Genomic DNA, 72089 nt, shown 5'->3' on the forward strand with positions numbered 1-72089 from the left:
CTTTCTTTGAGTTCTACTTTTTTTTTTTTCTTACATGTATCACGTTAACTCTTTTTTTTTTCTTCTTCTTTTTTTTAAATGTAATTTTGAAATAAATGGTTCCTTCATATACTCTACCATTGTACTTCTTAATGAATTGTCATTTCATATTGTAGGTATTGTGATCCAAAGACAGGGCTGCCTTATGCTACAAAAGAAGCATTCAAAATCATTCGTAAACAGTTAAACAGTATGACTTCCCTTACCTCCTTTAATAGCCTTTGTTTACATTTTATTTAAAAATTTTGAATTGAAATAAAAATAGTTTCATATAAATGATCAATTACTATTTCCTTCTCCTTCCTCACTTCACTTCTTTTTTTTTTTTTTCCTTCTTCATATATATATATATATATATATATATATTTTACCATCATTGTATATGTTTTTGGCGTTAAATTTTTTTATTTAAGTATGTAGCAACCTTGAGTTCTACCTTCTCTTTTTTTTTTTTTCTTTTTTTTTCCTTTTTTATATACATATATATATATTTATATATATGTATCACGTTAACTGTCTTTTTTTTTCTTTTCTTTTTTTTTTTAAATTTAATTTTGAAATGTTGGTGGTGACTGAAAACAAAAAAAAACCACGTTGTATCAAAAAAATTATCTACCACGTTTCTATTTTGAAAAAAAAAATCCTACGTTTTGTAAAAAAAAAAAAAAAAAAAAAACCTCTGGCCAACCCTTTTTTTTTTTCAAATTCAAATTCAAAAAATAAAAAAATAAAAAAATAACTTAACACGTTTGAATTCCACTCCCACATTTTACTCCTAACAAATTGTTTAAATTCCACTCTCCCATGTTTTACTCCTAAGAAACTGCTTTACTCTCAAATTTAAAAATTTTAACTTCTCTTTAATAACATGCATGTTAACGTTGGTTTGTTAATTAAAGTTTTTTTTTTTTTTTTTTTTTTTTTTTTTTTTTTTTTTAAATACTTGGTTCCCTAATTCTTTTATCTCTCTTAGGTTCATGTATGCACAAAATTTTTGGATTGCATTAAGGAGTCATTGGAATGGACATGTAAAATAGTAGGGTTAGACATGTAAAATTATCAATTTAAAGAGTCCTAAATTGTAGACAAATTTGACAAAACATTACCTACAAAATAGGAACACTTCTACTAACCCACTTATTCTAACACATGTTTCTAATATTATATTCTTAAAAAAAAACCTCACATTGAGTAAAAAAAAAAAAAACACAACTAAATAGTAAAATTTCTAATATTTTATTCTTAGAAAAAACCTCACGTTCAGTAAAAAAATAATAATAATAATAATGAAATACCCTTAATTTAATAAACTTATCTTTATCTCTAAATCATAAGAAATGGTTTAAAATCTTAAATTGATAAAAATTGAAAACAAAAAACCTAATGAAAAAAGCCATGTTGTATCAAAAAATTATCTACCACGTTTTTATTTTGAAAAAAATAAATCCTACGTTTTGGTAAAAAAAAAAAAAAAAAAAAAAACCTCTGGCCGACCCTTTTTTTTTTCAAATTCAAATTCAAAAAAAAAAAAAAAAAAAAAAACAAACCTTAACACGTTTGAATTCCACTCCCACATTTTACTCCTAACAAATTGTTTGAATTCCACTCTCCCATGTTTTACTCCTAAGAAACTGCTTTACTATCAAATTTAAAAATTTCAACTTCTCTTTAATAACATGCACGCTAATGTTGGTTTGTTAATTAAAGTTTTTTTTTCTTAAAAAAATATATATATACTTGGTTTAACCCTAATTCTTTTATCTCTCTTAGGTTCACGTATGCACAAACTTTTTGGATTGCATTGAGGAGTCATTGGAATGGACATGTAAAATAGTAGGGTTAGATATGTAAAATTATCAATTTTAAAATTCCTAAATTTTAGATAAATTTGACATAACATTACCTACAAAATAGGAACACTTCTACTAACACACTTATTCTAACACATGTTTCTAATAATATACTCTTAGAAAAACCTCACGTTGAGTAAAAAAGAAAAGAAAAACACAACTAAATAGTAAAATTTCTAATATTTTATTCTTAGAAAAAACCTCACGTTCAGTTAAAAAAAAAAAAAAAAAAACCTAATGAAATACCCTTAATTTAATAAACTTATCTTTATCTCTAAATCATAAGAAATGGTTTAAAATCTTAAATTGATAAAAATTGAAAACAAAAAACCTAATGAAAAAAGCCACGTTATATCAAAAAAATTATTTACCACGTTTCTATTTTGAAAAAAAAAAAATCCTACGTTTTGTTAAAAAAAAAAAAAAACTAAACTCTGGCCGACCCTTTTTTTTTTTTTTTTTCAAATTCAAATTCAAATTCAAAAAAAAAAAAAAAAAAAAAAAAAAAACCTTAACATGTTTGAATTCCTCTCCCACATTTTACTCCTAACAAATTGTTTGAATTCCACTCTCCCATGTTTTACTCCTAAGAAACTACTTTACTATCAAATTTAAAAATTTTAACTTCTCTTTAATAACATGCACGCTAACATTGGTTTGTTAATTAAAGTTTTTTTTTTTTTTTAAATACTTGGTTTAACCCTAATTCTTTTATCTCTCTTAGGTTCACGTATGTACAAACTTTTTGGATTGCATTGAAGAGTCATTGAAATGGACATGTAAAATAGTAGGGTTAAACATGTAAAATTATCAATTTAAAAAATCTTAAATTTTAGATAAATTTGACAAAACATTATCTACAAAATAGGAATACTTCTACTAACCCACTTATTCTAACACATGTTTCTAATATTATATTCTTAAAAAAACCTCACGTTGAGTAAAAAAAAAAAAAAAAAAAACACAACTAAATATTAAAATTTCTAATATTTTATTCTTAGAAAAAACCTCACGTTCAGTAAAAAAAAAAAAAAAAAAAAAAAAATCAAAAATACCCTTAATTTAATAAACTTATCTTTATCTCTAAATCATAAGAAATGGTTTAAAATCTTAAATTGATAAAAATTGAAAACAAAAAACCTAATGAAAAAAGCCACGTTATATCAAAAAAATTATCTACCACGTTTCTATTTGAAAAAAAAAAAAAAAAAAAAAAAAAAAAAAAAAAAAAAAAAAAACCTTAACACGTTTGAATTCTCCACTCCCACATTTTACTCCTAACAAATTGTTTGAATTCCACTCTCCCATGTTTTACTCCTAAGAAACTGCTTTACAATCAAGTTTAAAAATTTTAACTTCTCTTTAACTTCTTTTGCTTATCCAGTTTTTATTTTATTTTATTTAAGTTTCATGTTATATCCTCCTTCCTTTTCATCATCATCTTCTTCTTCTAGATATATCAAAAAATAAAAAATAAATAAAAAAACCCGAAAAGAATATTACTGCACTAGAATAACAAAAGACTTCATTACTTGACTTCCAAGATTATATAAGAAAATATTCGTCTTTTACTTATCATGTTTTTTAGTTTTCTATTTCTTACATTCAATTGATGCTTTAAAATATTGTATCTGTTTTTGCTCTCAACGTGTCTTCTCTTGAGTGCCATTCATTGTTATCCAATTTTTAATGCCTCGGGTTGCAACCATTGTCATACAAAATCTATGGTGAGTAGGGTTTCTTTTTTATTTATGTTGTAACAAATTTATTTTAGAATTTTTTTGAACAAAAATTTAAATGGATTTAATCTCAATTGCAAGCTAGGCAAGATCACGTGTGGCGCTGTCAGCAAACTGTGGAACCCAATATGCAGAGCATTCCTCAAAATCCCATTAATTCTTTGATTTCATAAGAAAATCAATGGAAAGCAATGGATGGTTGTTCCACTTGATCATTCCTTTGCTTGCACAATTTATTTGGTTTTATTTTGGATTGAACATTTGCATCTTTGGCCTCTATTCTACAACACCATTTTGTGCTTTGTGTGGAGCCCAGGTCTTACTATTTTTTTTTTCTCGCAGATGTTATGTACATGTGCAAAGAACATGAGGATATTAGCAAGATGGGAGAACAATTGACTGCCCTAGCTTTTTATCTAAGAGAGATGTATTTTTTTTTAAGTAAATATTATGTATTGTAAGTAGCTGACTTTTTTTTTACCATTTATTCGTTTTATGGAGAAACTACCTTTTGATTGTGGACTTAGTAGAGGGCACAAACAAATTTTTGAAATCATTTTGCTTACATTTTACTAACTGAATGGCATATACCATTTTGTTTGATTATTTTCTTTCTTTCATTTTAGAATTCTTTTCATTTTTTATTTTTTATATTATTCCCTTTTTATTTTTTTTTATTTTTTGTCATTTGATAGTGCAAGTTAGCTAAGAGTGATATAGATAATTCTGAGTATATTTTAGTAACCATTAAATTTGATTATCCAAACATTTTAGTAGAGAGATTGTGAAAAAGAAAAATATAAGGCAGATCAAAATTTTAGTAAAAAGTAAATTTTATGAAGCTTTAAAAAAAATTTCCAAACAAAATGACTACAAACATATCAAAAGGAAAAACATTTTAGGTGGGTTTGTGGGAGACATGTAACGATAGTATAGGAAACCCACACATAATGTAGGAGAGAGGTTTCATGAGAATCTCTCATAAGATAATTTTCCTCTTTTCTTATTTATTCATTTCATATAACCTTACAAAATTTATTAGCAAAAAACTAGCCTCTGAGCACGTGCTCACGCGCGTGCTCAGAGACTCTTCTGTTTTTTGGGTAAGGGTTAATTTAGAACATTTATTATAATTTGAAATTATTACATTTTTCAATCACAAAAAAAAAACCTAGGGGTGTGATGAGTGTCATGTGTGGAGAAATAATTTTCCAATCACACTCCTAGATTTTTTTGTGATGAAAAATTATTGTGATTGGAAAATTATTTCTCCACACATGACACTCATCACACCCCTAAGTTTTTTTTTTTTTTTTTTTTTGTGATTGAAAAATGTAATAATTTCAAATTATAATAAATGTTCTAAATTAACCCTTACCCAAAAAATAGAAGAGCCTCTGAGCACGCGCGTGAGCGCGTGCTCAGAGGCTAGTATTAAATTTATGAATATTCAACTATATGAGTCAACCTTAATCCAACATATTTATTAAACGGGTTACAATTCTTAAACCTAAATACGACCTATTTATTAAACTAATAAATCATGTTGATTTGTTTATAAGATTTTATCAAAGTGAAAAGAAAATTCAAATTTTAGTGTTAATTCAATTGATCTGAATTATGAAAAACCAAAAAAATATTTATTTAATATAAAATTTAAAAGTAACAGAGTAAATGCATCACAAGTAATCATTTAAAACTAAATGCATATTTTAATATCACAAATAATTTATCACAATATGTGAAAAAAATAAAAATAAACCACAACTGCTAATGTAAGATTCAAGCAATCAATTTAAGGGAAATAGACAATGGTAAAGGTAAAAGTAAAAATTGATAGCGACTAGGGTTTCAAGTGATAGAGTTAAGTGAAGGACGAGGGTGATGGTGATTTGACACTACATTGATCGAAGGGTGATGGTGGCTAAGAAAATAAGGTGAGGTGAGATTGAGGTCCAAGAGTGAGAGGTGGCAATAGGGCTTTGGAGAATGCATCTAGGAAAGAATATAAGTTTATATATTTAGGGTTTTGAAGAGTATATTGGTAAAATAATATATACTTAAATGAGTTAGACGAGTCAAATGGATTCCGTGAGTTGGACACTAAAATAAAATGTTTATTAAACGAGTCAATCGTGTCAACTCAAATATAATACGAATTTGTTAATCCTTATTCCATAACTTGCTAACTTTGTGTTGTGTTTTATCGTGTTCATAGATCGTGTCGAATTTTTACACCCCTAATATTGATACTCAATTTATTATCTCATCTGTTCCTAATGTAGCTTTATTTGAATGTAGAATTCTAGCAGCCGAGCAGCCACTATTTTTCCCAATGTGGTTATGTTTATGTAAGCTACTATCTTTATTTGGTATAATAAAAAAAAAAAAGATTTTTTTTTTCTTTTTTAGGACATAAAATTAAACTAAATAGTGTGTTATTTTAGAATTTGTGTGTGTATTTTGGAGCATATGAAAGCTCCATCTCAAAATTGGAAATCTAAAATCCTATGTCATATGCATTTTCGACACATCTTTACAATACATAACTTTTTATACAAGATACAATATATATCGTGTATCATACGATACTAATAACAATATTATAAGTAATATAGATAGATGACGGTATGGCATGTCAATTACATACTTTTGTGCAAGTTAGTCTAGGAGTTACCATCAAAGGACTTTTGTACCACAGTTTGGCTCAATAATGGTGCAGCTGTGTGTTTGGGTTAACTTATCTACTTAAAAAAATTTCGACTTAACAAAAATTACATATATATATATATATATATATATGAGGCTTAATCAAACAAACACTCGGTGAGATTTATGCTATATTTCAAATTCAGTAGGTGATGGAAGTCAATGACATAGGATAGTGAGATGGAATCATACCTCCTTTTGATCAGAGAAAATCTTGGCATCAAAGAATTCCAAATTCAATAAGTGGGGTGGTTGAAAAGCAAGTTTCTGAGCTTGGAAACTGAGGGCTGTGTGTCTCCCAAGGTTCTCTCCGGCTGATCTCTTTTTCACTCCCCAGAAAATATATGTTAGTATATAAAAATTTTTAACACCATAGCCATACACGTTCAAATTCCCCTCCTTCATTATTGTAACTACTATAATGAAGAGTGACTGATTTTTTTTTCTTTTTTTTTTTATAGATTTATTTGGAGGACCACTTCTTTATTTGCGGAATTGTGGGCCATAAGAAGGGATGGTATTCTTATGGCTTGGGACTTGGGAATTGCTAACCTCATTGTGGAAGTTGATGCCTTAGAAGTTGTCTCTCTTCTCACTAATAAATCTTCAAACACACTGATCTCCCTCATTATTAATGAATGCAGGGATGCCCTTCAATCGTTCAGTAATTTGAAGCTTCGGCACTGCTACAGGGAGTCTAACAAGGCAGCAAACTCTCTTGCTAGGAAGGGCTGTTGCCAAGTGGAGCCCCTTTTGTATTACTCCCTTCCCCCTAATTATGTTCTTCCTTTTTTATCTCTAGACGCTTCTGATGTTTGTTTCCCCAGGTTAGTCTCTTTTATTCCTAGTTCCTTTGAACCAAAAAAAATAAAAAAGACATAATGCTAAATTGTACGTTAATGGAGTTTCACTTGCCATATCGTATTTTCTTTAAATGGTAAAATAGATAATTCCATATATAAATACAATAATAATAAATACATATCATTAAATTTTGTATTTAAACAAAAAAATAAAAGAGAAAAAATATATATATATTTTGTTAAATTTTTTCATTCATTATACATGCTATTAACAAAAATTCACTTTTTCAGCTTTTGTCATATACTCCTCATGTGACCTTCGCAGGATGCACCACTCGCGAGATCAATTTCTTGAAAAAATCTTCACCCGTTAAGACTAAACCCAATATATATATATATATATATATATATTTTTTTTTTGATAAGCTAAACCCAATATAATTAAACCTACAAAATACAAGAAAATAAATTAATAAAATTACAATACTTTTTGTCATAGAATAATACTAATATAAATGTTACGTGAAAAATCATAACTTAACATATACAATCTCTACAAACAGCACATGCAAGTTAACCACAAATAAATGAATATTAAACCTTTCAGACTAGACTTCAGAGAATAAGAGGCAAATCATGCAAGGTACATATTTAAGTTGACTAAATTATTAAAATGCTGATGACCTTAGAACCTTAATTTCTAATTGAGTTTAGTAGCATTTTTTAGCAAAATTTATAGTCATTTTAGTACTTTCTGATAATATATGCTTTATAAATGATTTACTAACCTTTTGTAATAAGTTCCTGACATGGTGATAAGTCCAGCGGCATGGCTGTCAAGCTGGGTTGACCAAACAAGCTTCCCAGTTGATCTTTCAACAGCAATAACCACAGCTAGCTGGTCCATATATTCCAATGATAAGGAGGTCATCAGCTATAGTTGGTGTTGATCTTGATACTGTCCAATTGACCTTAGGTACAAACCCCGTTGCATTAAGGCCAGTTAACTCTTGCAAGTTCTTTTCCCAAACAAGAGACCCATCAGACTCTTTGATTGCATGGATATAGCCATTCCAGCTTGGAAAATAAAGGCTACCATTGAAAATTGCTGGTGTTGCTGTTATATCTTTGCTTGCATAGAATTTCCACTTTAGACTTAGTTTCGAAACAGTTGTGGAGCTGATTTTGGTCTCCTTTTTTGCATATCTTCTATTTAGTAAGTCTCCACCATGATTCAGCCAGTTTTGCATTGCATTTGTTGTGTTCTCATCGCTCTAGAACCAATCAATATAGAAACTTGGGTTAATTAGTTTGACATCAAAACTAGTGATAGTTATAAATGTAAGGGTGTATGGATTGTAAGTGATAGTTAAAAATGTTATCCATTATTGCATGTGTGTGCGTGTTATGGAGAGAGAGAGATAGCTACATTGGAATCTGCCGAGGCTGTGAAGGCTGGCAGATAAAGCGTACAGAGGAGAAACAGAACGGCATTGACTCTATGAGTTGCCATATTCAGGTGAGCCTAATTTGTTTTAGCGTATGGATTCGGGGATTCCGTATTTATAATGTGTAACGAGCCGGGATTGGTAGGGGAATATTTTAAGCTATTTCAACTTTGTATCTGAATGAAGCGTATCTGTTCAGAATTCTCATTCCCTAGCTAAAGCCTAAAATATATCACTCAAAAAATCATGATTAGTACGGTGATAATGAGAATTCAAATTTATTACAAAAAATTTATAATCAAGATTAATGTCCATTCAAGAACAGTTTATTTGAAAAAAATTGAAAAAAAGAAAAAAGAAAAAATGTTATAAAGAGTGAGGTTTTAAAAAGCTATAAAAATATATATATATATATATATATTAAAAGCTAAAAGCTAAGCTTATAAGTAAATGTCAAACAGACAATAAATATGATTGGTAGCATATACAATTTAATACATCACTTTGTTTTATACTTAAAAATTATTAGAATATAAAATGTAGGGTCATGTATTATAACTTTATAGGTCATATTAACGGGTGCCCTAAGGGCACTTGTTAACAATTCATTTTAGAAAAGTTTTGATATCATTTTTTTTTATGAGAAATGAAAAAAACTGTCAAAACATTAATTATTTTTTTCCCATAAAAACTTTTTTTAACTGGATTGTTAATGAGTGCGCATTTCTCATATATATATATTATATATATATATATATTATATAATAAAATTTGTATATGTATGCGTGGGCGCATACGTATTCCCCAAAAAGCAATGACAGTATGACACTAACAAGTGTTTACTCGAATATTGATGCATTCTTCCCCCCCCCCCAAAAAAAAAAAAAAAAAAAAAAAAAAAAAAACTCAATTATTGGTGATGTTATTGTGAAATAAAGCAATATATTAAAAGTTAATTTAATATCTTTCTACTCTTCCAATTAATATCTCTAGAGAATCGTTTAGCGCATAAAAAAAGGTCTCTACTCTCTAGGAATCGGAGAATGTACAATTTGAAAAAGAGGTATTAATTATTTAAAAATTAGTTGAAAATACAATGTTGGTTTCTAAGATTTACCTAATAAGTGTTTTTGGTCTTTAAAATTTCACACAAGCGCTATTGATTCTTGACATTGGAAAAATAAATATTAGCAATTTTTTGTTAACTTTTATTAGCATTTTGACATATGTGACTAATAAAATAATGAATTGACTTTTTTTAGTAATGGGTAATATTTTAAAGGTTGTGTTAATGGGCACCACACGGAATCCGTTAAGCACACATTTTTCTATAAAAATTGTGTCTTTTTTCTCAATTTATATTACTTTATCAATTTACAAATACTATTTTAAAATATTTTTTACTTTTTCTAATAAATATTTTTTGTTTTCTCTGCCCTTAACTAGCACCAAGCTGTGCTGGTTAACATTCTCCATATTTTAATATTAAAAAAAATTAAATGCATATCTCATTAAAAAGCAAACTCAGCCAAACTGACTGGTCACCACAAAGAGTCACAATAAGTCCTCCCTTGCCCTGCCATCTGACGTCCCTGTACTGTGCTATCCCCAACAAGATGGAGGTCCTCCAGAAGTCCCAGGATGCTGTCGAATTTCCCCATAAAAAGATCATCTCGACATTGATTTGTTATTACTAGTATGGGTCTCCGTTCAAACTTTGAAGTCAAATGCCATGGAATGTGTAGATCTGAGACCTATGAGATGGTGGGAATCTTAGTTTTAAGTTATTACTAGTCTGGATCTTTATTTTCGTTTCTTTTTCTTTTTGTTATAAGGTATTGGGGTAATGTTCTAAGTTGAATTTAAAAAGCTTAAACTGTGGTGGGTATTGAAGTAGTAGTGTAGTGTGAGTATCTTAATACTTTTTATTACTTTTCAAGCAAAATTTGCTTCATTTTGTGGTGCTGTTGTTAAGCTCAAATTTTTTGTTGTTGTTGTGGCATATAGCCAAGATATTCGAGGACGTGGTGTTCACATCCTGGTATTTGGAAGTCTTGTTGGGGATGGTGGCGCCGTTGGTGGTCGGACTGAGGAAGGGGATGGTGGCTGGCACACGGGTTTTGGGACTCTTTAGGTAATCGGTCAGTTCTGCTGAGTTGGCTATTTGTTGGGATATGCATTTAATTTTTTAATATTAAAAAACTGCCTTGTCACCTGAATAACGTCACTTCATTACCCTGTTAGCTACATAAATAAGACTACGAATAAAAGTTAACCAAAGGATCAATAATTCTCATTTTTTTAAATTTCAAGGACTAATAGCATTTACTTAAAACTTAAGGGATCAAAAGCGCTCACTAAATAAACCTAAGAGACTGACAATGCGGTTTCGCCTAGAAATTATACCCGTCCTTATCCGGTCTCTTCTAGTGTTTTGAGTTGAAATGATTTCTTCCCTAATTTATAAGGTCATTCTTTCACTAAGGGGGTGTTTGGTTCACTTGATGCAACATCAGTGTAATGCTACATCAAGCGTAATGCTAGACTCATATAATGTGATTAAAGGAATGCAACATTACAATGTTTGGTTCATTACTTAAACTCCCATCACATTTCAAAAATGTAAAGTTGCTTTTTTTAGTTAATTTTCATAAATGTCCCTTGAAGTAACTTTACCAAATTTTATAAAAACATTTTTATAAGTAACCAAAAATTACTAATGAAAAATATTTTTGTATTTTTATTTATTTTCCTCCACTTTCTACCCAACCAAACAACCCATACAACTCAGATAAAAAAAATAAATAAATAAATAAAAACTTTGACTTTCTCATCAACCAAATAATACTTACAATCCTCCATTTCATAATAAAATAACCACAAAACATCCAAATAACATTCCATTTTCACTTTCTCAGATTTTCTCACAAACCAAATACTTTCCCAGATTTTCTCACAAACCAAACAACTCAGATTTAAGAAAAATTTTAAAAAAATTCTCAAATCCTCCCACCTCTACCACCACCTCACAAACCACTATGAACGACTGTGACAGAGCTTCCAACCAGCTTGTTCATCACCTTCTCCACAGCAGCTTGTTCATCACCTTCTCCACAGGCCTACACCTGCACCACCACAAATCTTAAGATTTCAACTCTGATTCGACAATCTATTCATCTTAATACCTAGCACCACCAAATCGAAGAAGACAATGCAATAGGAAAGAAAGAAAGGAATTTAAAATTCACAAAGCTAGAGAGAGAGAGAGAGAGAGAGAGAGAGAGAGGAGTGAAATCGTCCATGGTGGTTTGTGATGGAGGGGGCAAGAGAGAGAGGGACGGCCATGGATTGATTTGAAGAGAGAGGGCCTAGGGTTTCAACTTTGAATGGGATGAGAGAGAGGCTAGGATTTGAATTTGAAATGAGATAGAGAGAGGCTGGAGTTTGATGAGAGAGAGGAGGCTAGGGTTTAATAAATTTATTTTAGGATAATTTTTATAAATAAATTTTTTTAGTAAAGGTAGTTTTGTCAATTGCTTAATTATTATATACTACCACAATAGGTAATGTAAGATTACCCCCGTTTAAGAAGGTGATGTGATTAAGGTAATGTGAGGTATTTTGTAATCTTGCATTACCTTAATGTTATAAAAAATTAAGTGAACTAAACACCTTAATGTCACATTACCGTGGAGGTGTGCAAAAAACCGAGGAACCATCGCCAAAATTTCGGTTCGGTTTCGGTGCAATTTGGTTTCAGTTTCATTTTTTAAAAACCGAAATTTTTTGTTTCGGTTTCGGTGTTGGATTTTTTCACCCTAAAACCGACCAAACCGACTTAATGTATGTATGTATATATATATATATATATATATATATTTATATTTATATATATATTTATATTTATATATATATTTATGTAACTTTAATACATAATTGATCAGTGGCTTAGTGGTATGCTCCTTGTGGTTTGGCCAGTTGATCCCAGGTTCGAGCCTTCGCATGGGACGTGGGGTTTTTGCTATTTAATTTTTTTTAACCCTAGAGCATGATATAAATATGGAAATATCCCTCCCCTCTTTTATTCTTCCCTTTTCTTTTCTTTAGTTCAGCCACTCCCTTCCCCAACTTTTTCTCTGTCTTTTTCCTTGGAATCATCGGTGCGATTGTTTGACACACACATAGAGAGCAAAATGGAAGAAGCTTTCTCAAGCTTTCTTCACTCAAATTATTCACTCTCTCTCTCTCCAAGTTTCTTCTCTTCACTTTAGATCGATGAAGACCAACTGTAACAGATCTCTACTTCCATGATCTTTCGTATATCTCAGATTCTCATATAATCGGTGAGTTTTTTTTACATTTTAGGCTGTGTTTGTTTTGTTTCGTTTATACTGTGATTTTTTTTTCTTCAAGTGAACGGCGATTTTGCTTTAGAGTGAACGGTGTGAAAAGTTTTGAGCTTGTGGTTTTTATCGATTCTGAGTGTGATTTTATATGCTTTGGTTTTTACTTTATCGATTGAAAGAGTGTGGTTTTGAAAATGTCAATAACTCTCTCTTTGTAAAACCAAAAACCGACCGAAACCGACTAAAACCGAAATACATCGAAACCAATTGATTTCCAGCCATTTCAATCGATTTCGGTTGAGAATTTCACAAACCAAAATATTCGGTTTCGGTTGGCCATACCCATACAAATCGACCGAAACTAAACCGAGCACACCCCTACATTACCGTAATGTGCATCACATCAAGGGTACATCACAGCAAATCAAACGCCCTCTAATTGTTTTTTAAGGACATTCTATTCAAATTTTAGATTCTCTTGAATAAATTGCTGTTCTACTTTATTTTTAAAGATATTTTTTTAATATATCAATGCTAAACACTTCTTTATTTTAAACTCTAAATTTTAATTTAGCTCCAACTTGTTGCAGTTTGTACATCAATCAAAATACATTGGAGCCTGTCACCTGCACTCTCCAAGCTTGCTAGATCACTTCTGGAGAAATTAGGATGAGTGAACCACATTGCTTCAAACTAAAATGGTCTTAGTTTGAATGGAACTTTCCTTTCCAATATGTATATATGAAAAAAGAAAAGAAAAGAAAAAACACCACTTCTAAGCAATTAATACAAGTGAACCATATCTTAACAAGAAATCCATGCCAGCTAGAATTTACTTAGGGGACCATTGAATGTTGTAATTTGAATGGTACGCCTGTCTCTCTCAAGTAGGGAGTGTGCAGGTTTAAACCTCCGAGAGCATAGTCCCCATAATCTTTATTGTAAATAAATAAATAAATAAAGTATATAAGGGTAGAACTAATCAAAATTATAAATTTTAACTCATTTTAGCAACACATAATATATAATCAAAATTAACTTTCCAAATATAGCCAAATACGTGTAATTATAATTGAAATTTATTTTTCAAATTTTATAACACATTATAAGTATTATATATGAACTATAAAAATAAATTTTATTAAAAATTTCAAAATTAACTAATAGCGTATATGCACATTTCTTGAGACATCGATTAGTCAACTTACTTAATAGAACCTAGCCTTCACAATGACTTTATGGAAAATTTAAAAAAATTTAACCTTTTGTTCCAACTACCTGTGCATTACAGTTACAAAGGATTTGTATTATGGAAAAAACTTAAGTACATACATTTCATGTGACTACATGGATCAATGTGTCACATAATTGAACTCAATTATCATTTTAGAAAAATAGCACATTTTTTTGTGTTGCATTGGTAAATGTAATTATATAGTTAAATGAAAACTACTTTCAAAAGTCCTAGGGAAAATACTAGTACAAGAATTTACTTATGGTAAAAAGAAAAACATCCTTGAATGCATGATGTGAGAGCCTAAAACTAGAAGTAAAACACAAAGTCAATCGGAACAAAAACCTTAAGTTTAGTGGCCAACGTATTGACATTTATCTTTCAGGTGGACGTGTCCAATTGGATAGATGCATGTGTTGCCATTAGAATCATGTTCCCAAAAGATTCTAAAGGGGTATTACTTTTGATCTTGTAAAGTTGTAAGCTTTCTATCAGCAAAGCCTTACCTCCAAATTTAGTCAAACTTCAAAATTGTTCTTTCTTTCTTAAAATTTTATGCTGTTTTTGTGAGGGCAAAACCATTAGAATTTATGGTATCTAGAAGGCCAGTCAAGTTATCTTTTTTTTTTTTTTTTTTTGGTGATTAGTAACTAGCTAGAAAATAAAATAAAATAGCTTATTAGGCTAAAAAAATAAAATAAAAGAAGCATGTGAGATAACAGATAATTAAGTGCAGAGAATAGTACAAGTATTAGAAATTAATTTTTTTTTTCTATACATATTTCATCTTTAACAACATTTATACTTGTACTATTCTCTGCACTTATCTGTTATCTCACATGCTTCTTTTATTTTATTTTTTTTAGCCTAATAAGCTATTTTATTTTATTATCTTTCCTTAACTCTGGAAATGCCGTCTACTTCACGTTGACATTACATATTTGGAGTAGTTTTAAAAACTATTATTTTAAGAGATTTTGTTAATAGAATATGAACAATAAATAATATAGAATGTTTATTTTAAAAGAAATGATAGAATTAAAGGAACTCTATACAGTAGGGTTTTCTAAAATCTTTTTGAGGATCTTGATTCTTTTTGCGAAGCACATCCTTTGAAGGAACTTAAAAGTGAGCTTAGTCAGGTACATATTCACGACAAGTGTTATGATCAAGAAGCCATGTGACTAGTACCAAGATCCATGAGTTTTCTTACAGTGAAAATTCTTTCTTCATGATTGAGCTACAAGAAAATAATACTATATTTGGGTCCCCTCAACTGAAGGGAATTCCATTAGGGCAGCCAAATAATGCACTTGGCGAGAGGAAAAATATGCAAAGATAAAGAGAACTTCTACATGGGGCAAAATGGTGAGGTGCATGGGCAAATTTTGAATTGATCCGAATCTAATCTTCTCTTCTTTCATTGGCTATAAATTGAAACTCTAGGACTTCCCATTAGAGCAAGAACATTTGAGAGGAAGTAAGGTCTAACATGAAGATAAGAGTCTTGTTTGATAGTCAAGGATGACTTGCCTGCTACTTTCAAGGTTCAACTGTTTGGCATTGCCTACAAACCTCGTTTGGTTCCCACGCAGGTCACCTTGACTAAACTGACAAGCTCTTCTCTCTTATACTAGACTTTCTCTTCTTCCCCAATTAAGCTTTTGACACTTATTTTTCCACGTAAAATGGAGATTGTTAAGGAGAATTAAGGGAGGTCTTACATGAAGATAAGAGTCTTGTTTGGAAGCCAAGGATGACTTGCCTACTTCCTGTGAGAGATTTCAAGTGTTTAACATAGTCTACAATCCTTCTCTGGTTCCCACGCAAGTCACCTTGGCTTAACTAACAAGCTTTTTTTATTTTTATTTTTTTTTATTTTTTATTTTTTATCATGTTAGGCTTCCTCTTCTTCCCTACTAATAATCTTAGGCTCTTGATATTTAAGATAAACATTCGACCGCTACAAATCGAGAATACACAAAGGTTTGCACATGTATGAAGGGGGCTATACAGGTAAGTTTAGAAAAGCAGTAAATATATATATATATATATATATATTAAAAACTCAAATCACTAGAAATTTATATGTTATTTACTAGGTTAACTAGTGTGGTTGACTATATGATTTTTTGTTTTTTGTTTGTTTGTTTGGTATAATAGAGAGAAATTCAAGCAAGACATGACTATAAAACATTCATATTGGACTTGGAGACCATTGTTGCCAAACTCATATACTTCTTGCAGGATTGGCATGATTTACATTTTTTTTTTTAATATTTAATAAGCACATGCACTATAATCATTAAAACATTGTAATTTTGTTAAATAAAGAAATATCATACTCTTTTTTTTTCTTTTTTTTTCATGAACCATGAGAATTCTTAATTCTTAACTCTTACCTATTTATGCAAAAATTTTCATTTTTTTTTTTTTTATATATCATGTATTTTCAAGAATTATAATGTGACACTTTAATTTAACTTCAATTTTTTTCTTAAAACTAATTCGCAATGACATTTATGGATTTGAAATTAACAAATTAAACTTTATAATTTATAAAAGCAATAAATAAAAATTAGCCACAGTAATAGGGCTCAAGGTAGTGGTGTTGCAAGGATTGGTCATGGACTAGATGGTACTAGAATGAGCATCTAATTTGGAAACACTGCCACGAATGGTGCAACATTGTTTGATGTTGAGACCTTCTTCCAATGAAGATGTACCAACATAGAAACCCCGACAAACATCAAGTCACATAGAATAAATCACCTTGTTCAAGTTTCGCATTATAGATCATAATTCTAAATTTGTCGATTTCGTGGAACCTCAAAATGATGGGATATAAATTCTCAAAGTTTTCCCTAAACATATTTTACAGTAAGCAATAATTTTGATGAAATAATATTCAATTAAAGCTACATCAATTTTTCTTTCATGAACTGTGAGAAATCATAACTCTTATTATGCACATCATATCAATTATATATGCATGACCCATTAATTTAAGTCTTCATTTCTTCAAACTTACCTACGTTGAACTTTATAGTTTGAAAAGTAACAAATTAAACTTTATAATTTTAAAAATAACAAGTTAAACCTTGAATTTTAAGAAGAAGAAAAAAAGTAACATGTTAATCCTCACCTATTTAAGTAAAAGTACATTGTTTTTGGTGTTTAATATGACTTAAGATTTTAGTTTATAACCTTTTGAATCCTTAGAGGCTTAGATTTGAATTTATTAATTTTGAAATTGTAAGGTTTAATATGTTACATTTTAAAAAATAGAGTTTAATTTGTTACTTTTAAAAATAAAAAAGTTCAAATTGTTATATTCCTAAATTATAGAGTTTAAAATATAATTCCTCTCCCCATTCTCCTGAAAAAAGGCTACGGCATCTGCCATTGCTATAATTTGGTGTAGAATTAAAAGCCTGTATTTGGAATCGGAGTCAATTGTGGAATCGCCTACCAAAACAAAGATTTTGGTTCTCTTGATTGAGACAGAGGCCAAATCAAATTTAAGTATAAGTTTATTAGTTGAGTATACTATTACAGCTATAAACTATTTTATAATATTTTTGCAAAATGTTGATGTTGTCAATCTCTTATTGATTTTTATCTAAACCCACAATTAATATCACTTTTTTATTTACTTATAATTACTCACCACATCATCTGTTTGTAAAAAAAAAAATTGTAAAATAATTTGTATCTCTTGCATTATTGGCCACTTCAATATTTTGTAAAAATATTATAAAATAATTTGTTGCGATAACATTACGCCTTATTACTTATTAGTTTGATCATTTTCTTGAAAGCATGATTACAAAGAAATTAAGTAGCACCAAATGCCCAACAAATCAATATGTTTCTGTAAATCCATCAGGTCACAAATCATATATATGGTCCACATTTTCTTTTTTATCTGGGTTCTGGGACCGTCTAAGATAATAGCAAGTTTCATGCCTCATAAAAGTTTTATTCGTATGTTTATATATTTACTCAATGAGTAATCAGTTGAGGCAAAAGGCATAGAGTGATGTTCCAGCAGTGTAAGATGGACTTAAGCTACCCAACCCTAAACTGTATCCATTGCCAACATAGATACATCCATCGCTCACTGAAATGCCTCCGAACAGTGGCACCAGTTTCATAAGACCATAATAAATCTCCAGTTTTATCATTCAATGCATAAATGAGTCCTTTTGGATTTGTGGATCCTGCAAAAAGCACATGATTAGCCACAGTAACAGGACTGGAGGCGATAGCGCTACTTGGATTGGCCGTAGACCATAGGATTTCACCACTATGAGCATTCATTGCCACCCATCCACCAGCGGTTGTGGCTGCCTGAGACGGTTTGAGAGTGAAGTTCTTGCCATCAGAGTTGATTATGTTGGCGTACACCCTTTTGTTGTCAGTGGCTGATCCCCAGCTACCTCCTCCACTATGGCCACCAGGTCCAGCTTCCTGCAACAAAATCATAGTTAGAAACTAGCTAGATAAGGAAGATTGTATACTTCATATCATTTAAAAATGGTGCCAGTGACATTTTATTTAACCTTTTTGGTTAAAAAGGCATTCTATAAGCTAAAGGTTCAACGGTTTAAGATTAGAGTTTTATTAGGGATATTACAATTTTATTATATAAGTTTTACAAATTATTGTTACCAACTAAAAAAATAATTTAGATTCCATCAATAATAATAATTCATATATTTATTTATATATTATGTTATTGAAAAGACGCTAATCATATTTATTATTATATATATTGCTAGTTTTTTTCCCGTAAAATTTGTTGTAACTTTAACATTTTCTTTAAGATTAATGTCATTTCTCTTTTTTAAAAAGAAGATTAGTGTCATCTAATGCTATATAAAAAATAAATAAATTAAAAAAAAAAAAATGTGACAGTCTATTGACCGTGAGACTAGGGAGTGTGAAAAAGAATGGAGATTGAGGTTAACTATGGGGTTTTTCATCATCTTCTTTATATATATATATATATATATATATATATAAATATAAATGTGGGAGGGTTTGTTAGAGTTTAGACATCAAGTAAACTTACTGTACTGAGGTTGCCATTGTTGCGATCCAAAGCCCATGCAAATCCACTCTTTTGAACAGCAACAACAATATCTAGTTTGGTATTATTACTATTTATGCTAACCATCAATGGTGCCTCTTCGAAATCAGCATCTAGGTTTGGACCCGAAGAACAATTAGTAGTCGAAAGATTGTTACATGCCAAGAACCATACATCATAGCCTCCTAGTTAGTGATACCATTTTATCTTTCCAGAGTCTAGATCAAGAGCCAAAATTGAATCAAAATGGTTATCTGGCTCGATACATTGGTCTGGGTGAGTTGGTACAATTTGATTATTCTCTTTTGCTTGACATTGGCTTACATTTAAAGGAACTGGGTATAGATATCCAGTGGCAATGTAAACATGTTTCCTTGCAATATCAATGGAAGGGCTACTTCCCCAAATAGCAGCTCCAGCATATCCTCCAAGTTTGCCATAGTTATCGGGCAACATAAATGTTTGCCACAAGATGGTGCCATAGCGAACATCTAATTTGGAAAAGCTGCCACGGAAGGTGCAACATTGTTCAACACTGAGAGCTTCTTCAAGTGAAGATGTACCAACATAGAAACCCCTACAAAAATCAGGTCACATACATCAGGGTGAATTACGTATGAAGTATTGTCAATTTGTAATAAAGTTCATCATAATTATATTTAATTTAAACAGAACTTCAAGTATTAAGGTGACAATTTCCCAGGCTGTTCCTATTATAGTGTAGTGAAGGTAGCATGTGTTTTTTTCATCTAAGGGGCAATGGGAACAAAATTGTCCTTGGAGCAATGTAAACCTATTGGAATATTTTTGCAAAATTAAAATGAAATACATATATAACGGGGTTTGAGTCTTTAGGAGAGTGTTTCATACAAATATACACTTAAATTAAGTTAGAGTAAATTTTTTATTATGTAGAAAAAAAGTCTCTAATTAAAATATATACTTTTTTTTTTTTGAGAAAAAAAAAAAACCATATACATTTAGATAATGGTTCAATTCAACCCCTATTTTTAATCATTTAGGATGATGTCATTGACGAATAAATACTTAGAAAAAAAGAATGTTGTGTGACTATAGCCACATTTACAAAAAAACGTGGCTATAACTAACCTATAGCCGCATTTTTAAGAAACACGGCTATAGACTTAACCTATAGCCATGTTTTACCTATAACCGCGTTTTTAAAACACAGCTATAGATTAAGTCTATAGTTGTGTTTGTATGTGTTTTTAGTCGCGTTTTTTTGTAAGTTTATAGATCCACCAACAATTGTATCCGATCTTTGCTAATAAATTCCGCACCACCTAATTGAATAAAGAAATAGGTAAATCGCAACCCATAAAAACCAAGATTGGGGTCACAATACATAAGTTCTAGGCTAAAATGCAAGTTACACCAACTGAGGGGATTGGATCAGTGACTTTGGTCATAACATAAGAAAAATCACTAGTGTCATGGCCGAATTGTGGGCACTGAAAGATGGGCTTAGTTTGGTGGTCTCTCTTGGCCTGCCTCATATTATAATTGAAATGGATGCTTTGGTGGAGGTGTCCTTCATGAGTAACTCTTATAATACTCATCCTTATATGTTTCCTCCAGTGGATGATTGCAGGCCTCTACTGCTTAGAGTCCCTAATTATCAAATCTAGCATGTTTTCAGGGTAGCCAATAAGTATGCGGACACCCTTGCTTCCCTTGTTAGAACTTAGGATCAAGATTTTGTAGTTTTTGTTGATACCCCTGTTGTGGCTAGGGAGTTTATTGTATTTAATAACACTGCAGTGGCTAGCTCCAGCCTTGTCTTTGTTGCTTAGTCATTTTTAATATTCTCCAATTTACCACAAAAAAAAATATTTTTTTTTTTGTTTAATTGAATCCTCTAAATTTCAAATTTATTCAATTTAGGAGTTTCCTCTAATTTTATTAAAAAAATTTCATTAAGTATTCAATTAATTAATGAAAAAAAATGAAAAAAAAAAATCTCACATAAAAAATCTATAAAATATTTTTATTAATTTTATAGACTTTTTTCATGTGAAAAAAAATATTTTTTTTTAATGGCAATTTTTTTGACGAAATGCCTAAATTGAATAAATTTGAAATTTAAAGGACTCAATTAAACAAAAATAAATTTAGAAAGCTAAAATGAATTTTAATCAAATTTAGAGGGTGCAATTTGCATTTCACCTTAAATTCTCTTTGGAGCAGTCACCTCCTTTGCATATCCTCTCTACATCTTAAAATAGCAGAGATTGGTCCTTTATTATTATTAGTCACTGACCTGTGCTATGCACAAGAACCTACTTATTTGTGAGGTAAACTAAAATAATTTTATAAAATCTTAAATTGATTAAGAAACTACACTATTGCATGATTTACTCTTGTATGACTTCATTACAATGTGATGAAAAAGTTATTGCTTGAACATGCAATGGCTTACAAAAAATTTGTTAGATAGTTTCAAATACTGCAAAAAATAACTCAAAAATTCAGATATTAAAACTTCTGAAGGACCAAAAAATATTAAAGAATCAGATGATTCACTGCTTAGAAATTATTGAAACAAAACAAAATATATATGACTAAACAATAGAGATAAGATATAAGAGAAAGATGTGTTTTATTCAAAAGAATAATTCATAGCTATAACTATTGAAAAGAATCAAAAAATTCAAAGCCTATATATTATAGATAATATATATGTGTGTGTGTGTGTGTGTGTGTGTGTGACTACACAATTTTAGGTGTTAAAACTTCCAAAATGCCAAAAAAGATATATAATTAAAGAATAAGTTAATGAAACAATTTAAAAAATATATGACTATTCAAAAGAGAAATATAAGAAAAAGAAAAAAGTACACGAACCCATAAAGTAATAAGTTTTAAATTTTAACAGGTTTAAATTTTAAACAAATCTTATCAGCATGTGGCCCATGCTAAAAAATGTTGAGCAGGAGCTCATGTTGAAATAATGAAAACTATACCTCCTTTTAATGTATCGTATATAAGCTTTTTGTCCAAGAAATTAACATACTTTCATATCATGAGGTAAAGTAAAGGCATATGCAATAGCAGTAACCTTAAATTTCAATTATTGCAAGTTTTTATATCTTGTAAAAAACAGCTAAAGAGAGTTTGATAGTTCATGTACGAAAATTACTTTTCAAAAAATATATGAAAAACAATAACATAATTTTTTTTTTTTAACAAAGTAGAGGAGAAGAAAATAACAGAAAAAGAGTTCATACCTCTACTCGGCTTTAAAAAAAAAAAAAAATTGGGGTTTGCACTACTTTTATAGTGTTCATGATTAACCTCGCAAACTTGGAGATAAATTATCAATATATGAGTTTGAGTTTAGACCGATCGAAACAAGTATCTACAGAATTTTTAGTCGGCCCAAACAGCAGTTCAAGCCCATTAAGGATTAGGTTTTCAGATCTATTTCTTCTAGTATATAAAGAAAACCCTAAGCACGTTTTTAAAAAGGCTTTTCAGAGATATTAGAGTGCAACTTGAAGAGTTGTGTGTTGAATCTTTTGTGAGATTTAGAGGTGTTTACCTTCATATACACACTTAGGGTTATCGAGATTAAGATTCATGTCAAGAACTTGGTGATCTCTTTAGTTGCTGCACAAAGAACTTTAAAGAAGATCTGAAACCTTTGAGTGGAGTCTCAAAATCACAAGTAGGAGAACTTGTGATTGTTGTAGATCAAAGAAATAAGTAGTCCTTAGATTCGGAGCTGTCAGTGGTCGTGATAGTAAGTTTTCTACTCGAGGAGCAATAAGATGTTAGTGGTCTAAATCTTATTGTACAAACTTGAATTCTTTCATAGTGAATCTATTTTACCTTAAGGATAGCTAGGTTAAATTCTCCCTAAATTTTTTACCGGTTTGATTTTCCTAAGTTATCATATTGTGTATTCTTTATATTTCCGCATTTTGTCATGATATGATTTTATTGCATTAATTTAGATCTAAATAATTTATTTAAGTAATCACTTGACTAAATAATTAGGTTAAACAACTTGTGTTTTACAGGGACCTAAAATTGAACACTTTTCTATTAAAAATTTTTAGAAAACAATTTTATATCACGATAACCTAAATAAGGGAAGTTAAAAAATTACATTTTAACTTATTTAAAGTTACTATCAAACATAAGCAAATGATATTAAAAAATACTTTTTAGAAAATGACTCATTTTCTTAAAAAATATTATTGTTAAAATAAACATTGCATTTAACGTGTGAACCACCACATTTTTTCCATCATACTTCAACAAAATTAAGTTTTTTTTTTTTTTTTTTTTTTTGAGAAAAAATAAAATTAAGTTGGATGTGATACTTGAACTAACACAATTTGATTGCAGTCTCAAACTACCACTATTTAGCTTCTTTATAATAAACTTTTTCTGGCATAATATCTTGCACATAAATTCAAATATATATATATATATATATATATATGTAAAATACCTAAACCACCACATTTTCATCAGCATACATAAACCGAATTAAATTGGATGTGATACTTGGACTACCACATTAAAAACCACCACATTTTCATCAACATACTTAAACCGAATTAAATTGGATGTGATACTTGGACTACCACATTAAATTTTTTATTTATTTATTTCTTTGATTTTGACTACCACATTAAATTGGATGGGAAGCATTGAATTCATCAATTCTCAGCCCTCATAATAGGGGAAGCATGTGGACCCCGTTTATCCTTTTCTAGCTAGCTCCCTCCACCACCGGTGCTGATATATGTTATGAGAAAGCAAAAAATTAACAATCATATAAAAAAAAGGAAAATGTTAGAACCAAAATTTTTGTCACAATTTGTTTATATTGTAAGGTAGTAGTAAAGTAAAAGTGATGAGTTCACAACTCCATCACTAATGACTTGCTCCGAGAGTAGGTTGTGGCAAAAGTTATAGTCCTACTATTACTCAATAAAAAAAAAAAAAAAAAAAATCACAATTTTGTCATAATTGTGTCCACTTGAGACAGACTATAAGTGATAGAAAAATAATGGTAGAACTATTTGAATAAAGTAGCAAACAACTAATTACAATTTTATGTTAAGAGTTATAACTTTTTAAGTGGTACCAGAATTACTCTATAAAAGTTTCTCAAAAAAAAAAAAAAAAAAAAAAATCACACGTAGCAAATTGTAAATATTGTCATAAATTTTACACCTAGTATCCGTTTGGCAAAGATTATTTTTTCTAATTTATTTTACTATTCAGTTTATTTTTACTACTATTTATGGATTCCACTGCACTTTTTGGTACTATTTATGGGTCCTAATGTACTATTTCAGCCAACTTTTACATTTATTTACAGTCAGGGGCGGCTTTATGTATTTAGGGGCCTAAGGCGAAAACTGAAATTGAGGCATTTTATATATTTAAATATGACTTTAAAAAAAATATTACTTAAACTCTACTATCTTGTTTTAGATGCAAAATTATTATTAATTAATAGGAACAATGTAGATTTTTTTTTAGAGAGTCTGTAGACACAAAATATTGACAAAACTTTCATACCTGTTGATATGGTAGATTGATAGTGGTAAGTTAAATAGTGATATTAGTGGTGGACCTAGGTAAAAACTAATAAAAGTTTGTCAACTCAATTATTGTGGAAAATAGTGTGAATTTTTTTTTGTGCACTGCTTTTTTTGTTTTTTGTTTTAGATATGCTACATTCACAATATTTTTCACAACAAATCCTAGTTGTTAAGTTGTTACTGATTCTAATTTGAACTCACTATTGAAATTATTTATTTTGTTATCAATAAGTAATAGCCTCTAATAACCTACTACTTAGGATTTGTTGTAAAAATATTGTTAAAAATGTTATGAACATAACATTTCTACTTAATAAAAAAAAATACATAATGGTTAATATTTGAGCTTAATTAAATTAAAATTTGGGGCCTTTTTTCTACTTGGGGCATTAGGCAATCGCATCAATTGCTTACCTTGTAGAGCCGACACTGTCTACAGTATTTTCAACAAAAAAAGGAAAATAAACGGATCCCAAATGGACCCTAGAATGTTGTAAATGGTATTAAAATGTTAGTTGGTAGACAATTAGACATGATGGAGCTGGATGAGGGACAAAGTGTACTGCAGCGCCGCTAGGCAACTTTTCATGTTTCATTCTACTTATAAATGCTTATTAAAATCTCAGTATATTCGTATGTTACTAGTAAATATTTTTATGTTTTCTTATAAAATTTTATTTACAAAAGAGTTCAAAAATATAAATATAAAAAAAATTAAAAACTTACAATTGAGAATCAAGAACTTAAATGAGTGTCCACTGTTTTAATTCTTTATAGTAAAGTTCTTCTGGCATAATATCCAGCATATAAATTCAGAAGAAAGAATAATAAGTAAGATGAATTTATTAGATTAAAATATAAGCATAAGTTGCATCTAGAGGGAAAAAAGTGAGAAAAAAAAAAAAAAAAAAAACAGAGTGGGGTGTATTGTGTGGGATTTAATTATATATAGGGATGACTTATTGGTTAAGAAGGATTGTATTGAAAAGTCATAGTTGAATATGTCAACAGAAAAGTTCTGGAAATTTTTATAATAAATTTTTAATTGGAGTAAAATATAAATTTCTAAAATTTAGATGATAAAATTTTAATTATCTAAATTAAATTATTGTTAAATCTTATCCCTTAGGTAGCTTTAAATCCTAATAAAATATTAATTTAATAAGATGCAACTTGAGGAAAAAAAACAAAAACAAAAATATGGATTGTGTGGGATTTAAGTGTAGAAAATTTTGTTAATAGAATTTTAGATTAAATATAATCCCTTAGTCAAGAGCCCTATAGCTTAATATCATAATAAAATATTAATTTAATAAGATGCCACTTAAGGGAAAAAAAAAAAAAAAAACATGGGTTGTGTGGGATTTAAGTTTTTTTTTTTAAATTTATAATAAACTTTTAGTTTGAATAGAATTTAAATTTGTTGAAATTTAAATAATAAATTTTAATCTAAATTAAACTGGTATTAAAAGTTATCCCTTGATTTGAGTAAATATATCCTTACAAGTAATATAAAATTAATTTTTCTTAAAATGCTGATAATAGACTTTTAGTTAGAGTAGAATTTAAGTTTCAAAAACTTAGATGATAAAGTTTGTAAAGTTGTGATTTACAACTACGTTTTTAACGTTGGCTTTAATTTCATGTCAAATTTAATTATATTTTTGTTCAATCATTTCCCTGTATTTTTTGTGAGATTTAATGTAAGGGTTGTGTGTAAGAGATTGGTGAAGTTCTGTGAAGATGAAGAATTCACAACTAGCTCGCGATTGGTTCACAAGTGCCAACCCACGAAAGGCCATAAGCACATGCTAGAATTTGAAAAGTCTTTTTGCCATGCTAGATTTCACAAGTCACTTTGCGACTCAAACCAAGTCGCGAATGACCCACAAAACTTACTGCCTGGAGCTTTTTGAGTGTGTTTTTTCTCATGCCTTTGCTAATACGATATAAGCTCTCATTACCCATGAAATTATAAGAATAAGGAGTTTTTACAAAGAAACTTTTGAGAGAGAAACCCTAGCTATACACTTGAGAGTTACAGATTGTTCACCCACAATCATCTACACTATTTCTTTAAAGTTTTCCTTTCCTCCTACCTCTCCATCTACACATCCTTGAGAGGTTCTTAGCTCAAACACTTACCTCACCCATTTTGAGTGTGGAGATAAGTTTTGGTGCATATGGGAAGTATTGGAAGAAGCCATTGTGTGGCGGATGCAATTTGGAGCTAATTGCGGGATCCAGATAACTAGTGAAGACATGGCTCCGTAAAGCCCACTGGTAGCAAGAACTTGGAGGGTTCAAGTATATTGGGTAGATTAGGTTTGAATGGTCTTTTTAATATTCATGTACTCCAACTTTATTTACTAGTGAATCGATTTTGGCTTAGAGGACCGCGGAGAGGTTTTTTGCCGAGTACCTTGGTTTCCTCTTCGATAACATGTTTCGATGTTGTCTTGTATTTGCATCTCTCTTCCTTACTCTTTAAGCTTTACGTTTATTGTTCATTGTATATGCTTATGCCTTAGAGAGTTGTTCCAGTTTCATTGCATATCATTTACTTTTGTTCCGCACTTAGACAAGTTAGAATAAAAAAAAATTAAGTTGTAAGTTTAAAATTGGGGGTTTAAATTAGCTATAGTGTTTTACACTATTTGAGCTTTCAAAGTTTTATCCTTAGACGAAACATGGGTTTTTTTTTTTTTTTTTTTTTAAATTTTATAAAGAAAATGTTGGTTTTTATATGAGTTAGTTTAAAATTTTTTTATAATATAATTTAGTTTGAATAGAATTTGAATTTGTAGAAATTTAGATGATAAAGTTTTACCTAAATTAAAAAATTGTTAAATTTATCATTTGATTTGAGGAAATATATCCTAACAAATGATATAAAACTAATTTATTAATTAGTTAGAGTAACCACTTGGCACAATTACGAATTCTAAGCCCAACTTTTTAATATATAATAAATTCTAATTTTTTTTCCTAATGATAGTATTATTAAAAAAATCAACACAGAACAAATTAAATATAATAATCAGAACCCAAAATCAAAACATGGACAAAAGAGTTCAAAAATTGAGAATAAAAAAAAAAATTAAACTTACATAAGAGAACCAAGAACTTAAATGGGTGTCCATTGTTTTGCTTCTTTATGGTCAACTTCCTTTGACATAATATTTTGCATGCAAATTTAGAAGCAAAGAACAATAAGTAAGATGAATTAATTAGATTAGAACATAAGCGTAAGTTGCATATTGAGGGGAAAAAAAAAACGTGGGTATATTTTGTGGGATTTAATTATAGGGATGACTTATTACTTAATGACTTATTACTTAAAGAGTGATTGTATTGAAAAGCCATAGCTATATATATATAAGTTCTGAAATTTTTGATAAAATACTTTTAGTTGGAGTAGAATTTAATTTTTTAAAATTTAGATAATATATTTTTATCTAAATTGAACCGTTATTAAATATTATCCCCTAATTTGAGGAAATATATCATAGCAAATAATATATAATTAATTTATTAATTAATTTTTCTTAAACTGTTGATAATAGAATTTTAATTGGAGTAGAAATTAAATTTTCTAAAACTTGGATTATAAAGTTTTATCCTTAGTCAAATTTTTTTTTTTTATAAAATTAATTTACTAAATAATTGTTCTTAAGATGTTGATAATAGACTTTTAGTTGGGGTAGAATTTAAATTTCTAAAACTTAGATGATAATTTTTTATCCTTAGTAAAAATGCAAATAATATAAAATTAATTTACTAATTAGTAAGAGTAGTCACTTGGCACAACCATGGCTTCTAAGCCCAACATTAATTATATAATATATATATATATATATATATATATGATATTTAATTTTCTATTTTTATATCAATTTTTAAAAAATTAAATTTAATACAACACTAATTATATTAATAATTAATTTTGGTACTACAAGTTTTTCCAAATACTAACTATAGTATTATATGCATGATGGTCGTAGTTTGTAACGGGTTTAAATGCTAATATGAGAAACTAAAATTTTTGTTTATTATTTTTTTTTGAATCATGGTAAAAATATGAAGAAATATGTTAGGTTTAATTTAGACCCCTTAACACAATATGTGTTTAACCTAAAATTAAGCCAAGTTGATTAACACGTTTGTTATTCAAGTCTAGGTTAAACTATTGTGAGCAAAACAGATATAATGCGGAAAGTAAAGAACACAAAGATCTGATGACCTAGGAAAACCAAACCGGTAAAAAACTTGGGGAGGATTTAACCTAACTATCCTCTAGGTAAAAATAGATACACTATAAAAGAATTGAATTTTGTACAATATGATTTAGACCACTAACATCCTAATGCCACCTCGTATAGAAAACTTACTATCATGACCACGTAACAGCTTTGAGTCCACGGACTATTTCTTTCTTTGAATCTCCTCCAGCACAAGTTCTCCTACTTGTGACTTTGAGACACTTCTCAAAGGTTTTGGATCTTCTTGAATGTTCTTTATGCAGCAACTGAAACAACCATTAAGTTCTTGAATCTTGATGTTGATACCTCTATGTGTATGTTTGAAGGTAAACACCTCTCAGATTTCACAAAAGACTCAACACACAACTCAACAAAGACTTCTAAAACGTAGCTAGGATTTTTCTTTTTATATTATGAGTGAAACACTTAACCCTACACATCATATGGGCTTGGGCTATGTTTGAAAATTCTGTAGAAAATTTATGATCTACGATTCTCGATCGATCGAGTCTATTCTTCGATCAATCAAGCCTTGCAGAATTGAACAGTAATTTTCCTACAATTACTCGATTCCAAACTTACATTAAAACAAACTTTGAGCAAGTCTAAACTTAGACTAAATATTTTAATCATGGTTTGCCAACATATACAAAATGAAGTTCTAATACATTTATTTCCTAAAGTCTTAGAACTTAACAAAATATATATACTGGTTTCCTTTCTCCCAAAAAAAAATAAATAAATAAATATGTGAAATAGTGAAACTATATATTTAGGTTAGAGATGAATAATGTATTATATATATTATTTGTAAATTACCAATAGGGCTTATAGTGGAGCCCATGCACAATGTGTTGTGCACAAAAATGTATGGACACATGTTATATGTATGATTTAATATGTGTATGGTGTGATGTTTTATTCTTCACAAAATTTTATTTAAAAATCAATTAGATGTGTTATTCCAATTTACATAGTGAGAGATGATTATGAGCTTAGCGAAATTTTCGATCTTACTATGTAGAAATGAATATCATGGTCTAGTTGGATTTTTTGGAAATAAAATCTAAAAATGTATGTGCTAATGTCAACTTGTGTAATGAATGTAGTGAACATGGCCACTAAGAATGTAGTTGCTGATCTAACTAAGGGTGAGAAACTAGATCGAACCAACTATGATATGTGGCATAGAAAAATTCAATATCTACTTAATGAATAAGAGGTCCTTGAAACCCTAACCAATGTGATGATGCAACCTGAAAATGGGAATACTGCCCAACATCGCCGTGACTTAGAGGCCTATGAGTCTTGGGTTAAGAAAGATCGTTGTGCACACTTCACTATGCTGAGTAGCATGCACAATGATCTTATTGGGGAGTTTGAAAACTACCTAAATGCCCAAGAGATGTGGAACCAGCTTAAGATTGCCTTTGGAGGGACTTCAGCAACTAGGTTGCGAGCTCTTACTTTGAAGTTTGAGCAATATGTTATGGATTCAAAACATAGCATAGCTGAACATCTAAGGACAATGTCAGCATTGATCCGTGACCTAAAGGCTGTTGGTAATAATCTCTCTGATGAACAACAGGTCACAGCGGTGATACGTTCACTGCATGAACCTACTTGGGGGCAAATGAAGCTTGTTTTGACACATAGTGAGAATATCAAGACTTTTGCTGATATTTCTCGTCATCTCGAGCTTCAGGCAAAGCGCATAGGGGCACACCAAAACACCCTCCTTGTCGCCCAATCTGGGCAGCGGAAGGCATTTAGGCCTAAACACAAAGGACAAGGGAGGAATGCCAAAGGAGCTGGTAACCTTGGGCCTAAAGAAGGCAAGATAGCAAAGCGCCAAAAGGGCAAGCGTGCTAAGAAGGACAAGGCAAAGATCAAGTGCTACAACTATGGTAAAAAGGGTCACTTCACTCGTGAGTGCATTGAGCCGAAGAAGGTATCCATTCTTAACAACTCTGCTATTACTTATTTTTGTACACATGTTTTTGTTGCTCATACTATTCTTGGGTGGATTGTAGATTCAGGAGCAACCAAACATATAGCCAGAGATAGAGTTGGGTGTGTGGATTACAAAAAGATACCAACAGGCACACAGTACGTTATTTTGGGTAACGGAGCTCAAGAAGAAGTCATAGGAGTTGGAACCTACCAACTCAAATTGCATCTGGGACGTACGTTACTTCTTCATGATGTGCTTCATGCACCTGGTGTCCAATGTAATCTATTTTCAGTACTTACTATGCTTAGACTTGGATTTAATTTCCGTTTTGATGGTCCTCAGTTGGATTTTTATTTAAATAAAACCTTGTATGGACATGGTTATTTATCTAATAATTTCTTTATGTTGGATTTAGATCATTCCTCTTTTTTTTTCATTGCTCATAATGATGATATTTCTGATTCTATAATGTGGCATGCTAGACTTGGACACATAGGAAAAGATAGATTGGCTAGACTAGCTAGAGAAGGCCTATTGGGGTCTATCACTAATGTAAGCCTACCTATGTGTGAACCTTGTCTAACTGGAAAGGCCTGTAGGAAGCCTTTTGGTAAGGCTCCAAGGGCAACTCATCCTTTGGAATTAGTCCATTCAGACATATGTGGACCTATGAATGTTAAGGCACGCCATGGCGCCTCTTATTTTCTCACATTTATAGATGACTATTCACGTTTCAGTTATGTCTATTTGATTTCTCATCGCTTTGAAGCATTAGATTGCTTTAAGCGCTTTGTGGCAAAGGTTGAGAATTAGAAAGAAAGGAACCTAAAGCTTTTTCGAACTGATAGGGGTCGTGAATATTTTTCTAAACAGTTTCAGGAACTGTGTGAAGAAAAAGGGATACGTAGGCAATTGACGATTCCTGGAACTCCACAACAAAATGGTGTTGCAGAGAGAAGAAATCGTACTCTATTAGAGATGGTTAGATCGATGATGGCGCAAGCCAACCTTCCAATTTCGTTTTGGGGGGATGCATTGATGACTGCTACTTACATCCTTAACCGTGTGCCTTCTAAGTCAATTCCCACAACATCATATGAGTTATGGACTGGTGCAAAACCCAATTTGGAGAACTTGTGGCCTTGGGGTTGTGCAGGTTTTGTTCATAGTACTTCCCATAAGTATGGGAAATTGGGCCCTAGAGCAAGTAAGAAAATATTTATAAGATATTCAGAAAGCTTAAAGGGGTATGTAATGTATGGTGAACATTCTGATGGTGGAATGACAGAGATAGAGTCTCGTGATGTCAACTTCATTGAAGATGATTTTTCAAGCATCAGTGAAGCAAAACAAGATCTTCAGCTTTATGAGCTGCAAGAACTTGAAAATGTCATACCATCTTTGGGCGAGGGTGGAGAATCACAACTTCATCCTGAAATCGCCAAAGATAGTGGGAGTGATTTTGCTCCTAGTAGGAGCAAACCACTAGATAATGACACACAAGGATCTAAGGTACGTAGAAGTGAACGTGGAACTATTCCCCATCGTCATTTTGAGATTGAGGGGGAATCTTTTATATGTGATTCACTGGACCTTGATGAGCCTGCTTCCTATAAGGAAGCATTAGCTTCACTTGCTTCACATGAATGGATAGTTGCCATGAGGGATGAGATGGATTCTATGGCAAAGAATCAAGTTTGGGAGTTGGTTGACCTTTCGCCTGGGCACAAGACCATTGGAAACAAGTGGGTCTTAAAAATAAAGCGCAAGGCAGATGGATCGATTGACAAATATAAGGCTCGTCTCATGGCGAAAGGCTATGCCTAAAGAGAAGGGATAGACTATGAAGAGACTTTCTCCCTAATAGTGAGATTTGTCTCTATTCGCCTTATTCTGGCTATTGTTGCACATTTGGATTTGGAACTCTCCCAAATGGATGTAAAGACTGCATTTCTCAATGGAGAACTAGACGAGGAGATCTATATGGATCAACCTATTGGCTTTGAGGTCAAGGAACAAAGGCGCAAAGTGTGCCGCCTTAAACGTTCCATTTATGGCCTAAAGCAAGCGTCTAGACAATGGTATTTCAAATTTCATAAGGCTATTATTTCGATTGCTTTCGAAATGATGGAAGAAGACCATTGTGTGTATGTCAAACGATCAGGAAAGAGTTTACTTATCCTGTCTTTGTATGTGGACGACATTTTGTTGGCTAGAAATGACATGGAGATGATTGTCACCACCAAAAGGTGGTTGTCCTCTATTTTTGAAATGAAGGACATGGGAGAGGCTAATTATGTGCTTGGAGTTAAGATCTTCAGGGATCGCTCAAAGAAGCTTCTTAGTTTGTCTCAAGAAACTTACATAAAGACTATCTTAGAGCGATTCTGTATGCATAATTCCAAACCCATAGACACTCCAATTGAGAAGAGACATACATTAAGCCTTGAAGATTGCCCTAAATCAGAAACAGAAAAGAGAGAAATGGCAAGAGTTCCCTATGCAAGTGCAGTTGGAAGTCTGATGTATGCTATGTTGTGTACTCAACCAGACATCTGTTTTGCAATTGGTATGGTTAGTCGTTATCAAAGTAATCCAAGACCTGTTCATTGGCAAGCAGTTAAGAGGATTTTTCGATACCTTCGTGGGACATCGGATCTCATTCTTTGCTATCAGGGTGGAGATTTGAGATTGAGAGGATATTCTGATGCTGACTGGGCTAGTGATAGAGATGAGCACAAGTCCACTACAGGTTATGCATTTCTACTTAGTGGTGCAGCTATCTCTTGGTGTAGCAAGAAACAATCTTGCATTGCTTTATCCACAATGGAGTCTGAGTATGTTGCTTGTTCAGCAGCAGCACAAGAAGTTGTTTGGTTAAAGAGATTTTTCCAAAGCCTAAGGGTGACATCGCTTGCAGATGAAGCTGTAAAGATGTATTGTGATAATATGGCAGCCCTGTCTCATGCTAAAGATCCTAAGTATCATAGCAAAAGCAAACATATACAGACTCGTTATAACTACATTCGTCTTGCTATTACGCAAGGAGAGGTGATCCTCCAACATATCTCCACTAGCAGGATGGTGGCTGATCCACTTACTAAATCCATTGCTAGAGATGCCTTTCAGACTCATGTTAGGAGTTTAGGACTTTGTAGGATTTGATATGTTTTTTGGATACCTTATGGACATTTATGTTTATTCATACTTTATGCAATAATGATGTTATTCATTTTGATTCATCTTGTGATGTAATTGATATTGCATACTAAGCACACGTTATTTGAGAATATGTCACCAGGCTTAGATCGGTCTACTCACATAGACGATCACCCTAGTGCTTGAGTAGTGAGCAAGATGAGACATAGTGATCACTTTGTTTTTTTCTGTAAATCAAGTAAGTGATCATCTTGACACTTAGGGAGGCGTGCAAGATAATATAATGAATGTCGCCTTAGTTAGGCTAAGATGAGACTTATGGGAGTTGCACTTGAAGTGTATCCACAACTTCATGAAGCCTGAATAAAGCCAAATGTGAGATCTTGGACAGGAACTTGATGTGTAACTATGCTGAGAAACTCAGGTTGGTTGCTTTTGTGGCAATTAGACTAAGATTTGTACGGTGTTTGAGTGTGACAAGCCCAGTTGAGTGGGAGCTCCACCGTAGCATACAAATTATACTGTATGTGCTATAGCCGACCAATTAAGGGAGTGATTGGAAAGATCCCTACTCCGTCACTATGTGAGCCCTAGTCAACCATTGTATGGTCCATTCTGTGCCCTTTTTTCGACCTAGAACTATGTCATGAAGTGAATGTTTGATGTCACTACTTTAGCATGTTATCTCAGGGCCATGATATATACGGTCTCGCGGAGCATGTCTAGGAAAGCGGTCAAGTGTGAATGAATTGACATAAGTGTCTGAGGAAGATTATTTAGAACACACCATTTATTTTATGGTTCATAGCCTGGGCAATTATGAGGAATTTGTTTTTCAACATAATCATGAGCATATTATATGGTATAGGATCAAGTGTTGCTTTGAGTTTTGAACTCATGAGGGATTAAAGAAACTTGATTGGGTGTGATCAAATAATCTGGGGCATAGACGAGATACAATGAGTGATATACTATGTTAGTTTAGATGGTGACTTAATGTAGTACTCCTACCCTACACCTTCTCGTCAGGTCGCATACTCCATTTTTCTGTATAAAGAGAGGGTTGGACAAAAGATTGAGAGGAGCTAGTTCTGACTGTAGTACCCAGTGTGGACAAGCGGTAGATGTTAGAAATTGGGCTGGTTTTGGTCCAACCCATAAACCATGGCCCATGGATCGTCCACATGGGTTATCTGATAAGTAAGTTTAAATTTGAACTTAATAGATATTGATATAGGTTATCAATATCAGTGGTGGAGCAATTTGAAACTTAAAAGATGAGATCTTTTAGGGATCACATATATCTGATAGTAAGTGAATCTCTACTAGTATTTAAATACTCCTACATCAGTCAGATAGTGGTTAGACACAGTGAGTGAACATACATATAGTTTTGAGTGCTCTCTCAAAATAAGCCATCTCTCTGGAACATCATCTACTGTTCCCTAGAATTTGGAGCGTGGAAATTAGGAGAGACTCTAGTAGCCTTTCCTGCGACTTGGAGGTGTTCCACAAAGGAGATCGTGAGGAGTTCGTAAAGGAAGCAAAGAAAAAGATCCAGCAATTTGGTGATCTGTTCCACCAAAGGTATGTGTCTACATGACCTCTAGTAAAGTATATATTTATACAACAATAGGTTATCATATCGTTGTGTTATTTATTTTTCACACTGTTTCAATGATATGATTTATCTATGTTAACCTAGATCTGCATAATTTACTTAAGTTAATCATTTGGCTAAATAACTAGGTTAATCTGGTTGTGTTTAAGGGGTCTAATAATGTACACAACCTAATAGTGTTAACATTCTTTATAGTGTCTGATGTTTGTTGTTTGAAACCCGCTTGCTCCCCACCCCCTCCCCCTAATCCCAATGTCTAACAATAAAAAGAAGGAAGGGATGTAAGCAATAATAGAGTATATTGAGAAAGAAACAAATGTTAAGGCAACTAGATGACAATGGGAAAAAGTGCAATTTTCTCATAATTTAATCATCATATTAAGAATGAAAATCATAAAAGATTCAATAATTTTGATGGTAATGAATCCTTGAAGTTACTCAAATTTGTGAATATCACTTTTAAGTTGTTGAGTGTCTCAAAAGTATAAATTATTAGAAAATTGTGATCATTTTCATAATTCTAATGGTACAAGATAGAGAAGCATGGGGAGAGAGTATATGACAGGTGGAGGAGATAAGGGAAGCAGAGAGTGAGAACACGCAAAAGAAATGAGTGAATTTTGAGAAGTCTCGAGTCTTGACTACCATACAATTTTAATTGGGATTGAAGAAAAAAAAAAAACTTAAAATACATTGTATACATAATGAAAGTTCAAAAACGTGTACAAAAACACTTTTGAACGTTTAGACCCCCAAAAACCAATTTAATCAACACACGCAATATGTTAAACAATAGTGTGCGGAAACTTAACATATGCTATAACATGGTATTGATTAAACAACTATCTAAGCCACAACAAAATAAACCACAGCAGATAATGTAAAGGCAGAGATAGAGAGGAAGGAAGATGCAAACACAGCGATAACACCAGATATGTTATCGAAGAGGAAACCGAAGACCTCGGCGAAAAACCTCTCCGCCGCCCTCCAAGCGGTAATCAATCCACTAGAAAATACAGTTGGGATACAAGGACAGCAATAGACCCTCCAAGCCTAATCTACCCAATGCACCTAAGCCCTCCAAGCTTCTTGCTCCAACGAGGTTGCGCCGAACCTTTTTCTTTTCTAGCTTTCCGGATTCCGCTACTTCACCGTAGCATCAACCAATAAAGATTGGCTCCTTCCTAACTGCTTCCCAGAACTCCAAACGACTGTCTCACAGAGATGATAATGGTGAGAACCAGGTTTGGTATAAAGGCCTCTCAAGGATTTGACAATGGAGAGGAAGAGAGTGAGGGATTTTGATGAGACTCTAAGGTAGAGATTGTGGGTAAAACAATCTGGTTTTTCTTTAGGGTTTCTCTCTCAAAATTCTCTCTGGAAGCTCTCTTTCAATCGTGGGTTAAAAGGGTATTTATACTGAAGAGGAGTGGAATGCGAAACGTCAGGTTTTTCCAAAACAGAGGTGGCTCGCGGCTTGACCTCGCGGCTTGACTAAGTCGCGAGTTCCAGTCGCGAGTTAACCGTATGGCCAGTTGTCCTGTTTTGTCCTGTAGTGCTCCAGCTAGCATGACTGTTCATCTTCCAGCATGCTTGGCACGTGTGCAGATTCTGGCGGGTTGAAGCCGCGAGTCCAGTCGCGAGTCCCAGCCGCGACTCTCTGTTTTCTTGCACACTCTTGAGCAATCTTCACACTATCTCACTCACTACCCTTACAACAATCCCACCTAAATACAGGGTTACTAAATGCTGAATTACAAGCAAATTTGGCACGGAATAAAGCCAATTAGATGGTTGAATAAATTCAACCTTACAATCTCCCCCTTTGGCTATTCCGTGACAAAACCCTAAAACAGACTCTAGACTTAACATGTGAGTTGGGAACAGTTGATCAAAACTCACTCACACCTAATTCTAGAAGCTGTGAAGCACTTGAATCATATGAACATAAACTCCTGAAACACAACAATACACCATGATCATTGTAAGCAGAAAATTATTAATGCATATGAAACAGGCAAAAAGAGATCAAGCATAAGATGGAGTTAATGAACAAACCATGGCTTGATCAACCAAGTGAACACCACAAGGTAGTGATCACAGTGTTCATTCACACTTGGAATGAACACAAAGACATACAAGTTAACAAGCACGAGGCAAGACACTTGTATGCTCAACACTCAACCAATGCATAGCACACAAGGCATATGCATCTAGGAACAATCCTACAAGGGCACAAGAGTGACAGTATATAAACCACAATGCTGAACATTTAGATTTAAAATACTGATTTCACATAGCATAAAGGCTGCACTTAAGCATGGTACATACCACAAGGCCTACAAACTATGCATAAAACATAAACCCTCAAAGCTTACAAAAGCATATGGGTACAAACCAACAAATACCTGAATAACATCAACAAACATATATAAAAGTTTATCCAAGAGTATATGAGGAGAGTTAGAAACAGTTATACACCAAAACCCAGTGTATTAAAAACATAAAAACCATAAAAACACTAATTACTCCCCCTCAACAAATTACTCCCCCTCAAGAGCTGCTTTTCTGCTTCAATTATCAATGAACTTTCTCCCCCTTTTTGACATGGAATGGCCAAAGGGTCACTGGTCATGCTGAGTTGTGAAGCTGTCAAGTGTAGCAGCCAAAACATCAATCTGGTCTTGCATGGCTCTCATTCTGTCAGAATGCTCAGTCTGGACTGCCCTGATCCCATCAAGCCTTTCCAGAATGATCTGGAAAGCATCTGGAGGTGCAGCTGCAGAAGTTGAAGCTCTGGACCTCTTGCCACTCCTCCTTGGTGTTGAGGTGGATGCATGCCCTGCTGCCTCTGCATCAGTCTCCATTGGGACTTCCTCTCCTTCATCACCTTCATCTTCTTCTCTTGGAAGCCTAACACTGATCCTTTTGCAGGTAAGTTTGTTGATTGCAGAGGGTGTGGACAGGTGACTGATGTCTTGAGGAATTTGAACACCCTTCCTTCGAAATATCCTCATTAGGAGGCTGGGAAAGATCAGTTTTGGTCTAGATGTTGTTCTTGTCTCATCCACAATGATGTCAAAGATGTGGGAACTTATATCTATGAATTTCTTCTCTTTGAGATCCATCAGAAAAATTGCTCTAGCACAATTGATTGTGGTCAACTTCCTAATAGGATAAAGGTTAAACATCATTATTATGGTTAGAACCCTCATGTCCACTGGAAAGGCAGTGGTATTCAAACACTTCCCTTCTCTCTGCCCACCTATTCTCTGTTGAACTGTTTCAATAGAGACACTCCTATCCTTGAAATTGACAAACTCCTCATCCTCCAAACCCTCAAGCCCTAGTACATCATCTATGACATGTGCATCCAAGATGAATTCTTTCCCTCTAACCCAGCAATTTAACTCATTCTCCTTTATCACAGCATTTGAATAAAATTCTCTAATCAGAGGTTCACACACCAAAGGGAAATCACTTAAAAGTTTGTCCCATCCTCTTCCTTCAAAACAACTGGGAATAAAAGTTTGTCTTAAATCATCCAAATCCACAAATCTCTCTTGAATGATTCCTGCATTCAAGAAGTTATCCTTGTATCTCTCAAAATGATGAACTGACCTAAACAATCTAGGATCCATCTTAAGTCTTTTGTCAGCCTTCTTCGCAGTAGATTTCTTCTTCTGAGGTGAAGGAGCCATCTGTGAACAATCAGAAAAGGCCACAGCAACATATAACAATATATGTGCACAATCAGTCAGTACCATGTATTTAACAGAGAAAGATATCAATCAAACAAGTGAACTTCAAACACTTAACCAGCAAGCAATTTAGTTCAACCATATAGGTAAACTAATCCTAGGATAGGAAACACATGTACAACATGGTGAAGCTATCCTGAAGGCAAATAAATGACATTGAGGCAGATTATGGAAAATGATATGACATACACACAAAACATTGAGCCTAACAGAATCGTCCCACAGATTAACACACATGCACATCTTGCAAAGGAAAAACACACAATTTCAACAGAACCAAAAGTAACATCTCAACAGCTCATAGTTCAGAATGAAATGAAAGGAATACATAGCTAAGCACAAGAGCAATAGGACAAAGACTATCATTAACACAAACTATAACAACAGAAACCACAAGCTAAGCAAGAACAAAAAGCAGAGACCGAAACACAAACCCATTTCAAAAACACAATCAAATGTGAAAAATCAAGGGTAAAAGCACAAAATCAAGTAGAAAAGAGTGAAAATCAGAAAACCCATACCTGGAACTCGACGATTTTGGGCTGTAAGGATGCAACACAAGAAATTGGAAAAGGGAGCACGGAGAGTTTGGGAGGGAGAGTGTTTAGAGAGAAGATGAACAGTCACAAAAATTCGAGGGAAACACTGAAAAAGTTTAAAAACTGCTCCTGTTTCTGCAAAACACGCGATTTTCGCGACTGGTTCAAGTCGCCACACAGTCGCCAGCTCAAGCCGCCAAAGTACTCAAGAGGAAAATTTTGAAAAATTTTTCTAAGTGTTTTTCGCGACTGGAAGGTCTACCCGCGAGTGAGTCGCGAGCTGAGCCGCGAAAATCTCTGAGTGAATCTCGCGACTGGACCTTCCACTCGCGAACAAGTCGCCAAAACTGACCAGCGAAGATGCGACTGAGGCACGCGACTTGACACACCCGCGACTGAGCCGCCAAAACAGGGCAAAACTGTATTTTTGAAATTTTCAGATTTTTCAGCAAAAACACTTTCCAAAAACACCTAAAACACTCAAAAATCTTTTTGTGCTTGAATTAACAAAGATTGAGTATGTGAAAACACATTTTATCAAGTACAATCACACAAATGAATATGGCATTTATCAAACATAAACTTGTGTGTTGTGTGTGGATATCAACAATGAAATAGTCCTTTTTCTAATGTGAAGCTTCAATGATCAATTCAACCAAGGCATACACAATTAGCACTAGATCATGTGACCAATCTCAATTATAGAAATATGAATATATGACTTCCCACACAACTTGATAACATAACTTGGAGCCTTTCATTTGACTCCACTTTCAGCCATAACATTTGATCTTTTGAGGCAATCATCTCTCATTGTGAGAGGTATAGACAACATTTTTCTTTGAAGAACAGGCCTTTGGCCTTTTTGAAAGAAATTTCACTTTTGATATAAGGTCGCTTACCCTTTTTCCTAGTCAAATACTAGAATGTGCGACAGGCTTTTGCAGCTCAATATCTCTTTTCATTTGGAGATTTACATTTAGTGAGCTCTTTTTAGCAAAAAAAATAAAAAATGGGAAGAGATATAGACACAAGTCTATGCATGTTTCAAGATCAACATAACCATTCACCAATCATTCATGACAAGTTTGAAGATCTATTTACAACAATCACATAGATTTCAAGATTTTTCCCATAGTGATATGAGTGCATGAAAACAAGTAATGTTCGAAAATGCACAAAGCCATTAGCACAAAGGTACACGGCAAAACGAGTTTTAAGACAAAAACTCAACAAAGTCAATCAAGCCCTTTTGATTTTCAAATGTTTATGTAATTTTTGGATTTTTGACTTAAGAAACAAAAAGAATGATAAAACACAATTAAGAAATATCCACAAACAAACAACCAAAAACAAACACAACAAGCATACCAAACAAACATATTCACAAAGCATAGGAAGTATTAATGCATGGACATGTTGTAATGCTTATGCATGAGTACCCCTTTTCACCCACACGTCACTTGCGTTTGGGGTGATTTCCTTAAAGGATTGGGTACGGGAGTTAGGGCTTTCAAACCTTCGTGAGAAGCTTTCCAAGCAGTTGGTGAATGCACCAATCATCTTCATCACGTTCATCATTCCGGGATCTCCGTTTTGCTCTCTAGGTTGATCCCCTGCCCAAGTTCTCCTATCAACTCTTGGTCCTCCTGACCTTTGAGGAGTAGCACTGTTCATTGCCCTCAGCTTTTGGCAATTTGGTCGAGTGTGCCCTTGAAGTCCACAGTAATGGCACACATACGTTCCTCTAGGACCTCTTTGTGGTCGTGGACGTGACTTGGCACGAGACTCGGACCTGCCCATAGACTGATTCCGATGATTCAGCATCCGTTGGTCCACCACATTCTTCTTTTTCTCCACCTCGAGGTTCACACTCGTAGAGTCAGCTACAACTGGATCTTTGGACTTCACAAACTTCACTTCTTTGGTGATATTTCCAGTTGAGCTACTTCCTCCGGTATATCCCAGTCCGGATTTGTCTGAGAAGCTCTTTTGAGATGATATAACATCATCAAGCTTCTTGGTGGTGACCCTCTCTATTTTTGCATTTGCTTGAACAACCTCACTTTCAAGAAATCTAACTTTAGTGTAAGCTTCGGAGAGCTCACCATTCAAAGTTTCAATCTCGCATTTGGCCTCCCTATATCGGATTAGGAGACTTTTGTAGTCCTCCTCAGCCTTCTTCATCTTTCTTACAGCAGCCTTGGCCACCCTTGTGTATTCACCAGATTTCTCCAAAAGTGAGTTGTAATTTTCTTGAAGAGTAGCTGTGATTTCTTCTTCTTCAGCTTCCGATTCTTCAACAATTCCTAGTGAGTCATCCTCACTATGTTCTCCAAGTTCTTGAACAAGCAAATTTAATTCATCCGAAGACTCAACATGAGCAATAGTCATGAAAGCTGAATAGTTCCCTTCTCCATCACAGCTCTCTTCAGATTCTGAGTCGGATGAGTCTGAATCACTCAAGGTCGTGGCATACACCTTGCCTTTTGATTTCAAATAATTAGGGCATTCCCTCTTGAAGTGTCCATGCCCGTTGCATTCAAAACAAGTAACACCTTGTGTGGATTGGGATTCTTTTCCATCTTTCCTCTTGAAATCCCTCTTCTCCCTTCCAGAATTTTGGAAATTTCTCTTATCATCAAATTTTCCATTGTTTTTGAATTTCAAAAACTTCTTGAAATTTTTAACAAGATAGGCTACATCCTTGTCCACCATATCTTCTCCCGAAGAGCCTTGATCTTCCACCTTTTCATTAACAGTCTTTAGAGCAATGGATTTACCCTTCCGTTGATTTGGCAGCGACATTTCATAGGTTTGTAGAGAACCAACCAGCTCTTGAACCTTGATGTCGTCAAGATCCTTGCTCTCTTCAATGGCTGTTACTTTGGCACGGAAGCTTTCCGGCAATGATCGAAGGATCTTCCTTACAATCTTGGAATCCTCCATCTTCTCCCCCAAGTTAAACTTGCTGACAACTACTTCATTTAACTTCCCATAGAACGAGTCGAAAGACTCATCCTCACTCATCTTGAGCTCCTCAAACCGAGTGGTCAGCATTTGTAACTTGGTATCTTTCACCTTCTTCGTGCCTTCATAAGTTGTTTCCAGAATCTCCCATGCATCTTTGGCAATAATAATGTGAGAAATCCTCTGAAATTCATCTGGAGACACACCACAGAAAATAGCATTTAGTGCTTTACTGTTAGCATTAGATGCAGTAAGTGCTGCCTTATCCCATGTGGATTTGGCTGCTTCAGGTTTGGTCCAACCCATCTCAACAGCATCCCACACGGATTCATCAATGGAGCATAAAAAGGCTCTCATACGAACCTTCCAAAATGCATAGTTACTTCCATCAAAATATGGAGGTGCATTAAGGGATTGAGACCTATCCATCTCAAAAAGAAAGGGAGTCAAGGATCACACAATGGTAATAAAACCAAACAGATGTGTACCCGCTCTGATACCAATTGAAAGTTCAAAAACGTGTACAAAAACACTTTTGAACGTTTAGACCCCCAAAAACCAATTTAATCAACACACGCAATATGTTAAACAATAGTGTGCGGAAACTTAACATATGCTATAACATGGTATTGATTAAACAACTATCTAAGCCACAACAAAATAAACCACAGCAGATAATGTAAAGGCAGAGATAGAGAGGAAGGAAGATGCAAACACAGCGATAACACCAGATATGTTATCGAAGAGGAAACCGAAGACCTCGGCGAAAAACCTCTCCGCCGCCCTCCAAGCGGTAATCAATCCACTAGAAAATACAGTTGGGATACAAGGACAGCAATAGACCCTCCAAGCCTAATCTACCCAATGCACCTAAGCCCTCCAAGCTTCTTGCTCCAACGAGGTTGCGCCGAACCTTTTTCTTTTCTAGCTTTCCGGATTCCGCTACTTCACCGTAGCATCAACCAATAAAGATTGGCTCCTTCCTAACTGCTTCCCAGAACTCCAAACGACTGTCTCACAGAGATGATAATGGTGAGAACCAGGTTTGGTATAAAGGCCTCTCAAGGATTTGACAATGGAGAGGAAGAGAGTGAGGGATTTTGATGAGACTCTAAGGTAGAGATTGTGGGTAAAACAATCTGGTTTTTCTTTAGGGTTTCTCTCTCAAAATTCTCTCTGGAAGCTCTCTTTCAATCGTGGGTTAAAAGGGTATTTATACTGAAGAGGAGTGGAATGCGAAACGTCAGGTTTTTCCAAAACAGGGGTGGCTCGCGGCTTGACCTCGCGGCTTGACTAAGTCGCGAGTTCCAGTCGCGAGTTAACCGTATGGCCAGTTGTCCTGTTTTGTCCTGTAGTGCTCCAGCTAGCATGACTGTTCATCTTCCAGCATGCTTGGCACGTGTGCAGATTCTGGCGGGTTGAAGCCGCGAGTCCAGTCGCGAGTCCCAGCCGCGACTCTCTGTTTTCTTGCACACTCTTGAGCAATCTTCACACTATCTCACTCACTACCCTTACAACAATCCCACCTAAATACAGGGTTACTAAATGCTGAATTACAAGCAAATTTGGCACGGAATAAAGCCAATTAGATGGTTGAATAAATTCAACCTTACACATAAGAATGAAGTGGAAGGAGATGGTAGGAGAGAACATTTAAAAATCAGATAAGGAAAATAGAAACTTTTATCTTTATATTTCATTCTAACGTGCAGAATTACACTTAATCATTAGACAAGAATCCAAAGACAGAAAAATAAAGTATATTACTACGGGGTAAACAAATAGTTTGGGACTAAACGCTAAACAACACTCAATCTTCAAGATCTCTTTCCTTTTTGGAAAAGAAAAGGAGAATAAATTTTCTATTCTCTATTCTTTGATTTTATAAAAAGAAACAAAAGAAGAATATATGTTTTTGAGTAATGCTAAAAACACAAACTATTTTATAATATTTGTAGATATAAGGAGATGGTAGGCTGAGGAGAGACAAAGAAATCGAATTAAATTCCTAATTTATTCAAGAATTAACTATTAACTATAGGAAAAATATTTTTCCATATTGGTTACTATACATTCTGTTAGGTTCTAAAGTTTAGGACTTTATGTATTTTAAAACTCTAATTTGTAATGTTGGCAAACCATAATCAAAACAATGTATTTAGAAGTGTTTAAAGCTAGCTCAAAGTTGTATGTCGATGTAAAGTTGGAATCGAGTGTAAAGCAGAAAGCAGTATGGCTTTCGGCCGGGCTCGATCGATCGAAACTTAGGCTCGACCGATCGAACGTCGGGCAGATTGCTTTTCTGCAGATTTGTCCAACTCAGCCCTATGTGTTTAAAACGTTTTTAGGGTTTCTTATTTGTCCTAAGTATAAAAGGCAAACTCTAGCCACGTTTTAGTGTTGCTCATATTGCGGTTTGTGTAAATCTCTTGTGAGATCTAGAGGAGCTTTCCTTTACACAAACTTAGGGTTTTCAAGGAAGAGACATGCTCTAAACCTTGATGATCAAAACAGTTGCTGCCATTAAAGCTTAAAGAATACACAAGCGGGGGTGCTTGTAGCTAGTGGAATCCAAAGAAAGAAGGAGTCCGTGGATTCGGAGCTTGCACGTGGTCGTGTCAGTAAGTTCTACTGGTTGGTAGCATTAGGAAGTCGAGCGGGGGTGCTTGTAAGTCCTTTTGTATGAACTTCGATTCTTTCTGATAGTGGATTCAAGTTTACCTTGAGAATAGCTAGGTTAAATCCTCCCCAGGTTTTTACCGGTTTGGTTTCCTGGGTGATCATATCGTGTGTTATTTATTTTCCGCTGCTTTGCATGATTTGATCTTTATTATTATGATAACCTAGACTTGTTAATCTGACTAAGTAACAACTTGGCTAATTAACTAGGTTTAATCAATTGTTTAAGGGGTCTAAAAACTGTCACATTCTGTATATACAAATTACAATGTCCATAATTTTACACACGATGTTCATATTTTTTAAGCATGTCTAGATTTAATTTCAGATGATATAAACTAACGCATATGCAATAATTAATTCTCTTAACTATATGATTTTGAGTTCTAATTAACTTAACTGGTAAAATTTGTTATTATTTGAATAAAGAATTAAGAGTTTGAAACTTGTCTACATAAAAAACCAATTGATGTCTACTTTATAGGTAAATTATATATATGTGCCTACCAAAAAATTATATGCATAGTTGGAGTGTAATTCACTCTCCATCCACTCAGCAATCATGTCAGCAATCAACATCTTCAAATAATGCTCCTGTTTAGTCTTTAAAGCTGTATGAAATGGTGGCTTCAATTACACACAGTCAGTCAAGATCTTAACGACTACGTTGAGTCCTAGGTATTTAGTCCTAACCAAGTAATCCTACAACACGAAGAGACATCTGTACCACACCACATGGCAGCATTAATAATAAATGAGAGTACCCGTGTCATTTCACACTAACACATCTTTTCTCCTCCTGTTTATTTCTCGGATTTGTTTATGGTGGGCCGGGGAAGAAATCACCGGGGCCTTACCAAAATCCATTCCTTCTTCCCTCTCTACAAAATAGCCAAAAATTCTCTTTTTTTTTTCTTTACTTTTCTCTCTGTTATTTTCCATCTTTCAAAAAATCACTCCATCCAAATGTATCCTAAATAGCCTTTTTATGAAAATTTGTTGTGTTTTGAAATAGATTAATTTTAGTACTATATAAAAAGTAATAATTTTTACTATAATTATTTTACATAGTAAATTATGACTAATTATCTACCATTTTTATATAGACTCATTATTATTATTATTATTATATTACTTATACTCTGTCATGTGCACAATTATTTGATGCAGTTCCAAAGAATTAAGTTGACAGTGGATCAGCCACAGAGTTTTTTTTTTTTTTTTTTTTTTTTTTTTTTTTTGTAACAAACAACACTTTAATTATGTAACCAATATTCTTTTTTTTTTCTTTTTTGTGCTGAATCATGTAACCAATTTTCTTTCAATGTACATTTAGGTCCCTAGTTGACTAGAGAGACTTTAGAAAAAAAAAATCCCTTAGACGAAGTTGCCTGCAGGCAACTTATTGGCTATTGCTATCAACATGTTTGACGGTTTTGCTTTCTTTTTCAAATATGTACGTGTTTTGGGGGAAAGCATCTTATACGCTAGGCTCATACAAAAAGTTCTTGTGTTTTTTACACTTGTTTGATGTATGAGATATAAAGTTAAAATTTTGAACTTTGGGATTGAATGTTGTTCTGTTGCTATCTGACTCCATCTAAAGATTCTAAACAATTTGTTTGAGTGCTTTTAAAAACCTTTTTTTTTTTTTTTTTTTTTTTTTTTTTGTTTTTTTTTTTTAACTTGACAACATGTTAGAAGAACGTTGGATATATTATAGAATATAATGTTGAGAGACTGAGGATAAGTAGCTTCGAATTTTTATTTTTGTGTTTGTATTTTTTTTTTTAAATTTAACTTGGTAATGCTAATTAAATTTTTATTTAAATAAATATTAAATATATAATTAGAAATAAATATGATTTTATTTGATTTAAAGATGACAGAAAAACTTATTATAATATTTTACTTGTTTTAATCATTAATATTATGAAAATTAAATTAGGTTTAATTTCACAATAAAAAATTAAGATGATTTTTAAACAGTCTTATTGATCCTGTATATTAAAAGAAAAATTGTTACAAAAATTTGATACAAATTGAATTGTAGATAATTTGGGAATTGAAAAGAAAAATGACGAGTTTCATTTTAATAGATGATTGAGTCGAAATAAATTAAGAAAAAATAATTGTTTTTTGTTTTGTTTTTTTTGTTTATGTTTTGGTAATATTGATGATATATTGCGTTTGAATATTCTAATTTAGTTTCAAGTCCTTATATTTTTTATTCTTGAATGGTGAAAATCCTTTTGTTAATACTTTCACTCCTTAAAGATGTAATCTTGGTTTTGTCCTTATTTAGAGTTTAGATAACAAAGTTACTTCTGATCATTGCAACTAGGTAAAAAAAATTAAAATTAAAAAAAAAAAAAATCCTTGTGGCACATGAAGCATGAGCATCAAACTTGTCTATCAATCATTTTCTCTTTGATGCATTAATCACCAAGTTCAAGAAAACTGAAAAACAGACGATACAAAAGTACTAATATTACAGCAGTCATAGTAACAAAAGCAAACAAGGAAACCAGTATGAGAGCTGAGAGTTGGGGACCATTTATTCTTAAAAGAGGAGGCAGCCATTTTTGCATAATCATGCAGTGTCAGTAAGAATATTTTTGTTCATTGAATCGAAACCCTCTCCATCAGCATTCCTAGGAAACATTGATGTCACTAATCACAGCATCCATCACTTAATTGTTAATCCTGTTGCCATTGCCAATCTTACACACTTCAGCATTGCTTGTCATGAAGACCAATATGCCATGCACGCATACAATCCTTTAGAAATTAAGCAAGCACCTTAAAACCTCCTTTGATCCAAGGCGCGCGCGCACACACACACATATATATATTGCTGAATATAAAATTAGGAAGACTCATCAACTCTATGTCATGTGACAGCAATAAGTAATATCATTGTAGACACAATACATTTATTGAAATCCTACTATTCGAACCGCTCAACTCAATTCAAGTATCATGTAAAGTAATACGAGAACTCCTACTATAAAGCCACACTCTCTCCACCCCTCCCCGTCAAGACACATATGTTCAAAAAGCATGTACCAGGTTGCATATTAATTATTCCGGCAATTGCTCAAAAGATCAACGTAACATACATAATCTAACACACTCCAACGTTACAATACATACAACACAATGCACTAAACAAAAACAAAATTGGCAATTTCAAAAAGGAAAAAAAAGCTAGAAACACAACGTTATTTGCACATACTGACTTGGCATTTTGTAATTATCATTGGTCTAGATTCACTAGTGATACTATTTTTATTGTACATAAATCACAAACATGTCCTAATAGTTGATGTGAAAATTGTTGTCCCCTAAACTTGTTGTTTCAGAATACCTCAGATCACATGATGGGGCAGTAACTTGGATTCGGAGTATAATCATAGACTTTCACTTCATATGTCACGGGATATGGTGGATACTGAGGGCACTTGGGTAACTGAGGACAGTCTGTAGAAATTGGTTCCGGATTTGGGTTCTGTTCTGGACCTTCTGGTTCATTTTGTTCGTCCTTCACTTCTTCCACGCTCCGCAAAGTGGCATAGCAAAGCTTCTTCCTTAACGAGCAGGTCAAGTTAGCAGAGTCAACACCTTCACCAATCACCACTAACTGATCTCTATCAGACCCTTCTATTGCCACCGAGTTCACACCTGTAGAATTAATTAATGAACATTCTAATTAAGCACCTTATCTTTAATTTCTCAAAAGATAGGGTAAATTTTTTTTTTTTTTTTTTTTTTTTGAGTGTTTGATATACTAACCATTTGCTTTTGAGGCAATCTTCATGGCCTTGCTTCTGCATTTGTCACAGGGCATTTGCACCTTGATAACTATTTTTTGCTATAACATAAGATTAAAAAAAAAAAAATTTAGTTCTAAATTTCTAACAGACACACACACTATTCCGAAAGCTGTTTCTGTTTCTTAGAGGCTAGAGCTAAAAGTAAAATCAAGTTTCAGAACTCGCTTGTGTTGCATTTTAGGTATAACTAGGTTTACCTTCATGTTGTAGAGGAAGCAATACCACGCGGCTTTTGTGAGAGAGCTCTGATGACCAATGAGCTTAACCTGTTTCTTTGGAGAAAGCAAAAGCAGTGTGCGGAAATATATAGTATATATATAGTATAAATAGACTAGTCTAGTTATACTATATATTTCCGCACACTGCTTTTATGATTTTGGTATTAAAATGTTAGAATCCCTGTTTGGTTAACTTCAAATTTTCTGTTGAAAATATGAAGAATTGACCAATGGTAATTTCCACAATTAATTATATGTTTTCTCGTAAAAAAAAAAAAAAAAAAAAAAACGTTTTCTCAATATAAGCCATCACATGATACAAAGATATTTAGAAATTTTCAACAAGACTTAGTGCATAATCTACTTGAAGATAATTGAAGCCTATCTAAGGTGTACAAGGTAAAATCAAATGGCAATACATTTTATTCAATAAATCAATGACTGTGTCTAAAGCATTCTTTTTTGGGTTATGCTTATGCAGAACCCCCCACAAAAATGCAAAATTAATAACCATATTCATCAAAAGAAGAGAGAGAGAGAGAGACAAAATTCTAAGTCAATACTTTATTTGAATTAGGAAATGAGAAACATGCACGCCTATATACTAGTTTGAAATAACTTATTTTCATTTGTTTATATTTGGCTTAAAAAATAAGTTGTGCAAAAATATAACTATATCTTGAAAAATTTTAAAAATTGTACATAAACCAAATAAACTAAATGTTAAACAAGTCCAAATTTTGTTTGCGAGAGGGAGTGGTATGGTGGGGGTGGATTGTTTCCTTTAGGGTATAGGGACCAAGGCGTTGTTGTAACGGCAAATGGGTTTAGTTTTGAATACCATTCTTATTTATTTTATGCAATAATTATCTAGTTTATGGATTAGATCTATGTATTATCTTTTAATAGTATGTGGACCTCATAGGCATGAGGTCCCCACATGTTGTTAAAGGAAGAATGTACGTATTCGCTAGATGCGCAAAATTCATATATTGTGGGATGTCCATGGCATATATGCTTATACTTTGAAAGGATTTTTATTTTTTATTTTTTTTGCTAATTATTGAGTGAATAGAACTAGCATATTTGGGGGCATAAAGTTGAAATTCAAGGTATGCCTCTGTGCTGTTTAAAAATATTTTTAGATTAATGCATATACAATTTTCAATTAGAGCTTTTGTTGAGAAATTTAAATTTGGACACTTATAAATTCTAGAGAGTTTAAAATTATAAGAATTAAATTTATTGAGAGTAAATATTATGTATGTTGTTTGGAAATATATATATATATATATATATATATATATATATATATATACTACTACTACTACTACTACTACTATTTAAGGGGTTTCCTCCATTTGGACTAAACATTTCGTTTGGTCAAAAATACCCCTATACCTTATGTTTAAGTAGGGGTAAAACTGGGTGAAAATCCTTCTTTAACTTTCATGTAAAACACTATCTACAAAATAAAACAAACTCATATTGGTTTTCAAATTCAGATTCAAATATATCCCGTTTGTTTCTTCCTTAGTTCTCCTAGTTCTCTCAATTCTATGTTAATTCTTTACACTCACATTGGTTTTCAAACTCAGCTTCAAATATATTCAGTTTGTTTTTTCCTTAGTTCTCCCATGCTCTTGCTCAAATTTGCTCCTGCTCAACAGTATGTGTATATCGATGTACGACATTGCTCTTTTCTATTTTGGTTTTTTTATTTTTAAAAAAAAAAAAAATCAACAGCCTTCTAATACTTTTTACTCAACCAAATAAGCCGGTCTATTGATGAGATTTTCGCAATTTGTTTCTGTTGAATTTGGCACATTACTCTACCTTTTTTTGATTATCATTTTTTTTTTTTTCCTTTGATAAAAGCTTACGTATTACATTTGTTTTTCTTTACTGAAAGGAGGGATCCTGCAGCAAACTCTTCATTATTACATATTATATTTGCTTTTATTTTTATGATTTGCCCTTCAGTATTTAGTTTCCTGTATTTGGTTTTTATTTGGTTTGGATTTCGTTCCAACTCTTCAATATCATTCTTACTTTCCTTTCTATATCCTTATCATTTTTGTTTTTGTTTTTATTTGATAAAAGCTACATATTACCCCTATAGCTTTTTTTTCTTTTGTTACAATATTATGGTACACCTTCTTTTTTTTTTCTTCTTTTTTTTTAATAAAAAACCCGGTACAAGCTTTTTATTCAAACCCAAAACTGTGCAAATACCATCTATGCCTCCCATTCAAAGTTAGTTGCGTGAGAGACTTTACAAAAGTTACTGTATTATTCAAGTCTCACATAGAGTGGTAGTCATCTATCAAGTAGTTGTTAAAAGACCCTTTCCTATGTTTATAATTAGTTTCTTATGGTTTGTTTTTTTAGTGAATCCCACAAGGTGCTCTATGAGAAGTATTTCTTTTCTGTCATTAGAAAGTTCACAATTCAAAAGGCATAATTACCATTCATTCAACTTTTGGGCTTGGCTTCGAAAAAAAAAAAAAAAAAAAGATATCTATACCAAAAAAAATTATGTGGCTTGATGTTAAACTTTGAGAATAGGTGGGCTTCCCAAACGGTGTTTTTGGTGTTTTAAGAAATTAATACCATTTAATTTATTTTGATTTTTTAGGTATTTGAAACTTTTGTACTACAATTATGTGAGTTTAATATTAAACTTTGAGAATAGGTGACTTAATTCTATTTGTAGAATGAGTTCACAAATGTCCAGATTGCAAAATAAATCTACAGGTTTGCAAAAATTAAATCTAAGGTTCTGAAAGACATTCAAAAAAATAATTCATCAAACCCCTCGGTGTTTTTGTAATTGAAAAATGTAGCAATTTTGAATTATGATGAATGAAAACTATTACCCTTTTCAAAAAAAAAAAAAAAAAAAAAAAAAGAGCATCTTTGTATGTATTAACTAATAACTTCTATAAAATAAAAAAATAAAAAACTATTAACCTTTCCATAAAACTTGAGTATGTATTAACTATTAACCTTTTCAACAAAAAAAAAAAAACACTATTAACCTTTTCATATATAAAGAGGCACTTTTTTATTTACTATTTTGGGTATCAAGTTTTTCAAACACTTGTTTATTTTCTTGAGTATGTATAATCCTCCGTCGTGTAGTCCCATTGTTTCGCAGACAATAAGTAATTACAGTGGTAAATCCCTAGAAAGTGGCCCTATGATATAAGGAAAGAGATTTAAATCTAAAATTTCATAAATCACAAGAGACTTGAGAATCACTAGACTAACATGTTGGATATATATATATATATATATACACGATCATAAGTTTCTCTATATTGTTAACATGCATGTCAATAAGATGTTATTTATTATTTGATCTAGAAAATCATATATTTTACATCATTTTAAAATACAAAAACTTAAAAATTAAAATATTTGATAGAGGACATATTTATTGAACTTTAATTAACTTGAAATTTTGTGAGCACGAGGGAATAAATAAAAAAATGTAATTCAACCATGAATTTGTCAAAAATTACACCTAATAATAAAATATAAAATAGTGCAATATTATTTTAAGTTAGATAGCTTTTGCATTATAAATTATAACCGTGTGGCGTGTCAGGTATGTACATATTTTGGTGCAAGTTAGTCTAGGAGTTACTATCAAAGGGCTTTTGGTCTACATTTTGGCTCAATAATGGTGCACCTGTGTGTTTGGGTTAAGCTATTTTCGTTATAAATAAATAAATAAATAATAAAAAAAAGCTAACTAAATTAACCCAAAAAAGAAAAGAAAAAAGCCTAATAAAAAAACACTTAGTGAGCTTCATGCTATATAGCTCAAAAGGTGGTGGAAGTCAATGGCATATGAAGGATCAAGGAAGGTGAGATGGAATCGTACCTCCTTTTGATTAGAGAAAATGTTGGCATCAAAGAATTCCAAATTCAAGAAGTGGGGTTGTTGACAAGCAAGTTTCTAAGCACACACATGCTCAGAGGCTCTTATATCTTTTTTATTAATTATAATTTGAAATTACTATATTTTTTAATCACAAAAATACCTAAGTGTTCGATGAATTATTATTTTTTGAATGTCTTTCACACTCTCAAATTTAATTTTTAGAGAGCTGTAGATTTCTTTTGTAATCTGGACATCTATGAACTCATTCTGCAAATTGGATTAAGGCTTAGTTGAACACACACACAAAGATATATAAAACAGGCACAATTATAATACAGAAGTTTCATTTGCCTTAAATAAAAATTAAAAGTATTAGTTTTTTTTTTTTTTTTTAAAAAAAAACACCACAAATACCATTTGAGAAGTCCACCTATTCTCAAAGTTTAATATCAAGCCACATAATGTTTTTTGCTATTATTTTTTTTTGAACCCATGCCCAAAAGTTTAATGAATGGAAATTATTCCTTTTGGATTGTGAACTTTCTAATGACTGAAAAGGTATATTGCTTATAGAGCACCTTGTGGAATTCACTAAAAAACAAAACTATAGTAAACTAACCATAAACATAGGAAAGGGTCTCACAATTTTATATATATATATATATATATATATATATATATTTAAATGAGAGTTATCAAGGTTTTTTTTTTTTTTTTTTTTTTTTTAATTTCTAAAAGGTAGCCACTTAGTAGTTAGTACACATCCATAACAAATTAATAATGATTTCAAATGTTAAAGGCTCTCACTTTTTTTATATTTAATCCTAAAAGGTAGCAACTTAGTACACATCAAAACTAAAGTTTGAAATGCTAAAGGCTCATGTTGTCAACTTAAAAAAAAAAAAAAAATGGTAGTTATGAAATTATATTTAATCCTAAAAGGTGTATACACACACACCAAGAAAGGCATTATTAATTTCATATGAAAGAGATGAGATTGAGAAAAATGAAGCAAAACTATTTCAATTAATTAAAAAACTATAAATTGAATCTAACATAGTGTTACACATTGATAAATATAAGCATAGGTAGTGTAAGGTTTGTCTCTGGGGCCCAGGCCCAAAAGTAGGTGGTTCTGGCCCAAAGGACCTTAGACAATGAATTTGTAGAGAGCGGGTTATAGAACTAGGGCTGGACGAAGTGAACATTAGTTAATTGCATGCCATTCAGTAGTTTGAACGTAAGAATATCTTCTTAATGTCCATAGGATACTAAGTCCGAGGAACGTATGGGTGCACCTATGGTTCTGATCAAAGACTATTGGCTTGCTCTTTCTTCCTATCTCCTTTTTGTTTTCTAATTTCCGATCCTTCTTCATGGGGATTTCCTTCTCTTATATAGCCTCCTTAAATTGATAAGAGCCTTACACTTGTTAACCATCTGGACCTTCACTTGAGTGCCTGTCCCATCGGACATCCACCTTATCTTTCTATGAGTTGCATTGGCCAATGTAAAACTGTTCGCCTGTCTTCTCCACATTAATGCGGCTGGAAAAGTAGCTTCCTTGCATTTAATGCGGCAGTTGTGGTCTCTCCCTGGACATCCTATGCTTTTGTTCTTCTCCCTGCTTTGTGAGGCTTATCCTTATAACTAATATTTGTTTGGAATGACTCCTCATTATGGATAGGGTGCATGTTAGGCTCATATTTGGCGCGTCCGAGGAGACACTCCTCCTCGAATGTCTCCTTTAAATAAGTTTGGACTTATTAGGGTTGGGCTGGCAGTTGCTTTGGTGGCCCATTTTCCCTTTGGTCGTAGTTGGACTTTGTATAGGGCCCAAGGCCCGTTGTTTGACTTGGTAATTTTACCCTTACAATAGCCCCTCAAAATTCCGATTCTTTCCGTCTTAGCCGAGGAGAAAATGCGGGATTTTGACACTCACAGGGTCATTTATTGCAGGTACCTGCTTCACCCGTGCGGAGGCATGTTCCCCATGTGCCTCATTACTGCTAAAGGCATTTTGCAACCCACGAGGCACTAATTATTGCACTTAACGGCTCCATATCCTTTCAATCCAATGGTGGGGTGCCAGATCAACGGCTGATATTCTCTCCACTTCTCTGGGCGGGAGTAAGTCCGTTCAGCTTCTCCCGAATATATAAGATTTTCAAAGGAACTTCCTCCCATTTTTGGAAAAGCACTCAAGCACTCCAACACCTTCTCTTTCAAAGCATTCAAACCTCCGCAGACATTCCCTTGAAGATTCCCAGCGACTTCCTCACCCGTAAGTGCCCATTTCCTTTCCGTTGTCTTTCCCGGCGTTTTTCCTTAAGTAAATCATCTTCGCGTCACCTAGGATTAGTGGGATGGGTAAGCTTAAGAAAATGGTAGATTCCCCGGCCGGTATGGAAGGCTTCAGGGCTAAGTATCGTATTCCACCGGAAGTAGGTCTAGAGTATTGCTCTTTGGAGGAAATCCTAATCAAAAGGAGGACGGGGCAGGTCGCCATTCCAATGATAGCCTTTGTGGAAGGAGGAATGACCATCCCTATGGGGAGGATAACTAGGGATTATTTGCGTGGTCATAGGTTGGCTCCTCACCAATGCGTCGCGAATATGTTCCGGATTCTGGGGTGCATAGACGTCTTGAACGATCAGATGAACCTCGGCCTTTCGTGTCACGACGTGGTTCATCTATATGAATGCCATAGCCTCGGCGACTCATATTACCTAAAGTCCAGGTCCGACTAGGTGAGGTTAATATCCTGCCTTCCCAAGTCCAACAAAGGCTTGAAGGACGACCTTTTGATCGTCTCCGGACCATGGCACGACGGTATTCACTGTCCGGTCAGGGCAGGAACACCAGGTGGGGCATCGTAGAATTAGATCCCTTGGAAGGGAGCTTAGTTTTGATCTTTCTTTTCTTTGTTTCAGTTTTGATTTTGCTTGTTTCCTCCTCGGACTAACGCAACCCTCTCTTTGGGTTTTGCAGACAAGGAGCGTACGACTCCTCGGCTAAGTTTGGTCAACGTCCCGGCACTCAATTTCCTATTGAGGTCTGAAATTTACGTGAGTGTAGACGGGCAATTGCGGGCTGCACCTTTGATCTTGGAGTACGAGCCCCTTTCTCGTGCTCTAGTGGACGTCGGTCAAGCAATCAGGGCTAGCAGTCCGCGATTAGCATGCATCGACGTCTCCATACCAGGATTTCTCACTTCGAGAGATTTACCTCCCGTCCAGCTGCCTGCTCAACGTGCTCTTCTCGCAGCAGTTGTCCCAAGTGAAGAAGCTGGTTCCTCGCACTCGTCTTTGGAAGATCAGATAGACCAGTTCCATTTCGCCGAAGAGGGAGAGGTGTCGGCCAAGCCAGTAGAGCTCTCGGACTCTGATTCAGACTTAGACCGCGTCTCGGCAGCCCCTAATCTTGGTTTGGTAATTTCACAAGTTTATACCAGCCAAGAAATCGAGGAAGAAGGCATGGATCTGAAACCCAGGTCTGGTCTCAGGGGCCTCCTTTCCAACAGAAACAAGGGGCAGTCCTCCAAAGATGCCCCAAAGGAACAGCCTACCTCCAAGGCTCCTCCTCGTCTTCCTCCCACATCGGATGCAGCACTATAGCCTATGCCCAATTTGAGGCAAAAAAGGCCTGTGGAAGAGTTAGAGGAGGGCGAGGTTGGCCGTGAAAAGGTCAAGCACCAGAAGAAGGGCAAAGAGACTAAAGAGCCCAAGGAGAAGAGGACCAGGTCCGTTGACAGCTGAGACGAGGCTGCTATTCAGAGGGAATAGCGGACCTGGTCGCCATGGCTGGAGTTGGATGGCGCTCCGATCTCTTTGGACGCAACTCTTTGGGAAGCCCAACGAGGACAGGCGTCATTCCTGGCCGAGGCCCTGCAGGTAGGATATATATATATATATATATATATATATTTACAAAAAAATTGTCTTTTAACAACCATTTGATAGATTGACTATCACTTTATGTGAACCTTGAATCATACACTAATTTTTGTAAAGTCTCTCACTTGAATTCATTTAATGTGCTTGCTATACAATCTACCAAAATTGTTGATATGTCACCCTAAAAAAACAGAAAAAATACAGAGAGTAAGACTTAAATATAAGGAAAAAAACAAAATTTTAAAAGGGAGGCATAGATGGTATTTGCACAGTTTTGTGTTTGAATAAAAGGCTTGTACCGGTTTTATATATATATATATATATATATAAAACCAAGTTGCACCATAATATTGTAACCAAAAAAAAAAAAAAAAAAAGCTACGTATTACCTATACAAATATTAGGTAATACACAGCTTTTATCAAAAAAATTTAAAAAGGATAATGATATGGAAAGGAAAGTAAGGATGATACTAAAGAGTTTCACGAGATCCAGACCAAATAAAAACCAAATACTGAAGGGCAACTCATAAAAGTAAAAGCAAACATTGTACATAATATTGAAGAGTTTGCCGCAGGTTCCCTCCTTTCAGCAAAGAAAATAAAACGTAATAATACGTAAGCTTTTAAAAAAAATAAAAAGAGTAATGTACCAAATTCAACAGAAACCAATTGCAATAATCTCATCAATAGATAGGTTGTTGTGGCTGTGAGTAAAAAGTATTAGAAGGCTATTGATTTAAATAAATAAATAAATAAAGAGCAATGTACATTGACATTTACATACCATTGAGTAAGAGTAAATAGAAAAGATGGTGATAATGGTGTAAAGAAGATTAACACAGAATTGAGAGAACTTGGAGAATTGAGGAAGAAACAAACTGAATATATTTGAAGCTGAGTTTCTAAACCAACTTGAGTATGATCCTATTTTGTAAATGACATTTATGTGAGAGTTAAAGAAGCATTTATACCTGCAGGTTTTGCCCCTACTTAAGCGTAGGGTGTAAATCTATTTTTGACCCAAAGAAATGTCCATCCCAAACAGAAGTGGCCTCTTAAATAGTAGTATAGATAATATTAATGGGTTCTAAACTAATAAAAGCAAGTTACCTAATACAAAAATTCACTTTTTCTCATTACTTTTTGAGCTTATCTCATATTTTTATACTAGAGATAGTTTGCATTTTCTACATGGAATATCACATCAACTCAGAGAGTACCCAACTATGACGGCTCCAAGAATGTTTTCCTGGGTGACCATTAAAAAATTTAAATTATACAAGATTTAATAAAAAGATAACTTTATATATTGATTTTAAAAAAAATATGTAAATACATAAAGTCTTATAATTTCATTCTATGAGTTTTTTTTTTTTTTTTTGAAATTGTTGCATAATAGTCTTATTATCAATACTACAAGCTACATCTCACCCTCTCTCCTTATGCTAACCAATTTTGTGTGATATATCTCTACTTATATGTTACATATCAATCCAATATATGTCCAAATGAATGATTGCATATACTCACACGACACCCACAAATCCTTGCTATCCTTCATCGAAGAGATACCACAATTCTACTACTTGCATACTTGATCTCTTCTACAAATCACAAAAGCCAAAATAAGGGGAAAAAATACAACTATAAAATTTCAATTTTAAAACAAGTCAACAGTTTCCTTTTCATGTACAATCAAATCCATCAAAAACATTACATCATTACAGATTACAACCATACCTTGCAGAAAATTAAATTCTCTGTCGAACTAATTTTAAGACTTTGTTTGTTTATGAGGCAATCCTCCATAGAGTCAATAGTGACAGATTGATCTCACCAAACCACAGTAATACCTTAGAACAAACTCTATCGCCAACAAAATTTGCAAGGCCATTTTCTTCAGTGAAAAATACACCAAACTTAATCAGAACTCCTTATATATGGTGCCGCACTGGCTTATATAGGAACTCTTTAGTTGCATCATTTCTGCATCTATAGGGTGAGACCTACATATTCTCTCTGCCATAGATAATATTATTTGTAAAAGTGGGATTTAATGGTGATGTGGAAAATCATTAAAGTTCCATTTCGCTGAGGATTAGCACTTAGTAGATGTATCACAGCCACTTTCTCCTACTTGACGATCTTTTATCAGCAGATAGGAACCTACGAAGGCTTAGCAAAGTATTAATATTCAATTTTTTAGCTGAAGAGAATAACTTTTATTTCTCCAGAAAGCTTTACCAGAATAAAATATCGATTTTTTAAATAAGCAAATGTGACTCAAAAGTTTGTGATATGATTTAGATATATATCATGACATTCCAACTTCCAAGAAAAGATGTTGTAGCTTAATGTGAAACATAACATTTTATTTTAGATCTCAAAAAGTGGTTTGAGCTCAGGTGTTGTTTCCTTATGCATCAATTAGGGTTGGAACTTCATTTAGAATTTTAGACTAGTAACAACAAATTGGCCCAACAGAAAGCTTAGGCATGCTGGTGCCATATTACACTACTTCCAACAATAAAGTCTTAGTTCCAACAATAAAGCCTTTTTACACCCAAAAAAGAGAGAGAGAGAGAGAGAGAGGGTTTTGTTTGTTATATTTCACTCGTGAGTGGAGAATGAGAATTAATATTTTATATCGCAAAATATGCCGAAACTTAAAATGCTAAAGGGCTTTTTCAATTAAAGTTTTATATAGCAAAATTTCTGCTTCTAAAAATCTAGACAAAATCGCTACTTCCTAACAAAATGCCAAAGGTGCACATAATTGTCTTGCATGGCCGTTGCTTTGTAAGTAATAGTGGTGTGAATTTTTTGGGTCTTTTGGGCCAAGTGAGTTTAGGAGTTTTCTAAAGCTAGTCCACAGCATGGCCCAAAATGATGCACTCAGTGACTCATTTCAATTTGAGTTGCGAATTGAGCTTGTGGGCTAGATGATAGAAGATTACTGGGCCGATCCTAGCTTTTTAGATACCGAGGCATAACTACTGAGCCCAATCTAAACCCTCTCTTACGAAAGTCAAACCCAATCAAATAAAGTTATAAATATAATACCCAAAAGTAAAAAGATGCCTCACCCAAGTCTAGCGGGCCCTATTCGTCAAAAAAAAAAAAAAACGAAAATAGATAGAAAGAAGTTCTGGGCTCAGCATACAAATGAAAAGAAAAAGAAACAGAGAGAGTGATATATGAGTAGATTAGATTTAAGATTTGGAAGGTGAGGTAAAACACGTTATTTGCTTTAAAACAAAGAGGGTCGATTTCTTGGTTGAAACTTGAGATTTAATATTTCCTAAATTTATAGGTGAATATGATGTATCATGTAATGTCATTTCAAATATGTTATTATTATTATTATTATTTTTTTTTTTTTAAGAAGGAAGAAAATGAATTTCATTAGAAAAAATCAGCCATGGTACGGTCGACGAAGAGTACATGAGATAAATGTGGAAGAACATCTTCCATCCACACCATGTATGATTTAAAACTTTAAATGACACAATACCATGTATACTTTTAGATACGAGAAAAATTAAACCCCAATTATAATATGGAACTTTTGTTTTCAAAGCAAATAGAGCCAATCTTTTTAAAACTATTCTGTATATGAATGTCACGCTCAAAGAAGGAGATGGAGATCTGGAGTCGTTCAACAGTGCGCAGATAATTTTTATTTATTTTTTTTTTTTTACCTAACCTTGTATTTGTGCATAATATTTTCAAGTTACTATTGGCATACCAGATATATAGACATTTCTATGAGCCCATTGACACACTACTTTTTCTTTATTTTTAATTTTTATTTTTATTTTTATTTTTTTTTATGAGCCCAATTATAATATGGAACATTTCTATGAGCCCATTGACACACTACTTAGTAAGGATAGAAAAACATCTTTAAGGGAGGGGTGGAATTTTTAGTTTGATTGGATTTTTGTTTTAGTAAAATGCGTAGAATGTAATTAAGTTAATGTACCTAAGAGCCATTACATGTTGTGTTCATATTAAATAGTGGACCTTTTTTTCTACCAAAAAAAAAAAAAAAAATAGTGGACCTTGGAACACCTTGTTTCTATTAGGCTTGTGCTCTAGTTTGATGTGAGGTAGAATGTAAAATTTATGACCTAATACATGATGATGAGGATAAAATTATGCTGACAAAGGTGACGGGACAAACTTGACAAAGGTGACGGTACAGACCTGACAAGGGTGACGGGACATACTTGACAAGGGTGACGAGATGGTTTTGCCGTCAGCATTCCTTCAAGGCTGACGGTGACCTGAACTAAAAGAACTCCACATAGGGCCGAACATCCTGAAGTTGACGGGATAAGCGTAGACTGACGGGATAACATAAGCTGACGGCGTCAGTCTATGGAATGTTTGTTCTGCACGTTTACGTGTACAAGTAAATAACTTGCTCCCCACGTTTCATGAAACCTAAGGACTCCTATATGGAAAGAATCCCGTAAAATACACCCAAGAAGACTCCTATAAGGAAAAGACTTCTACTCCAAGGAAAAGAGGGGCAGCCCTCGCTACTATAAAAACCCAAGCACCCTCACAAACCAAGGTACGCATAATTTACCCTCTCTAGCACTCTAGAGCAGTGAGAATAATTCTAACTTGACCATCGGAGGGTGTTTGGCCGGTACCACACCGGTACTCCCCGCTAGGTTATTCATTTTCGTTGTGCAGGTGCCATTTGCGATCGTACGAGGAACGTGTGACTCATTGGTGGTATTATTTCCGGCATCATCACATGATGTCATATATTATATATATCGAGGTTAGGTCTCATCTCCATTCTTAAGAATACACAAATTGCTATTTTGTTATTGAGAGTTGTATTGAGAGGAGGGACCAAGAGAGAAAGATTTGCATTTACTGTGTGAGTGCAAACATATGATTACTATTGCTATGGATTTTCTCATATATCAAGAGGTATGCCATTAAAACTCTATTATTTCATACTCAATTGTGTTCTAATTATTAAACCATTTTAGTTGAATCTTACATATAAAACTCAATTAGATCTCTTTTTGTTTTCCTTAATCATATGCAGGGCTAGATGCTTTTAATTAGTCATATCATTGCAAATGTTTTGGGAAACTTATTGCGTAAAATGTGTTTGTTCTTCTTATTTTGGTTGTATAATTATTTGATTTTTTTTTTAGAGATATGATCTATTGTCTTAATTTCAGAAAAAAAAAATATATATATAAATGAAAATATTTTATTCCCACTCTTTTACTTTATACTCCTCCAACTACAGGATGTGGTGTGTTTGATTATTATTATAAATATTATTGTTATTATTTTAAGCTTTGGTTACTTTATAGATAACAAAAGAGATACGCAATTAGTAACGCATGAAAAAAAATGTAGAATAATTAAATTGTGGTTAGTTATTTTTATTATAAAAGATACACCAAAAAAAAAAAAAAAAAAAACCCCTTAAACTTCATTATTGTTGACTCAATATAAACTACATCGAGTGTTTGAAGAGTTCCAAATTATCCAAGCTTTCTTCTTATTGTTAATAATTATAAGTGTCTTATCAAACACCAACAGATCAAAAAGACGTTTAATTAATTATAAAATAACATCACAAGAGAAGAAAAAAAAATTAGACTATCATTACCTTTCAACTTGCATTCCCAACTGGCAATAATGATTGTAAATAATCAACCAGTCACTGGGACAAATGGCAACCCCAAACAAATTTTAAGGTAGTCTTTTTATCATTAAAACTTCGAAAATTTTCAAAATTGAATTTCAACAATAGTGGTATCTTATTCAGCACCCAAAAAAAAATTGTGTTATCTTAAATTTAACAATGTCACTCTGAGTACATTTGGATAGTGGGTTTAATGGACTTGAATGATGTGTTGTAAATCTAGAAGTCTCAAATTTTATTTACTACACTATTAGTCCAAGGGTTTTTAAGATGGTTTTTCATATCGAGAATGGAAAATTTTGACTAAAGGCAAAGACACATAATAATAATAATAATAATAATAATAATAATATAGATTTCCAAGCTTTTGGTAAGACTAGACATCAAAGAAATACATGTATTAAATGGCTATATCCATCAAATTGTAATTTGGTAAAAAATCTTAAAATCATCAAAATTAAATAAATCAAAATAGTACATTTCCTGTGGATCTGTAGGCCGTAGCAAGCAAACACTACACATCCAATGAAGCAGGCAACGGCATTCAACCATGCGCACCACCTTATTGGAATCCATCATTTAATCATTTAAGAAGTTAATTGTACTTTCAATCCCTTAATGATGGCTTTACTTGCAAGTTGCAAGTTGCAAACTGATTGATAAATAGAAAAAGTTAACAAGTGCCTTAAAGCATTATTACATTAATTTATAAATTATTTTTAGAATTTTTTATGGGAGAAGAAAAAAAAAACTGATTTTTTTTTTATAATTTTATATTTTCCATGAAAGTAGTATAAAAACTTCCTTAAATGGTTCACACCACAAACTCCACTTATAAGCGATAATAACTTTTAAGTGAAGGCATGACAAGTTATACTATTCGCAATATACTCTTTTAAGCAATTTGAAAAATAGACATGCACACAAAGAAGAAAAAATGAAATTCTAACACAAAGGAAAATCATAAACTCCATTAAAAAGACATGGTACCTTTTTGTCCCTTTGTTGTTGTTTGACCTATTTTTGCTGTTATTTAAGCTAATTTTTATTGCTATTATTTGGACTTTTTTTTAATGGGCCAAGGATTATGTTTGGGGGATCAAGATTATATTTGTTGAACCCAAACTTTTTTTATCCTCGTGGTGTTCAATATTTTTTTAGGGTATTTATGATAGATTAGTTAAAAAATAATTATGTATATAATTTTTTTTTCCTTTTACAAGTAAGGACATTTTCCTTTTGCAAGTCAGGACACCCTGAGTTTAATGTACTGCAACTCCTGACATCATTTGATATAAAATACATTTTCCTAGTATTCCTAGTATTCACATTTTTTTTTTTTTTTGGTTGTGTCTGATGTCGGTGGTTCAAAACCCACCCTCGTACTATCTATCAAAAACAGAAGGAAAAGATGTAAAACTAGAGCATTTTGATTAGAAACAAACAAACGTTAACTGACTGTCGTCCTCATAAAGAACATATCAATGGAGAGTAAGACAACAAAAATTATTGTTTCAGAACTTCAAAAGAAGGAAGGACAATCAATAAAAGCTATACAACTATCGAGAAGAAAATATTCTTAATGGGCTTTTCTGTTAAGTTGTAGGTGTAATATTAACATTTCCAGATGTCTACTTTCCAGTTTTCATACGTAGCCGGTAGCCGGTAGCCGGATGAATATTACTGTTATTTATATATATAGATTATACGTTTTCATTTATATATATATATATATATATATCTAACCTTTTATATATATATATATATATATATAAATATACACCAAGTTAAACATGGAACTTGGAAATTAAGAATGAAAACGTTGTGTGTTGTTGTTGTGTATTATTATTATTTTTTATTATTTGTTTATAATTCTAGCATTCTTCTTTACATGTGAGTCTAAACTCCTTTTCAATAAACAAAATTTAACACATAAAATTTCTAAATTTGTAATTGGAAGATAAAAGGGAGATAGAATGTGAACTAATGATATCATACTCTTATATCATAATAAATTGTGATTATTCAAAAATTCTAAACTATTAAGAACAACCTATTTAACAAGGAAACATGTAAAAATATTTTGCAACCCCAAAAAAAAGACACGACTATATAAGTCTTATATATAAATTAAATATAACAATATACTATGATAATTCAAATTTATATTATAGAGTTTCAATTTACTCAAGTCAAGCTCGCATGAGATATTATTATTTTTTATTAATTAGTCAATAATAAGACCAAATCATCTATAATTGATTAAGTATAAATGATTTTTTAAAAAGATTTTTATCTAAGATTTCTACTTTAGCTTCATCTAAGTATATGAGGATAAAATTCATTTCAATCTTCTAATTTTGTTTTTGTTCATTACAGTCCTCTAAGTTTCAAATTTATTTAATTAAGTCTTCTTCATTAACTTCCGTTAAATTTAAAAAAAATCTAAAAAATTAATTTTCAATCATTAATTGGATTTTTGAAATAAAAATTTTGAAAGAAAAAACTTAAAATTTGGAAAATTAACTGCAATATTTGACAAAAGTTGACGAAGAAACATTAATTGAATAAATTTGAAACTTAGAGGACTAAAATTAATTATGGTAAAATATAGAGGCTAAGTTTTATATTTTATCCTTTTTTTAAAAAAAATTGTATAAGAAATCATTGGAAATAACAGAAAAAGTAAATTGGGTTTAAAATATAATTAAAAAAAATTAAATAAAGGCTTTTTTAAACTAATCCTATAAATTTTTTTTTACTAATTATGCAAAAAATACATTAATTTTTTGCCGAGTCAGTGTGGCCCATGTGCAAAAAGTACTTATGTATGATGGCCGGATCCATTATGGACCCTCGAATTGACAATGCAGGCCTGACTTAAGCAATGTTGAGCTGTGGCCCGAACCTATAAAGGAAATTATATATATATATATATATACAAACTTTCGACCAACTTTCGTTCTCGGTCTAAGTATGAACCCAGATTTTTGGATTACTCTTTGGGTTAATGAAAAAAATGTGATCACTACCTTTTATCCTCTAAAAAGAAAAAAGTGATCATCCAAAAATGAGTAAATCTATTAACACAACGATTTCCACAATTTGTCTATGTGATAAGTTGTAAGTGGTGAACAAAATAATAGTGGGTCCATGTGGGTCAACAATTCAACCACTCATAAGTCACCATGTGAATAAATTGTAGCAAAGTTATGAAAATTATTATGGTACCATACTTTCTTTAAAAATGGAAAAGAAATTCAATTTTTTAATACTTTTTTATGGAATTAAGTAAGAAGAGGACAAAAGTATAGATTAGGAGGGTGTTATCTATCTATAAATACTATATAACCGAAACCTTTGACATTTTGTTGACCTTCTAAATTTTAACACCTTAACTCTTTGGCTTCACAATTTTACACATAAGCACTTACTTTTTTTATTAATTAAAATTATTAAATTATTAGGTTTAGTTTTTACGTTGTACCTGATAATCTCTCTCTCTCTCTCTCTCTCTCTCTCTCTCTCTCTCTCTCTCTCTCTCTCTCTCTCTCTCTCTCTCTCTCTCTCTCTCTCTCTCTCTCTCTCCAATGAACCCATCGTTTTTACGGTTTTACCTCTCACAACTCACCTGACTCTCCATTTGATAAACCAAGGAAAGGGACCTAGTACAATGATGAAGAAGCCAGAATTCTTAATGGCCTGCAAGTGCAAGGCTAACCAGGGTCACACTTCAAATCCAAAGTTTTCTTTCTTCAATTATATTGAATTGGGGAATTCTAGCTCTTTATATTACAGATTAATGTTGTTGTTGACAAATTTTTTTTATATTAAATTTGCTATATATGATGAAAAAGCTTGCCCCTTTTTTTTTCACCATTGTTTCTGAAGATGTTTAATTGAATGGTACAATGAATTTTCCTCACTACCCATGTAGAAAAGGATTCTATATAGTATGAATTTGATGTGGCAAGAGTTGTGCTCTTTTATGACTGATCTTTATAATATTGGACTGTAGCATCAGTATTTGGCACTAATTTTCCAAGTTACCATCCTTCCTAGAATCTTCTCCTTTATGTTTTTCTCTCCAGCAAAAGATTCAACTTTTGCTTTCTACTTTGCCTAGATTGGATCCTTTAAACTTTAGCAAAGGGATTGCTAAAGAGCCCTTTGTGTGTGTGTATAATAGTGACATTGTGGATGATTCTCGATAGAGACATAACATCTTTTATAATTACTGATATACCCTGCTGTGATTGATACATAATAAAAATAATGTTATCAATACATCTATATGTGACAATGATGTTGCTCCAATCAAAAAAATATGTAATTGTTGTGAAATATCGAAATTATAAAGAATGTTGCTACAGTCATAATCTAAATCTAGGATCATTGTTATGTAGAATCTCTTTCATTTAAGTCATGGGTTACAATCAAATACAATATATGTGGCTACTTTCCTAATTTCTTTGAAGTTGCTAGTATAGAAGGAAAAGGTACAAGGGATTGCATTCTTAAATTTCGTTATGGATCATTTTGAACCTTTTTTTTTTTTTTTTTCACTTTTGTCAACGACTCAACATTCAATTGTAATGTGCTTAGTTAGGTGCATTTTTTTGGGTGTATTCATGCTGTAAAACATTCTTTTCATTTCCATTTAGAACATGTACACCATGTATTTGAAAAAAAAAAAAAAAAATCTCACTTAAAATTGAAACTAACCAAATATCACCGTTTGAAATCCCAAATAAGGTAGCGATAACTGGCGCCCAAGTTGTTTCGAGGGCTATGACTAGATCGTAGTCAACTTGCTCAACTTTTTTCAAGCGGAAGGTTGTAGGTGTAGCTAATTTTGTGGGGTCGAGGTGGAAGATGCTATTCTCGTTGTCTAGGGCTGTTCCAAAATTTTGTAGGTCTGGCAGCATAACATGATGGAATGTATGTTCAATAGCCAACCTTCTTTCACTAAACTAATTGATTTGGCTTGGGATAGGGACCAAAAAATACGCGAACTCATTGCCATGCTATCATGGGTACTGTGGCAACAAAGAAACAAGATTCGGCCTATATTATGTTGCAGTGAGTTCCATTAAATCCTAAATTTGAATACTTGAAGTTGTGATCAACAATTTTTTGATATTTGAGAAGAGCATCACTTTTTGATTTGTATATATAGAGTTTTGTCATATGCACAAATAATTGTAAGATGGATTTGTATTTGTTTAAGGGAGCAGCCAACTTGTGCTAGCAAGAAGGAATGAAATCACACAATGGACTGTTATGTATAATCTAATAATGTTTAAGAAACAAAAGCACATGAGAAAGGGTTGTTATGTTTATTCTAATTACACCTTTTATTCTAATTAGTCGCAGACTCGCACAATGTGCAGGAAAATTTGATGTCATATTCTTTTTTGCTAAGTAAAGAATGAGAATAGTAGTTGAGAATTATAAGTAATAGTCCCTAACTCATATCACAATAATGTAATTACAGTATAATATATATATAATATTTTATGCAATTTTTTTTTTTTTTTTTTGGGAAACATTTTTTTATGTAGGTAAAGAAGTCTATATTTTGATTTTTTGTATAAATATATTTTTTTTGGCAAGGAAAAATGTTGCATTTTACTTTCAATTATTATATATGACAAAATATTTTTCATACATTATAATATAGTGAGATATGCATCTAAACACAACACAATCAATAAATGGAAAATGTATAATTTTTATTAGAACATAAAAATGAATCTTGAAGGTTTCATATGAAAGCTAACATTATTTTGCATTTTTTGAGAAGTTGATGAGCAATTTATTCAAACTTTGTTTCCATTTTATCACATAAGAACTAGTAAATAAAGTTTTAGCAGTTTATATTTTCATAATCACTAAACTCATATATGAAAATCGACTATTACAAAAAAATTTCTCCCCAAAACATATACTGATTCCTATTTTTCCTTTCCATACAATTTTAAAAATGTGAAAAACTAAAGAAGCTAAATGTGTAGTTGACCTTATAAGTCAATCAATAAATAACATAAAAGGGGTAGGGGAAAGCAAACGTATTCACAGTATAATTGTTTATATATGTCCAAATTTGTTTTTGTATATATTAATATTCTTGATTTCTATAATTTCCATGTAGCAACTATATCTTGTTTGATCTCTCCGAGGTCTTCAGCGTTGGCCCAACTCACAGCATATAAATCAATAATCATGAAAAAAGAACCTAACAAGATGAAGTCAAACACAATTTCTAAATTTTCTAAATTTTAACAAATAGAAGACCAAGATTATAGAGAAATCAATATGAGAGAGAGAGAGAGAGAGGTACCTTTGACAGTGGATATCAAAAACAAACATGTAGTGATAAGTAAAAAAATTTCCATCACAAATACTATGCTTATTGGTTTTAAGAGAGATTAAAAGAGGACATATATAAATATAAAAATTATGTAGGGGAAGGGGAAAAGGTATATACAATACATAAGTGTTGAGGGTGGGGAAGGTTAGGGAAGAGGAAGAGACTTTTTTTTTTTTTTTTTTTGAGAAATAAATACAACATGCTGCTAACCCCGCAGTTCGAACCCTTTCCCCACTAGACCCCCAAGCACTTTGTACATGGGGAGGTGCCAATTCAGCTACAAGGCTTTTGGCTATGCTTTTTTTTTTTTCTTTGAGAAAGGACTTTGTATGTTTTGGTAATTAAAAAGTGTACTTATAACTGGTAAATTACATAGTTAAAGTGATGATATATATATATATATATATGTTCTTATAAAAAAAAACTCATCAAATCCAACGTGGTAACATATATAATAGTAAGTCCGAATAAAGGACTTTTGGGCAATTATATAAGTTTATAAAAAAAATTGAGACTTTCCTTCATAAATGAGAATTTTATGGTTTTTTTTTTTTTTTCAATTAGATAGAAAAAATATATAGGTAGGGAACGACTTTTTCCTGCAATTATACCAGAAGGGAATTGGACATAGAAATTAATTGTTTTAACTCTTGCCTTTTAGGTTACTTCCATCCCCTTTCCCTCCCCCCACAACACCCCCCCCCCCCCCACCCTCCAAAAAAAAAGACTTTAGGGGAAAAAATTGATTACATATCTAAAAGAGCTAATAATGAATATTCAAGTACATATTATTAGAAATTATTATAATAGTTGAATTTGTAGTATGCATTTAAGATTTTTTTTTTTTTTTTTTAAGTACAAAAGAAATGCCTAGTTGATTTCTTGTTGTATTTATCTATTGTATTTCTTATGTTATTTCTATCATATTTATGTATATTTAAGGAGTATGATGGATTAAAGCACAACATATCATGCCAAATTGAACTCAGAATAAGATATAAGAAATAAGTTTAAGGTGAGTATAAAAAAGTTGTCTAGTTTGATATTAAACGAATTTAAGAAGAAGAAAAAAACTACATTGTCTCTATAACAACTAGACCAATTGAAAAATTTTATTGGTTTTTAAAAGCATCATTGGACTAACTTAAACATTTGGAGGGACAAACTTCATTTAAATATTTTAATACTTATACATAATATAAAAGAATTTTTTAAAAATTGGGGGGGGGGGGGGGGGGGGGGGGCGCTGTAGCTTTGCCCCTAATGGGTTGGCTGTGTTCAATTGGGCAATCTAAAGTATTTATTTTTAGGCTAAAATGCAAAATTCACCATTGAAGTTTCACCATAATTCATTTTAATCATCTAACTTTGTTTTCGTTTTTTTTCAATCCTCTTAGTTTCAAGTTTATTCAATTAAGTTCTCTTTATTAACTTCCGTTAAATTAAAAAAATATCTAAAATATATTTTTCAATTATTAATTGGATTTTTTAAAATAAAAATTTTGAAAAAAAAAAACTATAAATTTAGACAATTAACCGCAATATTTGACAAAAGTTGATGAAGATACATTAATTGAATGAATTTGAAATTTAGAGGACTGGAATTAATTATGGTAAAATAAAGAGGCTTTACATTTTAGCCTTATTTTTAATTTTATTTTTTAAAACCTGTTTGTAAAAATAAAAATAAAAAATGTTAGAAATCAGCCACAAAAAAAAATAGGGTTTAAAATATAATTTTTAAAAAAAATTTTAAGACTTTTTTTAACTAATTATAAAAAAAAAAATGCTAATTTTTTATGTATGATGGCTAGACCCATTATGGATTTCTATAATATTAGTGGTTTTAAAGGGTATTTTTGCAATTTTATTTGTTTTATAGGGGTATTTTTGCAATTCTATTGGTTTAAAAGGGGTATTTCTATAATATTAGTTGTTTTCAAGGGCATTTTTGCAATTTTATTTATTTTATAGGGGTATTTTTGCAATTTCATTTGTTTTGATGGGGTATTTTTGCAATTTTATTAGTTTTTAATGGGTATTTTTAAAATTTAATTGGTTTTAAAGGAGTATTTTTGCAATTTTATTGGTTTTATAAGGGCTTTTCTGTAATATTAGTTGTTTTTAAGCGTATTTTTGTAGTTTACTTGTTTCGTAGGAGTATTTTTGCAATTTTAATGGTTTACAAATGGTATTTCTGTAATATTAGTTGTTTTCTAAATTTTAAGATACATTGTATACGTGGGAATGAAATGAAAGGAGAAGGTGGACCTTTATCTTTAATTTTATTCTTTAACATTTGAGAGAAATAAAGAACAGCACTATGGGCTAAACGTTAGCATGTTACACAATCTTCAAAATCTTTCCTTTTTTTTTTTTTTTTTTTTGGA

General features: G+C 32.4%; 1 protein-coding gene and 1 pseudogene across 1 annotated transcript; both read right to left on the bottom strand.

The window, feature by feature from the left end:
- Positions 1-18138: 18138 nt before the first annotated feature.
- LOC126694046 (uncharacterized) lies at positions 18139-27112 on the bottom strand (annotated as a pseudogene).
- A 21923-nt stretch (positions 27113-49035) lies between these two features.
- Positions 49036-49937, bottom strand: LOC126697924 (heavy metal-associated isoprenylated plant protein 47-like). The gene is made up of 3 exons (XM_050395063.1): positions 49827-49937; positions 49589-49667; positions 49036-49477 (listed from the first exon to the last, which is right to left on the bottom strand). Exons 1-3 carry the CDS (start codon positions 49830-49832, stop codon positions 49170-49172), a joined length of 393 nt encoding a protein of 130 aa, XP_050251020.1. The 5' UTR covers positions 49833-49937; the 3' UTR covers positions 49036-49169.
- Positions 49938-72089: the final 22152 nt, after the last annotated feature.

Source organism: Quercus robur, chromosome 8 (genome assembly GCF_932294415.1).
Source record: "Quercus robur chromosome 8, dhQueRobu3.1, whole genome shotgun sequence".
Classification (NCBI taxonomy): Eukaryota; Viridiplantae; Streptophyta; class Magnoliopsida; order Fagales; family Fagaceae; genus Quercus; species Quercus robur.

Coding starts and splice junctions, on each gene's coding strand:
- LOC126697924 (XM_050395063.1), bottom strand. Junction 49,478..49,588: donor GATTGCCTCAAAAGCAAATG/GTTAGTATATCA, acceptor TTAATTCTACAG/GTGTGAACTCGGTGGCAATA.